Consider the following 72,089-nt stretch of genomic DNA (forward strand, 5'->3'; position numbering starts at 1 on the left):
AGAGCAGGATGGAAAGAAAAAAATAGGAAGAAAGAGACGCCTATTTATCAGTGTAATTATGAGAGACAGATCAGAGGGCCAAGCGCATAGCAGGATGGTCTGAGTCAGGAAAAAGACTCCAGCCAGTCACACTGAATATTAATAGAAAGATGAGAGAAGGGGGAAGCATTTTATTAGAAAGACTAATGGTGGGTGTGAGTAAACCTCTTTTCTAATATCTGAGTTGCTCTGACCTTCCTCATCTCTTGCCCTCTTTTGAATAGAGCAGCTCTCTGATAAGATGGACCACTGCAGGGCAACCTTCTCAGATTTGAATATGAGACACGGGATCTTAACCCTGCCTACACCCGAGAGAAGAATATAAGGCCAAACTATGAGCTGGACAGAATTTGAATAAAGATCTGAAGAGTCCTTTGAAATTTAAAATAATGACAGCTGAATTTAGAACTGTTTGTTCGCTCTGGATGAAGCTTGCCTTTATTCTTTCCCTTTTCACTTTCATACAGCGTTGTACCTTTTCTGTAAAGATACCATTTAAAATGTTATGAAGTATATTCAACTCTTAAAGAAAGTCTTCAGATGGCAAAGAATCTGCTTTTCTCCACCTTGTATTCAGATATATTCATATTACGTATCGGTGTACAAAGACAGGAAGGAGCTTTCAGTCTGTTATCAACAAATACAAAAAAACAGAGGGTTTGTTTTTTGGGGCGGGATGGACTCTTGATGAAATGGGTTTACACTACTGTCAATGCAGAAAACCAAGAGGATTTTTTTCACTGCTTTCCCAGTGCATTTTTACCAAGACAATTAGAAAACACATTAAGTACAGATTCTATTATCATGTTTAAGGAAGAACACAGGTCTAATCTGTAATGTACTTTATGTAAAAAATAAAAACGGAAATCCCTTTATTGTCCCACATTGGGGAAATTCGTTCTCTGCATTTTGATCTTTCCTCTTGGTGAGCAGTTTGCTGCCATTGTGTGGCACCCGGGGAGCAATCAGGGATTAAGGGTCTTGCTCAGGAACCGAGAGTGGAGGCTGTGGGGATTGAACTGGGTTCTTGCAACCCTCTTAGAGCACAAGCGCACTGCTCTACCCACTAGGCCAACAACCCCAACTTACATCTGCTTTCAGTAGAGAATATTGATAAGTTTAGAAACCAAATTACTATTTCTTAGGATAATCAACTTCCTGTCCTTCGTAAAGTCCTCTAATCTATGAACAAAGATATATTCCAGTGTTAGCTTTTTTTACCTTGATGTCTGACTATGTATTCAGATGAAAATGATGCAATCTAGATGGGTAATTTAGTCAGGTCACATCCATTCAGTATCTTCATGAGCAAACTATTGGTTCCAACTTTTATAGTCCTCGTTTCCTAATGTTTCTGCTGTGTCTTTCCCATTTGACCGAGTGATCCTGCCACACAGCTCCAACCCTCAGGCCTCCTATCCGTAATTGCTGCAGTTCCACCACAAATTTATCCAAGATTATAACAGGGAAAAGAAGATATTGAAATGCAATATCTTAATTGAGGACATTTACTGGGAGCATCTGCATTTTCATCAATACAACTCCCTCCACCGGTGGCGTGCACCTTGTCACCGTTCTCCCTGTCTGACTGACCTCAATTTGTGGACTTCATCCAGAGTTGGACAGATATCTGCCCCTGTAGTGTGGGAAGTAATTACCAGTGTTACCGCCTCTTCCTTGGGGAGGGAAGATGTGACGTCTCGGCCAACGCTCTTATTTGGAGTCAGGCCAGTTATTTCCTGTGGAATCACACAGCATTAACCTCTTGGATGCAGATCCGTTCAGCTTTAAATTAGCAACTAATTAAAAGGTGTTTGTCTTCCTACACAAAAGCTGCTGATATAAAATACAGTAAAATACAATCACAATAGATATAATACACTAGAGCTATAATGGATTTGTCCTACTCAACTTTTTTGTCTAAACAAAACTTCCTCGTATGGGAAATGGTAAGTAGAGCAAAGAAATTATGTATGTTTTTCATTCCACTTCAGAATTACACAATGGTTTTAATTGGTCTGTTTCCAAAATACAAAATGTTTTGTTGTAATTTTACAAAATGTTAAAAGATTCATTGGTACAAAGCTTACGTAGCACTCTATAAATAAAAATAACTGTGCACAAATTTCTGTGCAGTGTCTGCATGGACTAGTGGTAGAAAGCAACATTTTACCACCCCTTATGCCTAACCAGTGCATCACTACACTGGTCCGTGTGAAAGTACTTTGTACCAGAATCCAGTCTTCCTACCAACCTGTTCTAAATGTTACTCTGAGCTGAGAAGGATCCCCATGCAATAGTTGTCAGCAAGACACTACATAGAGTAGCCACATTGTAGTCACAATGACCCCCAGCAGCTCAGCCGAGGTCCAGGCAATGCTGTGAGATAGCCTTAGGGGCACGAATCTAACTATGAACTTATCATTAAACTTAAAATGTCTGTAATGCTCATATTAGGTATGTGGTAAAAAATGCCAGACACAAACTATAAAATTAAATATTTTTCACTGGCAAATTTTGAGATTATAAGTTAATGGAGTTATCAATTATAAACTATGTTTCAAGATTTTTGTAAGAACATGGTTTTAAGCTAACAACTCTGCAGAAGGAGAGGCCGCGGCTTAGATGCAGTGACTGTCTCTAAGCCAACACTCAGATCAGCTTCTCTGATAGATGCATGGCATCAACCTTCAAATATCAGATTACCCAACTCCCATGTCTGCCTATTGGAAGTGTAATCCAAATCTAATCAAGACCTCTCGACACCCAACATTCGTTTGCATAGAAACCAGACAACATTTATGCTCAAATAGGACTTGGTCTGAAAGCATGATTGGCTTTATTTCAATGTCAACTGAAATACAGTTTAATTGCAAAAACAAACTTAATTGAAGTTAATTGCAGATTTCAGGGGAACAACTTTGTGCTTAAAAAGGTTTTAACCTGCATGTCCTATTTATTTACTGGTCTTTACATTACAGTGAGTACAGAAAATGTGTAGTTTGTTAAACAAGAAGCTTGTGTTTTTTTGGAAATCTATATCCTCGAACGGCTCATCACATTTGTGAAATAAACATCCTCATTATGCCTGATCATCCGGACACCCTGCAGGCCAATCAGTGACAGGGTACATCTCAAAAGGTTTGTGTCTTCATATTGGACTGATGGCTTAACATTTGTGGCCACGGGTTTAAAATTTTTGACCTTTAGCTCAGACACCTCCTGCCAAGCCAATCAGTGAAAATCTGCAACAAGTCAGAATGCACCCGTGTAATATACCATTAGCACTTGTATTTTTTTTTTTGTTTTTTTTTTTGTAGTTTTCTTCTTTTTTTTTCAATAGCTGCCTGGTACCATTTCCCTTAAAAACACTGACATTTAATCAGAGCGCCCTCATTGGGTCAATCAATTTGAAAGTAGTTCCAAGTCACCAGAATCACAGCTTTTTCCTGAATGTCTTTTATCATTTCTAATATTACTATAACATTAGAAAATTAGTAACTTATAGTGTTCTGAAACAATATTCCTAAAACTACAGGAAATTCTGAAGCTCAGTCGATTCTCAGACCAGCAATGCTTATTTTGCTTAACATTATGTTGTCCTGCAAAACATCTAAATCACTAAATTTTTCTTTAGGCTCAATGTTCAGACAAAAGACTGAACACCACAAACAAATACAACACAGACCTATGGATACCACTCATATCAATGTTCATTGTTTCAGAGTCTGTATTTTCTTTACTGGATACACAATAAAATGGGTCAAAGCTCAGGCAAATGGACCCAGAATTCAGGCAGAGAGAACAGCTTCATTTAAAGATAAACTGTTTATTGTCAGCTCTGGATAACCACGACTCATCAGCTGGGATCAGTTAGTGATCACTAGGCTCAGACAGGGAACAATAACGAGCATGTGAATCACTGACCTGGTTCTGAGTTCAGTCAGTGTCTAGAGAAAATGGAAACCAGTTGGGTGACCTCTCAACAACGTGCGGCGGGAGCCGCCCAGAGAGTTCCAGGAGCGAGGCAGAGCAGCATGTAGAGCGGAAGCCAGCAGACGCTGAAGAGCAGAGGCCGGAGGCTGAATCCGAAGCAGGTGTTGAAGAATGGGTCCAAAACAGATGATCAGAGAGTAGCAGAGGTACCAATTGGATAATCCAAGCCTGGGTCAGAGGAGAGATCAAGGGTTGCTAACAGACTTAGTTCTAACAGCAGTCTGACCATAGGGAACAGGCAGAAACACACTGGAAAAGGGGCAGACCAAAACTAAAAAACAAAACAAGATGTTTTGTTCGCTAGATACTTCCGACACTTGTCTCAAATAATCTGGTACTGATGGCTGGAAAACAGGCAGCATAAATAGCAACTGGAACAGGTGGATCAAATGAGCGGTAATGAGCAATCACGCAGAGATAGACAGGAGAATGGAATGAATTGAGCCAGCCATCAGCACCAAGATCATGACAAATTTTACTTTTTGTGTGTTGTGTTTTTAAGTTTGTGACCCATACACTTAGATCCAGCTATAGTTGACAGACAGATTGTGTTGTCAATTTTTAAGTTAGCCATTCAGCAGTTCTGTCATAGTGAGAAGCTTACTATGACTAAATGTACTATAAAGTATTTAACTGATGTTCTACACTTACCTGTTCACTTAAAAACTTACATTAGTGAAATAAGTGTAACTATGTTTATTGAGTTGGATAGTTTGCTGTGCAATTTTTTACAGAATTTTAAAACTGATATTTGATCATGGCTCATATTTATGACAAAACTAGTGTTAAAGTTCAATAGGCTGTCATCCGCATAGCATCAAGATTTACTTACCAATGCTAACTTGGATTGGTATTTCAGATTTGTTGCTGTGGTTTTGCCGATTTAGTTTTCTGTTACTGGGATTTTTTTTTCATAGAATAGATTTAGAAACCCTGATATTTTATATCATTGTTGTATCGTTTTGAATACGCTTTTGTTTTTAGGTTAGTGTTTTTCCTGTATTATGAACACATAACACAAAACACATCTTTCTCCTTAAAAAATGTCAGGGAAGTTTATCGATGCTTTCAAGACGGTTTTGCAATGAAATGTAAACCGTCTTTTATGAAATGTTTCTCTAAAATTGTTGGTCTCATGTCATCTAGAAGGGTAACATGGGTAAATCTTTTCCATTAGAAGCTGCGACAAAAGAAGAAATTTTGATGTTATAGTTGCAAACTTAGAGAATTGAAGGAAAATAGAATAAATTGAAAGAATCAGCCCAACTGCAACAACAAAAAAAGAATTGAAAGCATCACCTCTCTGTTACAGAGCTTCCTCTTTTGCTTTTGGTTATCTGATGAGTCTTGCTCAGCCCGTCATGGCTGACTGATTGAAGCAGCCAGTCACCACTCCCCCCCCCGTCCTCTTTTCCTCCACTACCTGATGTAAATAACCTCCCTGCTGGTTCAAGGTGGGACGTCACTTCGACTCCATTAGTTTATTTTATTATCAGAGAAAGACTGGAGCTGAAGCGATTCTATAAGAAAAGAGGGAGGTGGTGGGTGCCTTACACAGAGACTGAGGCAGTAAGGATGGAGATGGGCGAAAGAGATTAGGAGAGACAGAGGAACAGCGAGTAAGAAATAATGCAGGATGATAGAAAGAAGCAATCTACTGGAGACAGATGAGGTTGAAAAACGGAAAATGGAGGTAGCTACTGATGTGAGGTTGTGTGGCTGTTATACACCTGAGCTTCATATAAAGACACAGATACTCTGTTCTTTGAAACTATAAACAAGATATGAATGATAATTTATTTCTGAAATCCAAAGAAAAACATTCTTCATGATACTTTTTTGCTAATTTTACATGATCTAGTGCTTATTCATGATCTTTAAGTTTTTATTTTATTTTACTGCTATTAAAAGAGGGAAATCTTAAGTATAACCATCACACATTTCACCGTTAGTCTTCCTAATCATTATTAAGCTTACTAGATTTTATTTTCATATAAGCTCTTTGGCTTTTATGTTCAAACCAAATATATTTAATAGAAAATTGTTTTACACTGAATATCTACTGGTGATTTGGGGCAAATTTGCTGCAATAGAGTATCTAAAAAGCAGGCCAGTATTCTCCTAAGTACTGAAAAAAGCAAGTTATGTTAATATAGTCTCCATCCACCTACAATGGAAAAAGTCAGCAGCAACCAACTGCTGATGATTGAGGTTTCTGCTTGTGTAAAAGCAAATATAAACCTGCTAGCGTATGCAAAGCTGATATACAAACCTGAGGCAAATCAATGTGAGTGTAAAATTCTATTCTGGTATGGTCTATCATATTAAAGGATAAAACTTTTTTTTTTTTTTTTTTTAGTTTGTTATTTTATTGTTCACGATGTGAGAAACTTCCAGAGGGAAATCAGCGTATTGTCTGTATTCCTTATTTGTCATCCATTGTATTGGTCATGGAGTGTGCTCTGTTGAATTCTATTAAGAACCCTCCAACTCATCACAAACAGACAGGGATGTATGACATCTGATTTGGAGATAATTCAAGACCTAAACATGAGAAAAGAGGGTTTTTTTCACCCTGATAAATCTTTGACATACTCCCACCCTTGTTAGAGCCAACTCCAATCTGAGCGTTAAGTTTGCTGTTAGTAACATGAGTTTGGTGTTGGGTAAAATGCTCTGTGCAGCTTTAGCTTTATTATGCACATGCATTCTGATACATCTCTTTATTGCTTCACTTAATATACACTAAAACTCATAGAGGTACCATCCAACCTGCTGACTGTTGCCTAGATTGTTTTTTTATCCCCTTAAAAGCTTCCTCTTTGTAATCATGGCCAGTGTGTGAAATAAAGGCTATGAAACAAGGCTGGAGCCAAGTGATAATGATGCTGATAGTGTCAATCATGCTTCACCTCTCTGGAACTGTCTCTGCTGGCCTATCATCTATGGGTTTTTTTCACCTCTCCGTTTCAAAGCAAAAAAAAAAAACCCTCAGTGGTCAGATCTGTCGGATCTTATCTCCTTTCCATGGCTTTAATGTAAGCAGATTCTCAATCAGCCAGGATGAATCCAATCAGGGTGAAGGGGGAGGCGCGACAAACTAGGGCACTTTTTGCAGAGACTGCTGGAGGCCTGGAGATTAGAGGACAGAAAGAGTGTGATGGAGGTTAGAAAGCCACATTTTCTGTGGTAGAGAAAAGGCTTTTCATTCAGTGATGCATTCATCACCTTTTTTTTTTTCCATTTGTCTAACCTTCCAGGCTGCTCACAAATACAGAAATGCTAATTTCTCTCAAGCATGACTACCGGTTGATTTATCCGAAAACTTTCCTCCTCTCGTTCCCTTCCCTTCATCCCTCCACCACCAACGCCCGGTGACGGCTCTCCCTTTTCTCCTCCTCTCATTTCCAAAGCTTAACTTCATTGTCTCAAGCCCCTCTCTGCTTTCATCTTAAGACAAAGATTTCTGTAAATCTTTGGGCCGGCGTTAATGTGGAGCGCCTTGTGAGAAATAGCATCCCTAAATCGTGGCATTGTTGTTGGAAATGACAAGGCAGGCCCGTTAATCCTACAATGCGATCATCCAAATGTGTCATAATGCCGTGTGTAGGCAGCCGAATCTGAATATCAAAAAAGATGCAGCACACCTCTTATGCAGCGCCTTCAGGACTTCCAGAGCTAACACACTTCTGTCTCCTCCTTCCTTTGCCTCTTTTAAAGGACTCGCCCTGCTTTATCACCTCGCCTGCATTCAGAACAGGGAATAAAAAACATACGAGACGCCTCAGACTCTAGAAATCCTTCTCACAATAAGTTTGGCAAGCAAGGCTTTGATTTACTTCGACTGTGAATTGTGATTCAGAATCAGTCGATAGCCTCAGTTCGTCACTGAGATGAATTAATCAGAAAATGAGCAATGTAAGATTTTGTGTTGAAGCGATAAACAGACTGAATGCAAAACAAAGAAATGAGTCGATTCATTTCATATCTAGACTTCATGTCTATTTCACTGACAGTAATAACTCTTCCAATTCTGTTATAGAAAGAGAATTTCTACAATAGAAAAAGGTCCAGACTATTGAATAATAACAGAAATAATTAGAAGCATTGCCAGTGGACCTTTTCTTGATTGGCTATGAGTTAAACAGCCGGTATCCCCCAGTCTAACCCCTCTCCTTCCAAATCCTTCTACTTGATTCTGGTAGTCAAGAAGCCCCAGGGGTGGATTTTGTCAGGGAGAATAGTGGAGTTGATCTGGAAGGCTTAAGACCTTACTGTACCTGTCAACAGTGTGGCTTTCCATGACGACCAGCAGCTTAAGTCATTTGAAGTTTTTTTTTTCTTCCCTTTTTCGAACGAGTAAGGGAGGAGGCACAGCCACCACTGACAGCCAGTCGGGGTCTTGAAATAATTCCATCCCTCTGAATAACCAGAGGTGTCTGTCTGAGTTAATCCCCCCAACACACAAACACACACACACACTCCAGATATAAAAGCATGTTTGGGGGCTGATAGAAGCAGAGAAGCAAGCCTGAAGTCCAACACAGTTCTGTTCACTGATTAAAGTCAATAAAAAACATGAAAAGAAATTTTGGGTTTTTCAAAAAACCTGTTGTGTTTAAAGGTAAAATAAAACTGTTTTTTTCAACCTGATGTTATCTGACAGTCAAACATCAAATGTGCGTGTTGTAAAATTAAAAATTTTATAAATCAAAAGTACCAACATGATTTTATATATTAAGTGGGGAATAAAGCTTCTGCATTGGTTTTTAGCATTTTCTATGATCACTCTATATTTTACTTGACAGCAGCTGACAAGCCAATTACCTAACAATACAACATTGATTCGACGGCATGTATGATTAAATGGGCATCATGGTTCTATGGACTGTTATTAATTGCACATACAGTTTTATAGGTGAGTGAATACAACTTTTTTTAATGATAAAAGTAAAATACAGCTTTGAATGGGGCAGGTATCTGTTTGATTCAATGGCAAAGGTGAAGTTGTCTTCCCACTGTAGCTTCCATTTCAAAAAACAGCAAAATGATAAATACTACTTATTTTTCACAACCTTTAGCACCTCAGACTGGATTCCATTGATTGTGAACAATCTAGTCAAGGTCTGAACAATAAGGAGTAGGTTTTATACTAGAATAAATTACTGTGTAATTTGTTCTAGTATAAATTAAGAAAGCTAATAATTTCTAATAGAATTTAAGAAGATACATTGGTAAGCTAACTTCAAAAGTTATTCAATATTATATGCATATAGCATGTAACATATAACCAAAGAGACAAAGAATCAATGCCTCTCAATTCAAACATTTTAATAACCACAGCTGTTAGCCCACACCATGATAGCTGGGACAAACTAGCTCATTAATTTTCAGCATGACAATCATCGTATGCAGATTTTATTTTCGCTTTTGTATTCCAACTGTCTGTCAGGTTCATACTTGTATAGGAATAACCCTTAATGCCTCAAAGTCTTCTGGCTTTTCCTCAAAAGTGTTCTTCTGTCTCTCCTAACTAGCAGGTGGAAAATGCGGTCATAAGGAGTTTAGTTTTGGGTCCTGAAAAATTGGTTCCTTTCATGTTTTGGGTAAGTCTTTCACCAAATTACATTCTTGCAATCTTAGTTATTTATTTGATTTCAGAGTCCATCACCTCAGCTCCATATGGCCACTCATATATATTTGAGCACACTTTAAAGATAATCCACCTCATTTGAGGTGATATATGATAACCCATTTTATCTTTGGAAATTATTAAAGCAACCCTAAACAATACAGAGCAGTGGTATTTTTACACACAGCGGAGTCCGACTGCTTTGTTTCCTGTCTTAGATTAGATTAGATTAGATTAGATTAGATTAGATTAGATTAGATTAGATTAGATTAGATTAGATTAGATTAGATTAGATTAGATTAGATTAGATGAGCTTTATTGATCTCACAGCGGAGAAATTCACTGGTCACATATTGGCATAGTAATTAAAGAATTACTATGCCAATATGTGACCAGTGAATTTCTCCGGACCAGTTAATTTCTTCCAGACTCTATGTGAAGTCACATGTCAGCAGCCTGTTTGCAAAGTGAATGGTACTGTATCTCTTTTGATAAAAATCACAACCATACTAAAAACAAAGCATTTGTTTCAGTTAATTCATCCATGTAGAGTTTTGGGTCAATTATGAAATTAGTCCCAATCATCCACCTGCTACCGTTGTGCTTCATAGTTAATAAGGCGCCTTTATTACAATGAGTTGTTTTGGATTTCTTCAAACATGCGGTGCACACTGCTGGCAACTAAATTACATTGTTTCTATATTTAAGAAGTTTTCTGGACCCTCCAACCACAAAGCAAAACTAATAATTGAAAAGTTAGCTAACTAGTCGTAAAGCGCTAGTCTTTCTGCCCTACGCAGTGTGCAGCTTTTCCTGCCAACCCACCAGTAGTCAGAGGAGAGAGGAGAACTATGTAAACAATGCAAATTAACTACATGTGTGCAAAGCTGCCGCTGATGAACTGATTTTGTTTCGGGGTTTTTTGTATTTTCTTTGACACTGTCACACTAAAGGTAATCCCTAAATTTGGATTTTATGAAATAATTTCATTGCTTTAATGTTTTCCCAAAACCACACAAGATAAATAAATATGAAATTTAACCAAAGGATGAATTTAATAAAAATTGTATTTTTAACTTCCATTTGTAACTCTTTACTTAGATTTTTGTCTTCCCAAAGTAGATATTCTTCTGCCCATATGTCTATACCACATGACCAAATATGCAAATTGGAGATTTAAGTCATTCTGTGACTCAGTGGGCACATGCAGACTTTTTTAAGGGCAGGAAGAAAAAACACATATAACACATCGTCACCACAGTAGGGAGCACTTTAGCACCGGTTTTTGAGTCATCAGAGGGCACTTTAACATGTGTTTTGGCTCCAGTTTACCCCTATTTCTTACCATTGTGTCATAAAATTTAATTAAATACTGAATGGATTAACCAAGTTCATTTTGTCCTTTATTTGGACTGCACCCTCTGACTTTGGGGCGGACTTGCTGGGATCTCCACTACTGGGGAGATTTGCAGGTGCCTCAACAAATTTTTCCTGCCTGGCCAACGATGGACTCAAAATAGTCTAGAAATGTCTTTATATGGTCTTTAAGATTGATAGTCTGTATATGGGAATGCTTTTCTGGGTGTTTTATGGTTTTTTTTCACATTACAGTTTGCACACAACCGCAGGTGCTAGAGCAGGAAACTGCCCAAATAGCTGTATAAATTAAAAGTAATAACATTGATGATTATCTAATCACCAGTGCATTTGCACCTACATGCAACATCCATTTCATAGTTTATAGCCTTTAAAGTTTTTATATGATATTGATGGTCTTTCTCTAAAAGGTTATAGATTTTTCATTTCAATTACATTCAAGCACTTTTGCTTAATGCACAGACAGTAAAACCTCCTCCCCAAAAAACAATGACTTTTTAAAATATTTAGTGCTTATTGGTTTATGATTAAATAATGTTTTTCCCAGACATACTGCTCTCAAGAAATTAATAAACAATTTAGTGAGAAAACATGAGTTAATGTTGTTACATTTGATTTATTACAACGTTAAAAAACAGGAATTGGCAACATATTGTAGAGGTTAAATCAAATATTTGGATCGAAAAAAACAGTTTTACTATCTTCACAATTATGCCTGCAGTGTTTTCTATCTACTTCTGTAATTTCATAATTTTTTTTTAGATTTTTTAAATTTTTTTCTATCTGCATCTTTATCAAGGCTTCACTGCCTACTTCACTCAGTTCCTCCCCCTCTTCCTGGGTCTCATTACTTCACTTTCACTGTCTTTCTCTTGGCTGAGATAATCCCCCCTGTAGGGGACTTCAAAGTGCGGGCCGGCCAGGGAAAAGCCTTAATTACCCATTTGCCTTGAAACTCAAGCCAAATCACAACTCGCCCGGGTCTGTCCGATTCTGCACTCATGCCTCCCTCGACTAATTGTGCTTCGGAAACCCCCTTTTCCCTCTCTCTCTGTGTCTCTGTCTCTCTCTCTCTCTCTTCTGTTCATCATGGAGCCATGAAATTAAATCAGAAAATGAAAAACGGAAGAAATGTGAAAATGTCTAAGCAGGTGCTGAAAGTAATAATGGCCTTGTTTCAGGAGGAATCATTATCCTGTCTACTGCACTGATGCTATGTAGATGTTCATGTTTTTTGCTGCGGTCATTCAAATTGTCATAGCAGCAGAGCTTCATTCTATACATTGTCTTTTTTTAATTCCCTTACTTTAAAAGAACAATCTTGTCTAGTGCTTATCTGGCTTTGATCTAACTATCAGAACCTTTTCCCAATTTTGTTATATCTTCTGGGGAATCTCACTGAGCGACAGCTAAGTGTAACAACTTAACAAGCATCAATGCCTCCACTTCAGTTGACAAATGAAGTCAAATGGACAAAAAATACTTTTGAGGATGCTGAATGTGTTAAGAGAGGGAATATATCATGTTAAACAATGTTCCTATCAGAATGTAGCAAGTCTTTGATAAAGTGAAAGTAGTTTGCAATACAGATACTGCTGAGAGTGGGATTAGGTCAGATGTGCCACAGCCTGATCTGGCTGTGGCAGGCCCTGGTTTGGGCTGAAGTTCTGGTTGGGTCAGAAGTTATACCTGGGCCGGACGTCACAGATCACAGGGGAGAGATGGCCTAGGGGGTAAGGCATAAGGCTTGGAATCCTGAGGTTCTGAGTTCAAGCCCAACTACCACAGACTGCCACTCTGGGTGGCTCCCTGTGCTCCCTGAGCAAAGACCCTTAACCCCACACTGCTCCCCGGGCACCACACAACGGCAGCCAACTATTGCCAAGACCTACATATGTAGGGCATTAGAGTAAGAATATTAAAGTACTGGAGGTGGATAAGGCTTGCTGGCTTTGCTTTGGATGCTCATGCCCACCTGTGGTTGTTAGAATGCATTTAGAGCTCTGAAAACAAGCTGGCCGTCACATCTGCAGCATTTATACTAGGGTTGGGAATTGATAAGATTTTCAGATTCCCTTATCGATTATGTGAAACAATTTGATTCCTTATCGATTCTCTTATCGATTCTGTTAACAATGAACTTGTTAAGATGCCAGCCTCTAAACCAGCCAGGCTATCCGTCTAGTCACAGTCATTTAAATCTAATGGAGAAGGAATCTGTTTAATGATAAAGCATTATTGTACAATTTCAGGAAATAAACTCCTCTCCCCCTGATTTAGTAAATAAACGAGCATGACAATTCTCTCGCTCCCTGAACTGCAGAGCAACTTTGTAGCATGTTTCGTTACATCCATTGCAATAGCTAGAATCATGTAAGAATTCCAGCTACCAGTAGGGCTGGATTAACGAGAAAGGTACACTCTCTTAATAACCCTAAAGAGAGGTAGAAATTTGGTTTATTTCCAGAAATGGCATATGATTTACTAGGAACCACATTAAGCACAGCCAGTGATATAAAACTAGCTACTTACCACCAGATTTGCCTTCCATGCTGGTCAAAATTTTAGCTTCTGTCCGGAAGGCATCAAACAAAGCATTCGTTAAAATGTATGCCACGTTGTGTTCGCAGTTTTTTCTGCATGTTGGATGTTTTTCTTCCCACGGATATAATTGCCACTTTGCAATGATTGCAAAGCGCATTATTGCTTTCTTTCTCTTCCTTAAAATAAAGCCAAACTTTTGATAGCTTTACCCGATGGGACGCCATATTTTTTGCTTTGCTTTTCTAGACTTACGCCTGGTCATGTGATACTTGCTTAATGAATGTGTAACTTGCATAAAAAACGTGACTTAAGTCGTGCTCCCCAGAGCCTATAGGATCTATTGTTGGGAATCGATAACAGAATTGTTAAGTGGGGCCTGTTGGTGTAAAGGTGGGATTTTGTGAATGTGACTGCATGAATGTGAAGTTGCCTCTCAGCACAGCCTATCATCATTTAAGTCTTCATTTAGAGTCTCGATTGACAGACGCCCATGTCTCCAGCTTAACATGAGCCCTTCGACCCTTCTCAGCCTTCACTTTATGGACTCCCTATTTTTATAGTATATTTTTATAGTAAACAGATTTGTTGTCAATATAACAACCTCCCAGACCACTCAGGCATTCTAGTTTAAGCCTACTTTGTACACCCAGAACTAGAACCAAACATGCAGAAGCAGCATTTAGTTCCTATCCTCCTCTTGTCTGGAACAAACTCAAGAAGTTGAAGTTAAACTGTTAACTGAGGTATTATCAGTTTAGGTTTATTAAGGTGGACAGGGTGTTGGTCCAACTGTGTTTTATTTGTTTCACTACCTGCTTTTATCGTTTTTTTTTTTATCTTTATTTGCTTTTATTTTTCTTCTATTGTATTGTGTAATTAATGTAAAGCACTTTGAATTGTCCTTGTACTGAATTGTGCTGTAAATAAACTTGCTTTGCCTTACCTTGCATTGCTTATGGCTCCCTTAATTCTATATCCTGTTTTAATTCACTGTTTTGAAACCATTCGTGATGACTCAAAATAAGAAAATTTGTTTTGTTTTTCTCATTCAATATTTGAAGTATTAAAGAAAATGCTAAAAAGTTGCATTTATTCACATGCACTTTCAGGCGGGACTGTTACACATGTTTAAGTAACCTCCTTCTCTATTGAAATCCCTTTGCGAAAATTTTTAATATAAACGTAGAAAGTCCCATACCTATAAGTCAATGAATTTAAATGTATGGTTAAACAATATGCTGTGCTGCAGTCATATTACGTAAGAATTAGTAAAAATTTGTTTGTTACTGCATAAGATTCTGACATGATTAAATCATATTATGTCTTCTTTGACTTGTTCAGTATTTGTGTTTGCATATGCCATTAGCATAAACAAGAAATAGGAAATAAGACGCTGACAAGTGCATTTTGAGAAACTTTTCAATGAGCTGGTAGTACAGAGAGCCTTTAACTGATACATGTGAATGATTGAAAAAATATTTTCTTAACTTCTGTACCCTTATGGAAATTACTCTTATGCTTGTAAGTCAATAACAATACACAACTTTCTAAATAAGATGGTGCCATAATACCACCAAATCTTTACACCTATGCTTAGTTCTCAGTTTTTGGAGTTAGGGTGCCACACACAGGCCTGGTATAGTTACAGAGTTTATATGCAGCTTGGAGAAGTATGACTGACTTTAATGTCTCACAAGTCTGGAGATAAGTGTTAAAAACATTTTTTTTTAACTTCTTTTTTCTATAGTGGTCTTAATGTTGAAACCTCTCTTTTCTATACCTACCAGTTTCTTCTCCTGTGTCCATCCATTCTTCATTCTTTTCCCTCTCCTTTTCTCCATTATATTTTTGTCCTTCTATCATTCTTCGTCATTGCAATCTCATGCCTCCTTTTTCTTCTCATAGTTGCTGCTCTATTTGTAATTACTTCCTTACTTTCTTCCATCCATCTCCAAAATTATTTTTCTTCCCCTCTCTTCCTCTTATAAGTCCTTCTATCTTGGATTCCTTATATTTTTATATCTTTGTTATTTGCTTATTCCCTTCTTTCTTTCTTATGTAATTTCTTCCTTGTATCCTTTCTTCATTAAAATGTGTTATTGTCACAAGGGCCATCTGAAACCTTGCTGACTGGATGTATTCATATTTCAAAATGAATGTAAATTACCAAGAAGCCTGGAACTTTTACATAAATAGTGTGGAAATACTGTAATTACTACAGCACTTTTATGTACGTATTTATGTTGTGTATTCACTGTGATAAAGACATTTCGAGAATTTATGTGTTTACAGGGAGGTGTTTTAAAAACATGTAGAAACATTTCCTTTGAAAATATTTGATTTTTCTTAACTCTTTTTAGAACTTTTTTTATAGTATGTAAAATGAAGATGACAGAATGGCTGGACCTGAGAAAAAATGTTTAAAGTAAATATGAGGATTTTAAACTTAACAGCAAAAAGATCTTTTCTACAGAGATGCTTTCACTCTAACCCGCTTTCACTGAAAGCTGTTCATACTGTTGTTGCTTCTGTGCCCTAGTTTGGACAGCAGTAAATACTGCAGCGAAAAATTAAATTTCTTATTATATTTTAGAATCAGGGGTTGTTTTCTGTGAAATGATTTTGAATAATCAAAAAAAGAGGCAGACAAGCAAGATAGACGTTTGTAACATCTTGTATTTGTGCTCTGTTCTCATGCTGAGGCCTGGAAACTGACATGGAGAACCCCCAGCGTTCCACATCCAGGCCACTGCCAGTGCCGGTCAGAAATCACAAACAGAAAGGACAAATTAAAGTAAAACAGAGTAGTCATAGAAAAAACTATGTACAACCAAAACATCAAGATGTGTTTTTTTCACTAAAAGGCTGTTTAACAACCTTTATTTGATCCCATTCTGTACAACATGATTCAGTACAACAGTACAAATTGATCAGGTTCTGTTTGTACAAACAGATCATGGCAGCCCGTGAGTTGGATTGGTCAGAAAGTCAGTCCTATTCATTCACAAAAGATGCACACAGCCTACAGGATTTAAAAAAAAAAAGACAAGCTCATTAGGAACGACAGCAAGCGCCTACACATGTAATTCAAACCAGCCATGGAGAATAATCCATTCCAGGAGAAGAAAAATAGATACAGGTCAGGATTCTCCATGATTCTTCCAGAAAACCGGAAACAACATTCCCTAAACTTTCCATCTGCAAATCGTTCCAGCTCAGACTTTTTTTCCCACTTTTTTAGTTTTTTTTATTTCTTTACACTCAAGCCAGAAGAAAGGTTACTAAAACTCATGACTTTTACAGTTACATGGACAAAAAACAAAAAGAAATAAAAAATAAACAAAAGAAAACAGTTTTAGAGACCCACAATTTAAATTGGACTGTAAAATAAAAGATATTTAAAAAAATAAGGAAAACAGCGTTTTTTTTTTTTTTACATTTCTGTAAAATGCCCAGGCATTCTCCAATATTACAAATACTGTTATACTTTTACAGTAAACCAGAAAAATGTCATATATATTCATATATATTTATATATATATATATCAAAACCCGTCACAAAAAATGAGAAGCAATGAAAAAAGAACTTAAAAAGTTTTAAAACAATCTTTAAAAAAAATGTTTTACACACACAAAGAGATTTTTAATCCTTGTGTCAATACTGTAAACTTCTTCAAGACAGAGTGCACTAAATTCTGCTCTAGTTTCAGTTTTTCCTGATTTTTCTCCAGTTTTTGTGAGGTTTTTATCTGCTGCCTGACGATCCGGATGTGGAACAAACTCATGGCCTTGTCAGTGTCGAATTTGATATAGATCTATATATATTCATATAGGTTGTGCATTTATATGTACAAATGCATACATATATACACACAGACACATTGTTATTGTGCAGGGTAATCTGCTAATGCTAAACCTAAGCACATTGTTTTTTTTTCTAATTTTTTATTTTAAGTGTTAAATTCCACTTTAAATTACACATTTTCTTTGTTCAATTTCGTGATTCAGGGAAAGCATAACATTTGTCTCAGACAATTAAAAGGAAGATCATATTCAAGGCACACTCAAGTCAAATTGAATGGCAGTACACAAAATGTCCAGAATAAATTAATATTCTTATTACTCCCATCATTTATTTATTACATTTTTTGTGCCAGCTTTTGGATAGGCTAGGCCTATTGTGGCACTCAAGCATCAGTAGATCCCAAGCTCCACACCCTTTGTCCCGCTTAGCTGTATTGTCTGTGTGCAATGGATGATACATCGTAAAGTGCCGGTTTCTGATAACGGTCTGCATTTGAAATAAATGTGATTTATTTATTTTTCTAGGAGAAGTGCAACTATAAAGTTGGAATGGCTTAAAGCAAACAGAGGCTGAGATATTTAAATATCCTCTTGTGATAGAGAATATTTAAGTAATTTTAATGTAAGTAAGAATGCTGCTCTTGAAACTCCTAAGAATATGTGAAATTCTTAAAGATTTCAGCTCCAGAAATGTTATCTTTTTTAAACTGATATCCAATCAACTTTCTTAACTTTCCTCCTTGGAATAAATGAAATATATATTTTGTAGCTAAATATGTCTATTTGTAGATGTTGAAATCTGTCATTGAAAGGCAGCATAGGAAAGAGCGGGTAAAAACAAAAATTGAGCAGTTATATTTTACCCTGAGACATCTATGTGGTCTTTCTGTTTCTCTGTCCTATCTCTCTGTGTGTACTTGACATGGCTTCACGTTCCCCTACTGGTTAATTTTAACACCGAAATGTAATGGGACTTGGTGAAAAATGTAATGCACAGGTGTATAATGTAGTAAGGTTAGAGTGAAACCTAATAAGTTTTCATAGAGTTGTTGCAGTCAGCAGCTGTCTTGTTTCCTCAGGCTGGTTACGATATTCAGGGTTAATGAATCTTGGGATCCTCTTTTGTTTGACATTTACTGTTTGCTATGACACTCGTTTCTACATATCCAATTAAATCATGTTCTTAGAGTCATTTCATACTACAATGCCAAAAAAGATTGTTGTCCGCATATTGTTATGCAAAATAAATTCACTCTAGCACTCACAATTAACTTTCAAAACAAAAATTGAACTTGGCATCTGTTCTAGACCCTAAACAATTTTCTTAATATACATTTCCCTTAAGCCATGTCCAAAACAAATAACCTACGTAAACTGTATTTCTCTTAAAATTGCTGAAGAACTCTCAGGATGTCATGTGTGTTTAATGAAATGCGAAACTCAAACTAAACAGTAAAAAAAAGGATGTACCTGCACATGCCAAAATACAAAATCCAATAAATACAGAAATTATTGCACAGTTAAAGGCTCCACACATTTAAAACTCGTCAGACTGATTGTTTAAAAATGAATGCCAAATGAGGCAGTTTAGACAGCTTCAGTTAAGATCTCATTTTTTTTTCTCAGTTGGCAGTTTTTTTTAATAAAAACACAAACTTAAACTAAAATCAATATAAAAGTATCCAGCTACCCCCTTAATTTGTTGTCTTTTTTAGAGTCTAAGAAGAATGACAGAGCATTAAAAATGTACCTTAGGCTCTCTCTGCTTGTTCAATTTTGACCTCACTGGTCATCAAATGTTCTCCATGCCACTTTTTCATGTGTTTCTCCAGAGTGCTATACACACTGAAGGGCATTTGGCAAATGTCACACCGGTAGACCTCCTTTCCAAGCTGGCCATGCGTCTTCATGTGGCGGGTGAGCTTTGAGCTCTGGGCGCATGCATAGTTGCACAGCTCACACTTGTAGGGCCTCTCTCCTGTGTGACTGCGCCGGTGCACCGTCAGGTTACTGCAGTTCTTAAACACCTTCCCACAATATTCACAGGTGTCGCACCTCCTCCCGTCCTTGGAACTCGGTCGACCTGGGCCAGCTCCTCCACCTAAATGAGGCGTGCTTCCCCCACTTGCGGTTCCGCTGCGGCCAGATAGACCACCATCAAGCAGGTCTCCTGGAGGTGTCGAAAAGCGCAGGCTGCCATTTTCCGATGAGTGCTCAGACGAAGTGGCGAAGGGCGATTGTCTGGAATCAGTGAAGCCTAAGAAAGGGTCTTTTATAAAGTGGCGAGAGGCAGCATAGCCCACCAACCACTGGGAGTACACGTTCTCAGAAGGGATATGTGGTGCCTGGTGGATGTCCAAGTCCTTTTCAATCTTGATCCTCTTGTTTGAGGAATTGGAGAGAGCGGGGCTGGTGATGGGGGTGGGCTTTCGAGGAAACAAGCCTGAGAAAGAGTCACCGGAGCCACAGTTCCGGCCGTTAATGGTTGTCCGCTCTTCCTGCTGGTGGTGATCCATCTCTCCAACAACAGAGTCCTCATCTCCAGTGTCCCTCTGGCCATCAGAGGCCCTTTTGGAGAAGGACATCCTTTTACGATTGTCAACTATCAAATTATTATATTGTTGAATTGAGTTAATAGCCCCACCATCTACCATCTTCTCAAGGGAGAGAGATGTCTTTTCTTCCGAAGGAGGTTTAGAACCATTTTCCCTGTTCCTGTAGAACTCTGACTCCATACTGAAGTTCGATTCTGGTCGACTCTCATTCTCAAGTTCCTCTTCTTCCTCTTCCTCTTCCTCCTCCTCATTTCCCTCCCCTTGAAAATCACCATCACGATTTTTAATGCCCTCACCAGTGACATCACTGGTGCCTGGTTCTGGAGAGCTAGTGGTGGAGAGGCCATCATCTGAGCGCCCTGTCATGGATCCAGCCTTGTGCATGTGTGTCTTCATGTGGCGTTTCAGCTTGCTTGCCTGAGAGCAGGCATGGTCACACAGCTGGCACTTGTATGGTTTTTCTCCAGTATGGCTGCGCCGGTGCACCACCAAGTTGCTCTGGAACTTGAACGTCTTACCACAAAACTCACAGGACTTGATCTTGTTTTGTGTCTGGGGAGGAGTGGTGCTGTTTGGGGGCAATGGTGGCAATGGTGGAGTGCTTAGAAAGGGAGATTTAGGGCCTTGTTGAAAGGGATTGGGGTTTAGCAGTCGATGCATAGGGTTTGGCCTGTTGGGAGACAGTGGTGGCGTAGTGCTGTTAGTGTTCCCTGCCAGTTCACGTAATCGCCGGGAGAAATCCATTGACTGGGACTCCATGGCCATCGGCGTAAGCCGCATCACCCTCTCAAAGGCACTGGGATGCTGTGAGATGAGGCCCATTTCCTCAGCGCTAAGGCGTTCTAGCCGATGGGGGTCCAGGTGATGGCGGGGAGGTGGGCTGACAAACGGTGGTGTGTTGGGGAGACGGTTCTCAACAAAGCCTGGGGGTGGTTCTCTGAGTAAAGGCCCCGTCATTCTTAGCAGGTGGAAGGGATTATTTTCCCCTAGAAAGCTGGTGAGTGGGGATTGTGGGATTGAGTCGTTGCCCATGGGTGGCGGCATGGTGAGTCGAGGTGTGAGGGCTGTGCTGGAGGGATTTGATTCCAGATAGATGCGAATGCCATGAGTGTTCTGGGCATGCTGCAGCAGGAACCAGGCGCTGGGGAACGGCTGCTTACAGGTGGTACATATGTAGTTTGAGGGTTCATCTCTGCCAACTGCAAACACACAAAAGCACAACAAACCTTTTAGAGTTGATAATATGATACCAAAACTAAATCTAACCTTATCTTTGCACGAACACTAACAAATTATTATTACTACCTTATTTGTAGTGGGGAATGTTTTCAGCTCAAGTAATGAGATGTGCAATACATTTTACTTAATTCTGTGTAAAACTCGCAGTAGCTGAGAACGTGTACTTCCCATGTGCATTTCACAGTAAAATGGGGTCAGCCCACAGTAATAAGTGTTTTAAGAGGTTCAAGAGATGATTAATTTATCACTAAGGTAAACATCTTTATACACTGCAGTTTTTTATTTATTCAAACAATTTAAAAGCTCATTGATTAAAGGTATATTGTATACTCAAAAATTAAAATCTTTAACCTTTTAGGAAACACAACACATTTTATTAAATAATTTGTTACCAAAAACAGAGGTGAAAAATTAGCAGCAATTAACCAATGTTCATTGCTGGCTCTAGTCTTTGTTTTTGCTCACATGTATTAATCATGCTGTACATTTTTTTATTATTGTGTATTTATTCAGTGAAGGCTTGTTTTCTTGACCTATTGCACTAATTTGGAAAGCATGCTGCCTTAGCTGTTACCCTTATTTGTATATCTGTGTATTTGTCAGTTTGTGTTCGCTGGCACTAATACTGAAAATGAGTCTACTATAAAGGAGCATGTATATCTCGTAAATAAAGATGACAAAAATATAATTACATGAATATGTTTGATATGCAATCATTGTAATTTATGTTCTTATTCATAATAAAGAATACCAACAAAGAATATTTGAAATAAAATAATATTAATTACAATAAGAGTATTATTAATGATAATAAACCCTTAATTATTCATGAGTTTGTCTCGCTCTGTAAGTGTGTTTGCATTAAGGAGGAGCAGCGTGGAGGTGGAACAGCTGTTCTCCTCTATCGTCCTGTAAGGCCTTTTGACTTAATTATAGCAGGCAGGACGTTCACACACACTCACACACTCTCACTTGTACAGTGAAAATAACAGCTCCCCATGTCTCAGCTTTTGTGTGCATGTTTCTCACAAGCTGTTTTAGTGTCAAATCTTAACACTCCACAGAAAGAAACATTCACTCTCTCCATTCCTGCCTCCATCTTTCTGGAAACTTCTCCCTGGGTCATTGAAGTCATTTAGCAGTGTGTTTGTGTGTTTTAGAAAGTGAAATAATGCACCGAGACACTATTTGTCTCTGGTCACAGTGGAAGAAGAGGGTCAGGGTTTTTGTCTGGGGGAAGTGTGTTGGTTTGTGTGTGTGTGACAAAGGGAGAGAGAGCGAGAGAGAGAGAAGACAGAGAGCGCCCTCCCCGGGGAGGGGAGTCTAACGCAGATGGCAAATAAAGTATGCAGCCTGAGGCGAGAGCACATTATGCTAATTCTAATGTCAGCTGTACTTTAATATACGACTCTATTTAATCACCCCATTATTTTCTATTTCCATATGAAAAAGCAGAGAAGGCGAAGGAGCTTCTCATCACTTTATTTGGTCGAACACTGAGCGCTGTGCTTCATAGAGGGAAGGAGAAAACACTACATGGATACTTCCCTCCTCTCTGAGTGTTACCATGCACACACTCACACACACACACCTCTTTGAATTATGATCTCCTGTATGAGTATTTACACTGCGTATGTCTGTAAAGGTTACACAAGTTCACTTATATCTTTTTATAGAAGCATTTAAGGCTCGAAGGCTGAACTTTCGCTGGGCGATAAACCATCTTATGTTTGCAGCATCCTGGCATTCCAAATATTTTGGTTTTAAAATGCATCTGATTTCAGTCACAGACTGCAGATCAGACTGTAATGTTCTGCAAAACAGTCAGGGAAGTGATTGTAATTCTGCTGAGGCAGATTTGTTTTGATATATTAACATGAAAATAAATGCAAATTATCTGTTAATGTTTGGGAATTGTTTTACACCTTCTAACATTTAATCTGTTTTTTAAAAATGCAAATGTAACCACATTTCTGAAATTTATTAGTATTAATATGAATATTTGTTCATGCCAAAAAATAGTACGGTAGCTTAATATTACATTTGTTATTGTTGTAAGCATTGATGCATAGAACAAAACTACATAAAGAAAAAAAAGAAAAGACTGAAAAATTATTTAAAAAGCTTTATTTTCATCTAATTTTAAGACGAAACTATTAAATTGTCGTAAAGATTTTGATTCTATAGAAAACTCACATGTAGCTGAATAAATAGGTAAGGCAGCAGAATATTTGAGCAGTTTATCTGGTTTTTATGGCAGCAATAAAAATGTGGAAAAAAATAGATATCTATATATTTAAATTTTTTTCACCTTTGATTTTATCATTTCAGCCCCTAGTACTGCAATAACTCCAGCAGAGAATAATCCAATTTCTTTTGCCATTTACAGAAAAATATATCAAAAACATTTTTAGCGAGTATAAAATCTGAAGTCTCCCGCTTTATCCGGTAGTACGAGTACGAGTACGAGTAAAATCTGAAGTGTTTTCCTTCCTTTTATTCCATCACTGAAATATTAGGTTTGCAGAGGGGCTTTGGCCCATATCTAGTGTAACAGATAAGAGGCAGAGACTGCCAGTCATACAGCCAAACCTTAGTGTCTCCAATGAATCAAACATGTGCTAAACCCATGATAATTATCAAATAATAATTATAAGTTATACAAAATCTTTTGGTAACAAAAATAAATAAAATTTCCCAAATATGAAAAACATATTTAGCCTTGTTTAGATTTGATAAAAACTAAATAAAAATAAGAAATCAAGATGTATTTATGTACATTTCCCTGCTGATAGGAGATCTTAAAGGTAACTGTTTAAATAGAGTTTTGACCAATCTTTCTTGATCTTACTCAAATTGTAGGTTCTTATTATTTCTCTCCCTCATTGATTATTGACTCTGAGCTCAACCTATTCCTTCAATAGATTAAATCATAAATCAAATGGCTTTATAAGATCTTGAAATATAAAACACAAATAAATGAGTTTATTTCTAAAAGAAATTCAACCCATTTAAAAAGCAAAATAAGAAGGTAAATAAGATTCGGCCACATATTTTAAGGTTCCAGATCACACCAGGCTTTTGGTTTATAATCTTATGATTTTCCTACAGAAATATTTGCTCTGAGCCTTTACAGTTCATCTCCTTTGTTTTTGTTCAATTTTAGAACCAAATAATAAATCTGATTTCTCTTTCTCTGCCTCACTAATGAGAGTCTCAGTTTCACATTTATCCTATAAGGTGAGGTCTGTCCATATCATCTATTGCAGTGTTTACAAACTCTCTCTGATATTTTCCGTCTTTTTGACCCCTCCATATTTAACATATTTTTTCCAGTTTATCCCCCATCCCTCTTTAGTCGATATTCAAACCATCTCAGCCATGCTTCTCTTACTATGTCTCCAAAATGCTCCACGCAAAGAGGAGTGTTTAGATATACGTAGACAAGGCTAACACTGTAGCTAATCACGTTTGTCCTTCCAATGGAAACAATGAAGGAAAAAGCTTCAGTGCTTACTTAGTACTCAACCGTGTGTGGATGGATCATTACTTGTTACTCCTGCAATTAAATAAATAAGCTGTTCCAAAAAGGGCTTATTAAATACAAAACACAAAGTGCTCATATTTTTCTTAATGTTGAAGCATACTGTAATTATGTTTAGGTTTCTTAGTAAAAGGAACAATCACATGGAAAAGGTTGATACAAAAAAATCATAGTAGAAACATACTGCAGCCTGTGTCTGTGTCAGTGATACTGAACTACTAATAAAAAGCAGATTTTACACTGCACTGAAAAAGACAGGGGCCAGAATGTTAATGGAATGACCAAAGAAAATGTTTTTTATAGCACTTAAATGCCTTTAATGAGCAGCAAGGCTTTCATAGTCAAAGGCAAAATGCCAGTTTTCTCATGAGAAGAACCCTGGTGTGCCCTAATACAATGTCAAGGTTGGAGGACAATGGTATTGACCTTAGAGAAGTAGCTGTTGTGCCACATTAATATGGGAGAGGGTATAAGGCTATTCTAAGACAATTTGAAGAAAACATGCACGATAGGAAAGCAGCAAAGGCAGCAGTAGATCTTTTCAGAGTGAACATCACAGCAAATTCAGCTGAGATTTAGACTGAACAAACTTTATACAGAAAAGACTATACCAAACTCAGCTAGAATGTTTAATAATAAACTCCAGAAAAGCCCAATTTGAAGAAGACTGAACAAAGATTAACTTTTTAAAGGGGTTGATGAAGAATCCTACCTCCAAGGTCTCTAAACCTTTTAATTGGGAAAAAATGACATCTGGAAGTTGGTTCTTTGGATGAATGTTTGGAGCTATTAAATATTGCACGAGAAACCAAACACATAGTAACAACAAGAACAACTCATACCAGCTATCAGATAACTTGATCGGGGGTTGATGGTTTGGGCTTGCTTTGCAGCAACAGGACATGGTGACCTTGCAGCAGTTTAAACAGCTATGGAGTCCTTTTTTAAATCAAGGATTAAATATGAGTCCAGCTATTCAATAGATGCAGCTTGGCCCAAACTGGGTCATGAACAAAGTTTAAATTAAAGTCAAACTTAAGAGATTCTAAAAATCCCATAAGCGGCTGTTTTATTTTTATTCTACTACCATTCTGGATTCATCATTATTCAGCTTATAATATCAATTTGAGTTTTTTTGGTACATTTTAATATAATTCATAACCTGTTAAAGACCAGATCTCTTCATTACGTGATAAAACATTAAACCCTTGTCTAGAAGAAGGCTCGATTTATTTTCAACTTTCCTTTTAAAAGTGTGTAGCCATAATATTTGCTGATATTAATTTCAGCATCCTCCCCTTCATTCCTTCAGGTAAAACTCCACCCCCATTTTTTTTCCACACAGGATAAATCTCTCATTACAGACTGATTCCAGTTTTCACTATGATTCAATTTGCTGTAATTACTACTGCTGCTGCTAATAAAAAAGGAAGAAGAGAGAGTAGAAAAGCAAAGGTGCAGAGGTCAACTGGCAGTTAGCGGCGTTCATTTTCATCACAGGGTATTCATCTGGGGCGGCTAATGGTCCAATTTTCTTCCCCTCGGCCCTCAATAAATATTGCTGGAATTACAGGTTAAATAGCTAAATTAAATCACAGCTATTACAGATGACGGAGAGAGGAAGAGTGGGAGTGAGGGAGTTAAATATCTACAATTACAGAGGGGGTGTGCATTGCTGCAAAGTGTGCGATTAAAGTAGTAAGTATCAGGTGGATTATTGCATCCACTTATTAGCCAGATCCTTGCAGCACGTTGATGTATAACTTTTATCAAACTTGATTTATTATCTTGCACTTGACTCATTATGGCTTGGACAATAACCCCAACTAAAAAGGAAAAATAAATTTGACTAGTCATATTCTCTGTCCTAAACTTCACTCACCCATCATGGCTCTCTATTAGTATTAGCCATGTCAAGTAGCACACATCTTAGCAGCACCAGAGCTAGTTGTTGCTTGTGAGGCATTAGGAGGTGTTTATTTCATGTGTCTGTGACATCATTTTAAAAGCGGAGCTCACTCGGCGCCGCGTTGCCAGTATTCTTTAAATAGTCTGTTAGCTCTGAATGAAGTGGTTCAAGTGCAGCCCGACACACACTTTAAATTGGCTTCAATAGCTCACTACTACAATGGTTACAAGACCACATACGGTAGCAGCAGCAGCTTTAATTAAATCTCATCAAGATCTTTTGCTCTAACAGCTGAATTTATCTTGCTGCACGACACGCCGGCCAGCCAGAAGTCTTGTTGAAGCTCCGGTGGGAAATGTAAGTCATCTCCAAGCTCGGATCACCGCAGATGCTGTTGGCCAAAAACCAAGAGGCAAACCCCAAAGTCCTTTTGGTTTTTAGGCTCTTGCTGTCAGACTACAAGCCACAAGCTGAGCTGCCATCCAGCAGATTTTTCTTTTTTTTTTTTTTTTCTTTTTTTTATTATTGCAGAGTATTCCAAATGAAATTAGTTCACATTGGGAACCAGTAAATAGGTTTGAGCTGCAAAGGTTTTAAAGAAAATATTTTTTTGTCTTGCAAACTCTGTCTAAAGATATTTTTATGAAAGGATGTAAAGGGATTAAAACATTTAATTCCCTTCAAAATAGGGATGCAAATGTCCCATCCAAAGGAAATGCCCCTGTATGAAATAAATGTTTGTGTCAGAATGACTCTTGCCAAAGAGTTACAGCCGTTTGAACCTATTGCAACTATCATCTAATAAGATAAATCTACATAGATCCTTCATAGTTTCTGGTTGATCCAATTTTCTTTTCATATAAAATTTTCTAAAAAACACTTGCTATTATTGGACTGCTAGGACTGCAGACAATGATGTTAAATTAGTTCATTCATTGTTGTTTTTTATTATTTTTTAATAAGGTAAACAGTATATGTTTGTATCCAACAGGATATGAAGATGCAACCATAACCATGATTCAAATGTAAGAAAATTAACTTGAGCCCCTTTTGCTTCTATTTTCCATCTTTTATACTGCAGAAATTTTTAGTCTGTCCTTCTTTCTCCCCTGTTTTTTTAAACCTTAGCTTCAGCCCATCTCCTCATATTATCCAACCAACAAAGGATTATCACTGAAGGTGTGTACATTCTCTTGTCAAGAAAAGAAGGGTCTTATTGGTGTGGTTTTGAAAGAAAAGCTGAACAGATCAGAACAAAATTAGATTGAATTTAGCTCATTAGAGAAATAGGAAGGCAGGAAGGGAGATCCTCAGTCCCTCTCGCCATATGACTAGTTCTGCAGTCAAAACGAGACCAATCCAAGACAAACAGCTGTGTGTGTTTGTGTGTGCCGCTGTCTCTGTGCCCTGTTAACAAATTAGAGGGATTAGGAGAAGAGAGTGCCAGAGCATACCGGCTAATCCCACACACTGGCCTGCACCACTGCACCTGGGGAGCCTGTGAGAAACTAAGGAGTGGCAAGGGTCTCTACAGCCGCCTTTATAATCCTGCACAATGCACACACAAACACACAACACCTGATACATGTCACTCCGAATGCGGATGTCATTGCAAGACGACTATGTGACAGATTTGTTCCACTTCATCACCTCCCAGGTAACTTCCAAAGCAAGATGTTATGTTATGGTTTACAAATCCTTAGAAAAGCTTCAGGACTCTTACTCTTTATTTAGTGTTTACAATTTTTGAATAATAAGTTCAGTGAAGACTTAATCATACTTTACATATATCCAAAAGTCAAAGGATGGATGATCATACTCAACATATTAAGGTGTTGGAAATAGAATAAAAACATTTAAAAGTATGTACTAGGAGCCCACAGCATAACTATTTACATCAAACAGAAAAAAACTATAAATTTCTAATGTTCAATACATCAGGAATCATTGTGTGAAACCTGCTGGTTTAAACCCACGGTGACAGAAAACACTATCTTTAATGCCTGTCTGACTGTTTATATAGCTATGGCAGGTCACTGACTCCTCAGTTCCATTTTCATTGGAAATGTTTTTAATTTATTTATTTATTCATTTATTAGTAGCCCTTAAATGAAAGCAATTAGAAATTTAGTGAGCAAAAATAACAAGTGAGAATACATAAAGTCCCATTGGACAATCAAACATTAGACTGTGTTTGCTGGTCTACTTTTATTTTGTTTGCCCCCTGAAATGTGTAGAAAGAAATATTTGGAACTGAAACAAAAAATGGTGCTCAATAAATATTAGGTGTGTGTTCTCTGTTTTATAGGGATGATTTCAATCAATACTGTAGAAACTATAGCTACTTGGGATGCCTTGGTTAAGAGTAAATAACAGTCCATAATTCTTGATGTCTGAACTATACATGTTTAGAGAAAAGTAAATTAACACATTTATGATTCACTATAGGATCAACAGGTTGTCATTATGACATTAAACTTGATGTTGTGTGGTATAATATACATTTAAAAAACAAAATCTTTGGTGTTTTAAAACTTCAAAATAAATAAGAATGAAATTACAGTCAGATAAAGTGATCTTCCTGTGAACAATTTAAACTGAATGGTGTCTCTTCTGTAAATAATGACTGAGCGTTGGACGTTCTCCATCATATTACCAACATTCTAAAATATTCTCACAGAAATGTTTTCACTCTAACATCAAAGTAATGTATGCATTGTATTATGATACTGAATACTGACATATAAATCTGACCATAAATCTGATTCATGTAATGCAAAAAAAAAAAAAAGAAATTTCCATTATGCAAAAGAAGTTGATCTTTATTTGTGGGCCTATGCTGTTTCTTTTTCCCATGAGTTTGTAATACAGTTTAATTTGAAGTGGGTCCTCAGTTTTCAGAGATATTTCCATGGTGAAAACTGTGTATTTGTCTGTACAGGTTAAGTCATTGACATGTTGTCAGGTGGAGAGCTGGCGTAGCCACAATAGAGAAACTCTGCCATGAGCTTGATGTGACAGGGACAGTGGTCCAGCACATTTTTGGATCCCTTGTTCGTCTTCCCATCTCCTGTCCCGTCCAAATTACAGCCCCCTCCTTTCCAAACGGATGGCTCGTCCAAGCTACGCTCGGCCAAGTGGGAGTCTCCTGGAACACTCACAAGCCAGAGAACCATCCAAGAATGTGATGTAGCAGTGCCTCTCCTGTCTGAATAAGACATATTACAGCTTTGTCTGAGAGCGGCATCAAAAGGAAAATTTCTCTCTGTCTGCGCTGGTCCTTCACTGCTCGCCTGCTCTTTCTTACTGGAGCAGACAGGTTTATGAATTCAACAATACTCCCTCTGATCAGCTTCACCTTTTCAACTCACCGAGCTAGCAGAGATCTTTCAGGCGACTGCAGCCTTTGAAATATATTTTTTACACTAATCATGGATGTGGGTTGGGAAATTTGTGTGATGTAGATTTGGCTTTAGGTGAAAGGAGAGAGAGACAATAAGGTACTGAACTCTAGTGCCTGAGTTGACTTGTTTATCCAGAAATAACGGCGAGATGAGGGAGCAATGAGGGGAATGGGGGGTAGGTGGAGGAAATCCAGACCAAAAATCATGAGGGGAGGGTATGAATGGTGGGATGCAAGAGAGATGAGGGGACAGGTCTGTGCTGCAACACCTTATAAGGTCTGGATGAGTGCAGTGATATTAACAGAGTCGCAGTAACAGTATATATAGTGAACCAACCAACAGCAGCCATGCTGACTGACTCACGCAGTTTCAAAGTGGATTACATAAATGCAAGAGTTAAATTAAAGCTAATTTAAAGAATCACTTGTGCTGATTATACCTTTGTTCTCATCTATATGCTATTTCTTCTACTCTAAAAGCCCTTTACCCACATCATGTAATTCAACTGCACTTAAATGAAAAAGAAATGGAACACAGTTAAATTTACCACTTCACTTATATATCAGTGTTCAATTTAAATTGTCTAGTAAGAAACTTCAGGGTTTGACCAGAGTGTATGAACAAAAAAGCAAAGTTTGGGAACCACTCCAGCATTGGAACCACATAACTACAAGATTTGGAATATGAGAAGGGGAGCGTTTGGAAATGCAGCCCATAGAGTCCAGAGGTTATCAATTCAAAATTAGCATTACTAAACTGCACCCCCTAAGGACCAGTTCCATGCAACTTCTAGATGCATCCCTTGTCTACCTGAAATAAATGACTAAATTACCTCTTCAACATTCAATCAAGATTTGGAGAGTCCCACTTTTGACCAATATATTGCAATTGTGTGAAATCAATGAAAACACTTAAAAAGTTGCAAGGCACCTACCATTAGCTACAAGGTTGAGACCCTGTTTTACTCCTTTTTTTCTTGTAAGTTCAGTTGATCTTGACTCCTAACCTTTCATTTCAGCAAAAGGATGCAACCATCAACGTCATCCTCTCTGACAGTTTCCCAATCTGCAATGAACCTTGACTCTTGAATCTCTTCCTGGAGCTGGTGGGCTGAAAAGAGGGTAATCCAATCAAACCTACTTGGGCTGCACCTAGGCAGACCCTAGTGGGTATAACCAATAATCCCATGCATGGCTACTTTAATCTTAAATTCATCTTTATAGATACTAATTTGTTTCAGGATTAATCTTTCTATTGAAGATCCTAATATATGGAGATCAAACCCAGCCACCATAATGAGGGACTGGAATGTGATGTGGCAACCTAAGGCGCAAAAATGAAAACGTAAAGGAGTACTGCTATATTTTGGAAATTATAAACATGAAGTTGTTGGTTTTTGAAGGGAATATGGGAATGCCTGCACAACTGCAGATGTATTAATAGTTGGAAACTCAAGTCTACACCTTATAGACTTTAGTGTTTCTACTGATAAAATATCAATCCTGGTTTTCAGGATAAAAACATTCTTTGTGCATCTTAGTTTATGCTAAAACATACATAATTAAACTAAAGGAGTAGTTTTATGTCAAAAGGCTACAGATGCTTTAGGCAAAAGCCAAAATTATTGTAATTATGTAATTATTTCATGTTGTAAAAATGTCCTTTTAAGAAACTACGGGATTATGTTTATGTTTTATTTCAAGGAAACTTCATCCATTTTTTTATTCTGGATTACATAACATTTAGGGGGAGTGTTTCTTCACTCATGATAGTGCTAGACACAGAACATGGGTCAGCTGGATGCTGATCTCATTCAACAACTGACCATTTAGGTCAGAGCATTTACTACAGGAGCTGATTTCTCCGCATGTGACTTGTTCATTTGGTCATCTCGATGGATGCACTGATCTGATTTCCCCCCAGAAAGCGGATGGTGCTATACAGCTAAAACAAACCATGGGAAGAAGCCCTCAGAGGGCTGAGACCTGTCGGCAGTTGGTCGCACTTTATCCACTGACCAATCACAGTTCCATAAAACAGTTAGGATCCTGCAGTCACTGTAAACGGCTACACGGGTGGCTGTAATCTACTGCAATGTACCGCTGAATTGAAGATACAGCTACTCAGTGCATGGCAGAGAGGGGAAACAGAGCATAACCCCATGCTGATCAAGCAGCAACAGTGAGTGAGAAAATTCTCCACACAGTAACCTGCAATTTTCTCCATGCAGGTCTGTCTTTTATTTGTAGGCCTAGAAATGGTGCCGCAGGCCAGTTAGGGGGTCCAGGATAGGCAAAAACATGTGCAGACAGCATCTTTACACATCACATAAAAGCCACAAATCCGTAAACCTTGTCTGAAATTATCAATAACCCTGTTTTCAAGTGTCTCCACAGAAGTTATTTTATTAACAGTACGTCCAGATTTCTGGGTGAATAAAGGAAAGAAGGAGAAGAAAGAACCAGGAGGGGTCTGCATGTCTTTAATCAGATGGCTGCTGCCAGCTTTTGGCCTTCAGCCAGCATTGTTTACTTGGCCAGCCCCAAGCCTCGCTCTGCATTGTAAATTATCCTACATCGGGGGCAATTTTAGCCCCTCCAACAGGTAGAAAATAAACCGTTGCCACATGGGACGACCCACATACACAAACAGCTTTCACAGGGTAAAAAACATCAAATAAAACTATCATATAAATTCATTACTTGTTGTGTTGGGAAACAGGACAGAGGCTGCTTTCTTAGGAGAAAAACTACACATGTTATCGATTCATTTAAAGATAAAAAAAAAAAAAAGAAAACCAGAGACGGGAACATCCCAGCTCCTCTCCTCCAGCCCTCTTTTTGTTATCTGTGATGTTGCCCAGAGAAATCAATAGAACAACTGTAGCTGGTGAGCTTTGTTTATCTTTTCCTCTAAGTGAATAATTCAAGGGTGTCAGCAGGGGTGAGGCGAAGCTTTGATACAAACCAAAGAGTTTTGTGTTCAGGGGGTATCTATCGCCCTCTTTATCCCACTCTTCTTCCCCAGAAGGTATCAAGGAGATGCTGCAAAAACTCTTGCCTTTGGTTCTGCAGCATCAACAAACTCGTTTGTATAAAAATGAAGAACAGAAGAAGAAAAGATAAGAAAAAGTGTGACAAACAGAAATGGTAGGGCGAAGCATAAATGGCTTAAATTTGAAGCCCTAAAAGTTTTGCCTGAGCTGAATGAGATGGAAAGAAATATACCCAAGATAATGCTGAATACTCTGAAAAAAAAAACCTAAAAAACCTGGCATCTAACATCAGATAAGTTTCGGAAAAGGTATTTTCTTTGCTTCAAATGCAAAAGAAAGTTTGGAGTTTGCAAAGTCTTCTTAGATAAAACAACTTTTTACAAATTATTACTCATTACAATATATTTGTACTTTATAACATCAGTTCTTACATAATGGTTAATTACCCCTATTTGCACAGGGGGACTTTTTTCGGCACCAATGAAAAAAACCTTGTTGTAAATTATTTGCAAAGCTGTATTGATGCAGATGTAATCTGCATCAACCAACAAAAAGATGAGTTGTCTAAGCACCTTGATCTTTCATTCATTAGAAACTTATCACATAACATTACCAGAATCACATATAAGAAGACCACAGAGAGCCAGGAATAAGTGCAACAAGAAAACAATTTTGCTTCTTTTTAAAAGCACAAGTGAACTAATGCTTTTGGCTGGAATGACAGCAATATCTGAAGGATTCAGAACAGCAACATTTTTAATGTATACAACACAAAACTTTTATTGCACAATTTCTTCATCTACTCTGTTAAGTCCGACTAAAAATCTGGAGAGCTGACTTATGTTAAAAGACCTAACTTAGATATTTTCTATTCACAGACCAAGCACCAGATATTAGATAAACCAAAATAGTTCAACAGAGTCAACAGAACATTGTTTTTAATGACAATGTTTTCTCTTTTTATGTTGATCTATTGAAAACAGTAGAGCTTCTCCAGCCTTTATGACCTCCCAATTTATGGTATAAATGATAATGTGATTGGCAATGAAACAGTGGGAGCCTGGTTGGAGATCTGAAAGAAAATAATACACTCTGTCACTCCAACAATCTTTTTTATGGTTATAATTTGTTTAGGTTATTTAGGTACCGAGAGAAGATAATGGGAAACATTTTTTGCACAGCCGGAATTCTTCCCTCAGGTTTTTGGAGCTTGCACAAACCTGTAGCAAGGCAGTGGTGGCTTCCTATCCAAAAGGTGTAGCTTGGTCATCAAGGATTTAAAGCGCTGAGAGATCGTTGCCTAAGGCACAAACCCATCATGACAACAATATTGTGCTAACATGGATTCCTGTGAGAGTTTAGCAATACAACAGCTGTAGAAAGACACATTACATATTAGATGTATATTCAATAAAATATTCATTGTGATAGAGATTTACTTGAACTAGTTTCTAAATCCAATAGACACTATTATGAAAACTAACAGCAAACCACTTCCTGTCAGGAAAAAAAAAAACCTAACAGGATTGGTTTAAATTACGGTTTTGTCATAAGCTCTGGTTCTGTGTTGTATAGCTGAACGGTAACTGGAGAGATTTAAACCTTCCCAAACAAGGGGATCAACATGTATTTGTCAGGCTATGTCACCCTTAGCTGCATGAACATACATGCACACACTCCTCCAAACACACAAGCACACGACGAGGTGGCAAACATTTCCAGAGAAGTCACTAAACCTCTGCATCCCACCTTCACCACGGACACACAAAAGCCCTCAGTCCCTTGTAATTGAGGTTTAAATCCTTTCCTAACATCCCTCCATCCCTCACTCTTCACCAAACATGGATTGCGCCAACACAGAGCCCCTAATCCCTCCCAGTTTAACCAAGTGAGAAATTAGCTTTTGTTAAGTGGTGATTTGGCCGGTGCTAAATGCCAACAGACTATTTTAGAGCAGAGGGCAGCCATGAGTTTCAAAAACTCAGAAAAAAGTATCCGTGCAGCCCCAACTAAACTGCCGAAACAAAGCTGTCAAATTGTTTTGGTTACATTTTCTATCCGCCTCCATTTGGTTGAAGAAAACCTTGAAGAAAAGGCCTGTTTGTACAACATTTCTCTGAGGTATCGTCTCTGTTCTCTAGCCTCCCTAAATTCCTCCCAGTTTTTTTGCATTTACAAAACCAAAACATGTATGCGGAGCTGCTAGTGTCAGGTTGATAGACGACACAAGGATTCAGATCCTCAAAGCTGCCGAGAAAGAGCCGGCTGTTACAGCAGGAGGAGATGAGACAAAGCCCGCCGTCTATCTGAGACTCAGCAGGGAGAAATCTGCCACAGAGCGGCTCAGGGACTTGAGGAGTTCATCAGAGCTGCTATGATACATCTACAAGGGAGGAGAGAAAACTGAAAGACTTTCCAATTTCAATGGCCGATATAAGACAAGATTAGTATCTTTACCCCAGTTTTCAGCTTTAGATACATGTTGTACATCTGACAAAATATCCTTATTTTATTTCTTTCTTGCTTCTCTTTTTTTTTTCTGGCTTCCTGTTCATACCTGAGCCTCATTTACTCCCTTAGATTATATAGATCCTGATTTTTTTGTGGTGTTTTTCTGGTCATGATTAGTCTTTGCCCTTTTTATTTCCTGTCTTTCCTTTCCTCTTAACTTTTTAGACTTCCTCCTTTATTTGCATATTTTATTTTATCTTTAAGAATCAAGTGCATTCAAGAGTATAGACATCACAAATTAATGTTATTTTTGTTACTTTGAGGCCAATTCGTCTTTGCACTGATTAACAAAAGATCTTCTGTTTTACTTTTCCATTTTAAAGCACTAAGTTCCTTTTTATGCAGTCAAAAAAAAGAAAATTAAAAGATCTAAGTAATTTAAAGAAACATACATACTTTAATGTGTTAATGTTGGCTATTCCAACCAGAGACACATCTGTGTTCATTATTTAACCTCCTACAGTCAAAATCAGTGTTCGTTCCATTCAAAGTTTTTTTTTTTTTTTTTTTAGACATCACCCATTAAGTTTCTGAGGGGGGTAAAAACATGACTAAATAAGTTTGGGAAGCACACAATATGTTTTCCTCTTCTGTTATTCATTTGCCAGCTGCCCAAAATTGATCTTGCTGCACCCGGTGGGGGTCCTGACCATCAGGCTGGGAACCATAGCCCTATTTCACTCACATTTAATGAGGACCAGCTCTGAGACTCAGAAACAGCTTTAAAGTTTATGTTCAGACTCTTCTGATGCACATTTGCCATGAAATTATTACCACATTTCCCCTCACTGTTGAACCAACCCATAATTATTTAATAGATTATATAATTGATTTTTAGATCAGTTTTTTACTTTTGTTTTTCTGTGATATATCAGTAAACACCTCTTCACTAAACTACAGACTTCCAAAAATGAATATTCTATGAAGGAATGTTGGGATAAAACACCCACCTTCATTCTGTCACCTAGCAGACGACTGATGGAAAACTTTCAGAGCCAGACAATACTGAATTATATAGAGATCAGGGGAGTTGAGATTTTTTCATACATGAATCCAAATTTCAACAAATGACCACCTGCCATATATTTAACCAAAACATCTAAACGCGCTAAAAACAATACATCATAAAAGCAATACATCCAAGGGTTTCATACAGAAAAATTGCAGCGTAAATATGTGCACATCCCAACCTAAATATTTAACACCCACTAACTAGAATCTGTTGGCATGTTTTTTTTTCTGCAGACACACACACACCTTCTCAGTGCCAGTAAAGTGGCATTCAGAAGGAAAGCTGGTACAGTCTTTCCTCCAGGGTCTGTATCCTTAAATATCATCAGCAGTGACTGAAAATGAATTCAGACTGAGGAATAGCTTTGCAGCACAGCTGTTGTCGCCTCTAAGCTTTCTAGTCAGCTTTCTTTTATATCTGTTCACAATTATGTTATGGTAGCAGCTTGACAAAGGCTCCATGTTAACAAAAAAATTTGAATAAAATCTACAAAAAAAGGAAATACGTGGCAGTACAACACTATATGTCTGAAATGAAATCTTGCAGCTATTAAGATTTTTTGAGGGAAATGCAGTTTAAGCCAATAATTTACTTTCCTAACAGGAAGATTGTCAGACATGGCATTCTTGAAAGACACTCTATTCAATAATTAAGTAATTTCTGCAAAAATTTTGCTGAAATTTCACTAATTTAATAAAAGCTGTTGACTTAGTTAAGGTCAGCAGAGTTTTTAGTACCAAACAGCCGAAAAAACAATGTGAAACAGTCAACCTGAGGTGAGATTCTTGTTTGCTGGACTGTTTTGTTTTGCTTTTAATAAAAAAAAAACATTTTAAAGACGCATCTGTCCAAAGTCAAGTTGGCGTTTTCCTAAATCTGAGAAAGTAATTTAAGATGACCTATAGCATAGACACTTAAACTCTAGATAAGTGACCATGGAACATAGAACTATAAAGAAAAGTAAAAAGCTGCTTTTAAAAGTTAATCAAATAAATTTTTCAGGGCATGGTGGTTAACTGGAATGGAGGTTAAGCCCTCAAAACTACTAAGTGAACTTTCTGAACCAGATATTCCAAGTGTTTAGAATGAGCTTCTTTTAAAAACATATCTTAAATTAAAGTAACATACTGTAAGAATACAGTTTAGTCAGTACTGTGAATCAAAGTTGTTTCTCATTTTGTAGCAAACCAAGTCACTTTTTCTACATGTACACAATGGATCTAGCTCTGGAACTAGGTTAAGCCTAGAAACACTTTTGTAATAAACCCTGTCTGTGTCACCCCTTCGTAACTATATTGCATTACTTCTCTCTGCAATATGACAACAAAACAAATAAAAAATTACGTCCAGCTTACAGTTTGGGGAAGTTGGATCTGTTTGAATTATAAGAATGAAGCAATAACTTACATCAACTTTCATTCATAATTTCTGCTAATGTTAGAGCAAAAAGGGCCAAGTTTTTACATATTTAAATATATTAAAATATAAAAGACTTAAACTGAATTTCTGCTTTTGTCAACATTGAATTATAATTCACATAGATCACAAAAATGTTTTATATTCCTTAGTAGATATTTATTGTTTACCTAAAAAGAAGATTCAGATTCTCTAAATATAATTCTTAGACAAAAGAGGTTCTTCATCAGCAACTATCTGCCAAATTTAAGCAGAGTGCCACCTACAATCGTTATAACAAACCATCTGTTTAGGTACAAAAACACTCAAACAGGAACTCTGTGTGCAGGAGAAGAATGAAACTAGGAATCCTTAATATCATCTGTGGCTGCCCTGTGATTTATCCCCATCCTGTTGATGGTTTTATTGGCCTCAGCCAGAGACTCTGTATGATCCTAACAACCTCTGGCTGTGTTTTAATAAATCAAACCACAAAATAACATAGTTTGCCCTTTTTCTTTTCATTCCCTTTGGATGTGAATAAACCTGCTAACAATTCAAAATGGTACAAAATATGATGTAGACTTACAGCTAAATAACTAGACTGGAAATATGGAAAAAAAAAACTGAAAAAAATAAAATACACTTGCTATCACAGGAGAAAAAACTGGACTAAATATATATAAAAAAAAATATTGTAAAATCAGCCCATATTTTATAGTAGTTCGTCCCTTAAAGTTAGTATTAGGTGTGTAGACAGTTTGCAGGCTGCTGTATCGCTAAAATAACATCTAAGACTAAAATAAATCTGTAATCGTTTCTTCTTCATCAAACCCGCCACAGTCTGAGAAGTCTGCGCTGTTTTGAAAGAAAGAACTGTGAGTAAACAAAAGATTCACAAATGGCTAACAGCCAGCTTTTGGCTGTGTGTCTGTGATTAAATTTAGGATGGGAATTTACTGAAAAGCTACCTGCTTCTCTCTCGACAATTAAAGGGGATTTTAGGAAAGTCATGGGCAAGGGAGAGTTGATTTGCCATTGTTGATAAAGCCCCAACATTTCTTTCCCCTCTTCTTCCTCCTCCAAGCCTCACCTTCATCCTCCTTCTCATACACACACACTTGCACACTGCTTCCTCCACCACCACCAATCTCATCACTGACGCCAGGACATCAATTTTGCAAGTCGCCGAAAATTACCATGCATGAATGCAAAAAAGGCTGATCAGGAGTAATTAACACGGCTTCATATGCAAATTTTATTAATGCAGAACTACAAAGTCATTATGCAAATGAGGGCTTCGCCGAGCCTCTTGACAAATACTCGCAGCTCCAGCCATCGAGATGGATGAAAAGTCTGCTCACTCACTTCGGACTGGAGGGATGCCTGTGTGTTTTAGTCTAGTTAGTGGATTAGCACCGGCTATTGCTCCTGGCTAGCCGAGTGTGCATGTGTGTGCTTGTTAGTGTATATGTGGCCAGTCTGTGCGTGTAAACTGTGTGATTAGGAACGTGGCTAATGGCTGTGTGGCAAAGTAATGAACCTGAGATGCAGGGGATGGAGGCATTTGGGGGGTGAGATGATATGAATATGCATGATGCTCGCTGGCTTTGATGATTAAAGGAAATTTTAATATTTAAATGAGTGCATGCAAAGTGATTACTGCTGCAGAGACAGAGAGGGAGAGGACAGGGCAAAAATGGCAAAAAGATTTAGAAAATGCAGAGAAGCACATGTATCAATGGTGTAGTGCCACCCCCACCCCCAACACCAACCACTAACCCACCTCCAGTCTCTGTGTTTCCTCTCTGTCTCATTCAGTCACCGTCTTTCTCTGTCGTCATGTGTCTTATTTCGCTCTGGGTGCCTGGTTTGTGTCCAGGATGTTGGATTTTACAGAAGAAAGATGGAAGAGGAGGATGAAGGGGGAGACAGGAGGGGGAGAAGTATGCTCACATGGACAAGCAGCATCTCATCCTGCAATTTTTTTCAAACAGAGCTCTGGAGGCTTGATGAGAATTGCATGGAAAGAGAAAGCTTTCCAAAAGATTTCCAATAAATGACTTTAAGCAATCATCGTAAGGACGAACAAACACGATAAGGGAACCAATATGTTTTATTAAGCACTTGAAACATGGAAGCAAAAGAAAACTCCATCAAATGTTGAAGTTTGTAATGTCATAGCTCTTTTAGCTGTGAATGATGGAAACAGAAATGTGACAAACACTGATAAATACAAGTTAAGCCAATGATCCCAGTGTTTTCCACCAGTTTTAGACCGACCAGCTTTCAGCATCAATATGCAAATACAAAAAAAGAGACATTTAAGTTAAACAAAAGTGTAGGGATTATTTTTCATATCCGATTTTTTAGCCTTACCTAATTTAAAGACAGGTGTATCATTATATGACAGCCTGATATTGTGGCTGACAGGTTTTCAACATTTACCCGCAAAGTTGACAACTTTACAGCATACTGCAGTGTGATGCTGCAGATTTTCAACCAGCTGCAAGTTTTGCTCAAAATCTTCAGCAGACATGTTCTACCTTCCATTTTATGAGTCTTAGATTGAGTTCATTTTTTTGGATAGATTAGCACAAGTAGTTTTAGACAAGATTAAATGGGAGTTCCTCTTTCTGCTTCCAGTTCTTTCCTTTACTTCACCCTCACTCTTTTACGTGTTTGGCTTACTCAGGCACTTTGCTTGAGTTTGAGCTCTTATGATAGATATTTATGTCTGAAACTGATGGAAAACATTTTCCCGTTTATATAATCCTGGATCTTGATAAAAGGGAAACTATATCACATGTATTAGCCGTCAGTGATCAGAAACAGATAGAAGTGCTTTTTCTGTGCAGGTAATATGACTTTTTCCGTGATTCAGGAAGGGTTCAAATGGAAGAAATTTGATTTTTTTTTTATACTGTCTATTTGGAAGTTTGGCCAAAGGGAAATAGGAGTCCCCATTGGTTGGTGACTGTGTAGCACTGACTGGAAAGATAGCAATAGAACACAGCTTGCTATGCTAATAACAAGGATGGTTTCTGATCGACTAGTCCTAGCATTGTTACAGTAATGGACTGCTTTTAAGGGCTCTACAACATCTTATCTGTTATAGTTCAAAATTTAAACAACTTAGATGTTTAAACCTTAACTTATGTTTTCACACTGGAAAGAGTTTCATACACTGCAGAAACAATCTAGAGATAAGTAAAACATCTTAAATTAAGTGAGTTTACCATTGATTTCAGTAGGTGAATACGATGATCTGCCAATGGAATTGGTATTTTTACTCTTAAATAAAATAATTAGATAATATGGACTTGAAATAAGACATTGTAATTGTTGTTGTTTTTTTATTTTAAATGCAAATCGTCTCATTCAATGGGCAAAGTGTCAATTCAAGAAAAAAATGTATATATTTGAAGAAAAAACGACTTATTGCGATTTAATTTTTTTTTTTATGGTCCAAAAACTGGGATTCTGAAACTTTTAGAAAAATCTATGTATTTGCATTAGTACCTCTTCTTATTGAGCGTATCTAGATTATTCAACATTTGACCAAATTTTACAATTTTAATTACAGTTTTATTAAAAGAATATATCAATGTGAGATTTCTTTACTTTGTGTAACAAACAAGGGGGTAGGGGATCGACTGACTCAGAGCATAATTAATGTGAGAACTGCCACTGGTTACTGAGACCAAAGAAAAGCTGGATGCAACATCGAACAATGCAAAACACTGGAAGGTGGGCCCTATACTGATAGGGAGGCTGTTTGAATTGAAAAAGCTGCAATCCGAACCAGTTCATTCTATACATTTATTTTTAATTCTTTATTTAAAACAGATTTATTATAATCCGTAATTTAAAGTCTAAAACTGACTGATTACTAAAAAATACTGCCAAAAAAATATTTTTTACTGAGTTTTAAGAAAATATATATATATTTATAAAAAAGTACAACAAAATTAAACACTGTAGATTTCTTGTCTATAGTGATTTTCATTTTGCATTCACAGATTTTGGATTTTTTTTTTTATTTAAAAAAACAAAAATAAGCATTTTATTTTTGACATATTTTCTTTATAAATGATAGCAAAATATGATTATATTTAAGTGAGGGAAATGGCCTTTAAAGCCTTTAAACAACTCCTCCTGCACACAGAGCTGAAAGGCTCTTTCTCCTACGTAGTCATGCTACAGTCCTGACAACCCCATCAATATGGCGGCAGCGGTGACGACGGAAGCTGCATGTGAAACACCATGCGTCTATGATAGGTTTTCTTCCAGTTAACAAGCCTCAGCACTTACTGTCTGAAACAATTTCATATGAAAATAGTAGGAAATGTTTTGTGGGTTTTAATTTTTTTTCTCACAACAATCTGACATGTTTGTGAGTTCCTATCGTAGAAAACAGGAATTATTTTTCAAATAAACTGCATGGTAACTCATTTTACTAAAATGTGTATATTCGTATGCACTTTTCAGACTCTTAAATGCATAACTGCTGTACAATACAAAGACACACACACCCAGGATAGGGCAAGAGGGGCGCACCAGCACTAGCAAAGAGAGAGTGCGATACAAACCAGAGTAATTACCACTTCAAACAGCCATCGCTCCATCCGAGAGGCCTCCCAGCTTTATTGAAACAACACACTCGCACAAAAAAAACAAGAGCAGCGGGACTCCATAATGCCTCTAAAGTACAGACTGTTATATCACATACACTCTAGGTTGAGGTTCTTTGTGCAGTTTCATTTTGAAGATAAATAAGCATATGGCAAATAATTTCACAACCCGCCACCGAGTTCTGTCATTACTTATGAAAAACGTGTGAGAACACCAGAGTCATACTGGTCGTCAGCACCTTTTAATATTAGAATTACAGATGGTGGTCTAAGAATAAATGAAGCGCCGTAAACTGAAGTAAAAACAGCTGTAAACACCAAACAGACACAACCGATCAGATTATAGAAAGCTGTCATTGAATTGGAGTTTTTCAGAAAACTTCCTCTACTCTGTTTGTGTGACGGGGTGTGTGCATATATTTCTTACATTGTGGGGACCATTTTCCATAAATCATTGCACATTGTGAGGACTGTGTGCTCTAGTGGGGACCGATGTCTGGACCCCATGGGTACAAATGCTGTTTTAGGTTTAGGACTAAGGTGTGAATTAAGTTAGGATTAGGTATCAACCATAATGGTTAGGTTTCGGGTAAGGGTCACAGTTACAGTAGGCTGTGGAACTCACCTACAAAATAATGGAAGTCAATGAAAAGTCACCACCAGAATAGTGAAACCAGACGCGTGTGTGTGTGTAAGCGGACTTAGTTGAGTGTCTGAATTAAAGCCTGGCTGATGGCGTTTTAAGGGCTGTGCAGCATCATGTCAGGTGCTGTTAAACACTCCTTGGAGAGAAACACTCACACTGTGTGCAAACCTTAAAAGAAAACTGACATGTTTCTTTATTTTATTCTGCTGCCACTATGTTCCACCTCCTAACCGGGCTAATGCTCACTTGAGACTATGGAGGCGTTTGACCTTATTGTTGCTAGTCAAAATACAGCAGATGTGCTGCTTACATTTCTTCAAACTACATCCAGTATGTGTGAAATATGATATCTGGTTTAGTGGTTATGAAAAAAGTCATCACCAGTTTTTTAGTTTATTTTGACTGAACCAGAGGCTTTGTGACCAATAAAACCTTGACGATAAAATTGAAGTGTCCTATTTAAATTCTTATCCAAATACATTTACTTAGGCTATATGTTAAAATATTTTGTTTAATGACACTGATTCCCATTTATTCTGCCTATTAAAAAAACATATTGTTGGTCTTACATCTGGGGATACCAAGAGAGTTGCTTACTTGTAATCGTGTCCACTGTAGGTAATTACGAGTTGTACCGATGTGATACATACTGGAAAACTTACAGTGAACTTAAAGGTTAATAAAGTCTCTTTACTGGCTTTCTGCCTGTTATCAAATTATTGTTTTATTATATTGCTCACATTAACAGTTTTAAACAGTACAGCTCCATCCTATCTACATGATCCCCTCAACTCCAAACATCTTCATAAACAATTTTATTAACTAGACCCTTGATGTGTTTAGATCAAAGTTGAAATAAATAACCTTGGGATAATTGACTTTGGCCAAGGAATCATTGAAATGTCTATTGAAACAATGCTGTTTTGTTGGGTCTCTCACTATTGAAGGGCCAAGGAAATACTGTATTTCTTAGAAGTTTGAACATTTCTGGCCTTTATTTATTGATGATACTGAATTTTAATCTATGGTTGCATGTGTAACTGGGAAACACCATAATTTTTGGGGCATAAAAGGGCTACCAAGGAGATATTGACATAGTAATTCTGTCGGGTATTTTCCCCCTGGCCTTAAAAACAACAATTATAAAACCATTGTTGAAAAAGAGTAAGTTGGACAAATTGGTGCTTCAGAACTATAGACCCATCTCAAACCTCCCCTTTATCAGTAAAATTACTTTTAACAATGTCCATCTGCTTTGATGTCTTCCGCTCAGGTGTCCGTGCCAACCACAGTACAGACACTGCCCTGATTAAAATGTTCAGTGACATCCCTATAAATTCAGTGTCTAGAAGGAACCAAGGTGCTGGTATTAATAGATCTTGCTGCAAAGTTTACTACTGCTGATCATTTCATTTTACTAGAGCTTCTGGAAAACTGGGTTTGCCTTTTCTGGTACAGCACTGGACTGGTTTACATCCTACCTGAAGGACAGGGACTTCAATGTGTCAGCAGGGAACTTTAAATTAGATACCAGAAAAATCACATGCAGGGTTCCTCTAGGCTCCATTCTGGGGCTCCTCCTGTTCAACATCTAAATGCTGCCCTTGGCTCAGATAATAGCAAACAACAACATCTTTTACAGACGACACACAGCTTTACATTACAATGTCAGGTGACTATGAACCCATCGGAGCATTGGCTAGATTATTAGAACAGATCAATATATGGATGCATCATGATTTTTGTCCAACTGCATGAAAATAAAAGTGAGTTAATAATTTTGGACCAAAGGAGGAGAGATCCCGAGGTATCTCACAGCTTCAGCTACTAAAGCCAGAAACTACTGATTATGGTTGTAATCTTGGTGCCATGATGGAGTCAGACCTGAACCTTCAGAGGCACATAAAGGCACTTACCAGGTCAGCCTTTTATCAACTGAGGAACATTTCCAGGATTAAAGGACTGATGTCCAAGCAGGATTTAGAAAAACTAATTTATCTGTAGTAGAATTGATTACTAATACAGTGTCTTCATAGGTTGCCTATAAAGATCTAATAGCTGCTGTCTGTGTTCTCACTAGAACTAAGAAAGTAGAGCACATCAGGCTGGGTTTGCAGTCCTTACAATGGCTTCCTGTAGCTCAGAGAATAGCCTTTAAAATCCCTCTGTTAGTTTATAAATCGCTGAATGGATCAACACCTCAATACAAAATAGATTTGTTGTCAGTGTATCAATGTCCCAGCCTACTGCGGTCTTCTAATTCAAGTTTATTCTGTGCACCAAGAAGTAGAACCAAACATGGAGAAGCAGCATTTTATTCTTATACACTAATAATCTGAAACAAACTTCCAGAAGGCTGTAAGTACTGGAAGCCTGAGTTCTTTTACTGTAAGTCAAAGTTAAAATCCATTTGTATAGAGCTGCCTTTGACTGTCGAAGTAAAACTGTTAACGGAGGTAGTATTAGTTCAAGGTTGTAGTACAACTCTTTAATTTTTTTTTCTACTATCTGCTTTTTTTTATATTTCTATCTTTATTTGCTTTTAGTCTGCTTTTATTTTTCTTCTATATTTTCATCTAATTCATTTAAAGCCCTTTGAATTGTCCTTGTACTGAATTGTGCTATACAAACTTGACTTGTGGGACTTTAAAAGAGAATAAACTTGTCCTACTCATCATTTCAGGAAAATATTTGCAGCTAAAAATAAAGAATATGTAAACACTACATGGTAATTTTATTTATGTCTCCAAACTTCTGCTTAAATTTTTAATTTGGTTTACCGATTTGCTGATTTAAACAATGTAATATCCACACATAGCGGCAGAGAAGGTATATTTCATTCTATTTGCTCCACTTAATTTAGCAAACTTCCTATTTTAAATATATTTCAAATGTTTTAATGGAGTGTGCCTCAATAAATTGATGTTTTACTTTTTGTCTAAATATTAAAATTATACCTATTTGAGGAATTTCTACCTATTTTTGTTTTTTTAACAAACCCTTTAAGAACTTTCCTTGGATAAATGTATATCTTTTTAAAACAGTAAGTCACTCAATTATTTGTATTATCTTTCCTAAATCATTCTGACATTTAACTTTCTTAGAGGCGTAACCATTTGTGCCTCTAGAACTGGCAACGGAAAGCCACAAACTGCTAGAGAAACCTTTTCTCTGCAAAGGAGCCCAGAACGCTTCATATTTCTCTCTTAAGTCTGATTTTTACAAACACAGTTGAAGTCAAGGGATCAGCTTGAAAAGCTTGAAATAAAACAAGAGCATTTCTTCTCCTATATAAACCGGCAGGGTGCCAATCACACCGCCCCGATCAGTTTTCCCTCACCTCCATCTCTGTCCCCACCTCTAACACCAGGTAATAAAATGTGTAAAGGGAAAAGCTTCATCTGATTCTCAAAGAAAACTTGTGCAGCTTCATCACCCGCCCCGCCTCTCTGTGGTTACGAGTCCTGTGTTTTCTGCAAATTAAGCCTGTGCTGATTAACAAAGCGCTGTGTCCTTTGCTCATGTTAATAAGGTGCAGCTTAGACATATGCATCATGTGGAAACTGTAAAATACCATGGGTAATTTTAAAACATCAAATCTTATTGGAGCAATATAGTTTACAGCTGCCGCCGCAGTGCACATCCAATTGAGCCACTAATGTTTTTGCTTTTAATATGAAAATTGTTATTGCGCTTTCTGTTATAAAGAAATATTGTGCAATTACGGTATCTAGCATGTGGGGCTGATTCCACTGGAGGATTGCAGTCTGATATATTGCAAGCATTTGAAGCAAAGGGAAAATATATTTCTGTGCATAAATATGAAAAACTAATGACATGAAGTCAATTAGCGCTGAGCTAGAGAGATTCTTTTTTTCTCTGTTTTGTCCACAGTGAAACTCTGCTTTACAGAAATGTTTTAGCCTACTGATCTATTGGTGAAGTGTTTCCAGCTGAGGTCAGACCTCAGGCTTACGTGCTCTCAGGAGATCATTACAGCAAAATTGGAGGTGTTACCTGCAGGTGGCTTTGAACCACAGTTTGCAACTGAATTTAGTTTTATTTCTAATCATGCACACATTACATAAGTGGAGCAAACTCTACTTGAATAGAGGAAATATGTCATCTCTGGTGAACAGGTAGAAATGTAGTAAAATGATTTGACTGATACAGAATTCTTCATTATAAAATGACATCTCTCAGCTGGTTTAATAGCTGATCTTTTGCCTTTTGACTTCAGTTAAATTCTCATTGAATCAAGATTTCATTTGAGAAAGAGGTGGAGGCAAAATAAGATGAAAAAATGTTTATATGAGGCAGCAACTGCAAACCAAGCCACGGCTCAAATCAGAACAGGAACTTGTTCTGCTCATCAGAAAGTGTAACATCTGTAGAAGGTCATGTTTCATGTCGACCACATACACATTACCTCAAACGGCACAGGGTATATAGTTTCATCAGAGATCCCTTGATCAAGTTGGCCAGAGTTCAGAATCTGACAAATTGTTCTTGATCCACTCAAATAGTGAAGCAGTGAGATTTTAGACCTTTAGTTTAATAAAATCCATCAAAACAAAGAGATCAACTTATGAACACATAAAGCAACTGCATCAATTTTGGTACACTTGTTTGGAGTTTAATAGAAAAAAAAACTGATAAAAGTTAGGGACACATGCTTTAAAGTTAAACAGGCTAGTATTTCAATTCCTTCAATTTGGGGGGATAAAACTTTATATAACCTGCAGAAGATTTCATTGAAAAGAAATACAAACCTGATTAGAACAAAATTCATATTTGACACATTTGGAAAACTTGCTGATTTCACAGTTTTAAAAAAAAAACAGCTGACCTGTTGGAGATTTTCTGCCAAAGCAGTTTTTTGTTGATTTCCTGCCGATTTCTGACCTCCAAACATCTCTGGGAATTTTCAGCCTCTCTCCTCTGGAGTAATTATATTGACTGGTTTGAAAGATAACTGAAAACGGAGGAAACTTGCCTCTTTCTAATCCCTCTCTCTGTCCTCTCCTTCCACTGTGCTTTTTTCTCTTTCTTTTTCTACCCAGCTTTGCTTATTTGAATTTTAATGAGCTTTTCACCTTTTTAAGCAGATGGCTTAGGCTGGATTTCTCAACGCGAGCTGGGGTGAGCCTCTCTGTCATGTTTTTGCACAGTTTGTTTCAACGAGTCGAGTCCTTGAGGGGGTTTAGAGCTCTGAGCATGGAAGGCGTCTGTCCTCTCTCTGTTGTCCTCCCTCTCTAATAAAATGAACTTCTTTCTGTTTCTTTCTCCAGAAACAACACAACGGGACTTATTCACATAAACTGAAAACATGTGTGCTCAAAGATATGCAAACCCAAACACGGTCTCTGAGGCAGACAGACCCACGAGTTGGAGGTCAGAATCTGGATATGCCGTGTTCCAGATCTTATTTAAAAAAACACATTAAAACCTACAATGTTTTCTTGATTACTGTGAAGGTTTTCATGACTTCCACTTTTTTTGCACCCTATTCTGGTCCAAGAAAATCATTAGCGGTTTGTGTTAATATAACTTTGTAATTTGAATCCAAATTGAATCTTTTTCTGGTTATTAGATTACTTTGCAGTAATGGATATTTTTAGTTACAACGGAATTAGATGCACTTTTTATGCCAGTGTAAAGCAAACTAGAAAAATTGAAATTTAAAAATATCATTTGGATGCATTTAATGTAGAAATCATAAAAAAAAAAAATTAATCAAAACGAAGGCCTGAGCTGTTTTTCCACTACCAAATGTGAAGTAAAACTAAAATTAGACTTTTTTTTCCATATAAATAAAAATCAGAAAATAGTGCTGCACAAAATTTTGCATGAGAGACCTACATTTTCCAGCTGTACAAAGCACCTGCTTCCACATGTTTACTATGTTTCCTACATTGGCCCTGATCTGATGTTCTTTGGTCTGTCATGCTGTTTGTTGTCTAACTAACCTGTCAGTGTTTCAAAGAAAGGTTGGATGTATAACAAGATTAAACTACTTTATTGGCCAAGTCATTTTTGAAGGGAATTAGAATTTTTTTATAGGCAGCAATAAGGTAAAGCAGTAGAACATATATGGATGTTTAACTTTAAGATTCTTTTTTTTAAAGAAAAGAAAAAAATGAATTTATAATGATTCTGGTCTTTATTTAGAGTCAATTTCATAAAACACACATAAAAATGTTCAGGCATTAGGAATATTCAAATTGAAATGTGTTTTAAAAAAAAGTTTGAATTAAACAAACTAGCCCAACAGACACCAAACAAATTACATCTTTTAGAACCCAGAGTATGAAAAAAATCAACCTGGTAAAGGATGGGAACAAAATGAAGTAATGCTGAAAAATTTAAGTTTTATCTAAAATGATTTAAAGGAATCAGATGTAAAGATTCTTTTGTCAATGTTTTTCAAATTAACTTTGCCTGCGAGCTGACTTGTGATATTTGTTTATTTACATACAAACCAGAATCCATCTTATACCACTCCTGCTGAAATCCTTTGAAACCAACCCAAAACAGGTCGGCCTATCACTATGCAGAATTCTGATTTAAGGTGGGACGTTATAGCTGTGACGAAAGCAGCAGAACCCACTGATGAACCAAAATAAACATGGCAGCACAGGAGGGTGCATGCGTAGCTGCTTCTATCAAATCTGCTTTGTCAGAATCCACGATTTTATCTTTGAAGGAGGAACAGAAAGAGCCAACCAGTGTAAGTTGTTAGGGTTTCTTATGGCATATCCTTTTATTAGATTTTTTTTACTGTGATTGGCTAAAACCAAACCTTGGAAGGCAGGCACTAGGTGTCGCTCCACCCAATCAGCTGAAAAGGTTCTGCTGAAAGTTCGTCCTTTTTTCCTGAACCAATTGAAAAGACCTAGATTAATAATGTGCAGAACTAAACCTGAGTGCTTCGCATTATCAGTCTCACTTGCTAGTTTTTTTTTATTATTTTATTTAAATGTGTTTTGTATGCATGCATATTTTCCAAAAACTGTGAGATATTTCATGAAGGTGCGAATGTACATCTGTTCTGCCTACCTGCTGGTGCGCTCTCCTGTTTCGGGCAAATTCCTTTGGTGGGCGTCTTTTCCCCCCTCTCCACTCCATCTCCTCGTCCTCTCCCTCCCGCCGCCTCCTCCTCCTCTGGTGTCACCTGGATGCCGATCTCCACCGGCTCTACCACCTTTCTCAGCTCCCCCCGCTGGGCGTAGTGATAAAGGCTTTGCAGACCTCCTCCTCCGCCTCCTCGGTCATTCATCTTGTCGAAGCAACCGTTGGGCAGCAGCGGTGTTTGGCACTGCTTCTTCTTGTGCTCGATGAAGAGAAGGATGTCGCCCAGCGGGAAGGTGAGCTGGCACTGGCCGCAGGTCAGCAGGTCGTGATCGACGTGAAGGCCGGGTGGCAGCGTGTGGGCCAAGCTGGGCTCCAGTGTGTGGCCAGGAAGGCCGAGTGGGTGGGGGGGTGACGAGTCAGAGAGCAGAGCGCCATCTTGATGCTCAACCTCCGCTAGAGTTAGGGGGAGAAAACAGATGAGACAAGAAAGCATCAGAACAGATTCTGTCACTTCAGAACCATGTAAGATGACATCACCAGGAGGAGGTAAAAAAAGTTATAGAGAATAATCAGATTCTTATGTTTTCTTGAGCAGTGCTGTGCATTCAGACTTCTTCTCAATGTGTTTAATACTGAAGTCCATCAATCATTCCTTCACTCTGCAGAGGCAATGACTGACCCAGAATCATCAACGTTTATCTGCTCTGCAAACTCATTTTTTATGAGATGCATTTTAGAGCATTTTATTATAAACTGAGAAAAGCTTGGGATTCAGAAGCAAGCTAAGAAATCTGACGATAAGAGGATAAGAATCTTAGGATCTGAGTATTGTGATGAACGGTTTGTACTGAAATCTCAATTGCAATGTAAATTGTACTTGACAATAAAGTTGATTGATTGACTGATTGATCGATTAGTGTTGGTGCTTAAAGCCGACCAGTCGATGACTTCAAAGTCCAAATAGTCTATTAACTATCTTGATCTCCCTCATTATCACCTCAGTCTCAAACAGATGAATCTTCAGCTACGGATTCAGGATCTCCAACTCCTGAAATCTGCTGCTTTTAAACACTCAGGTAATCAACTTTCATTTAGAAATATATTCTGGACTTGATCCTCAGAATGTCAGCAGACAGACTGCAGACGAATGCAGGCATGCTTATCTGCTTTCCCCGGCTGCAGGAAGTATCAATGTGTGTGTGAGTGTGTGTGAGCAGGTGCACAGCATCAGAGCTCCGTCAGCCCACAACGCCACTCTTTCTGCATAATAACATGTTTGTCTGCTGCACACATACACCCACACACACACATGCATTATTATGTTTGTGGCCTGCAGGCTGCAGCCATCTGTCCTCTGAAATGATCAGCCATGTACAGTACAGAGTGTGTTTCCTAATAAACATCGAAGAGAATAAAGCCAGTTAGCTGACCTGGAACAAACCCAGTGCAGACACACACACACACACACACACACTGCAGACTCAATTTCATCTGACATGTCAGTTATTGTAGTAATGTGATAAACACCGACAGATGTGAAATAGGCAGCTGCCTTCCTGTGGCTGATCAACTAGATCGGAATATAATTCTTGTAAAACCACAAAAAAAAGATAAAATTTATTCAGATGTTTGGTAGGTCGATAAATCGCTGTGTAACGATACTTTCCGCCACTTTCTGTCGGATGAGACTCGGCATTAAAACAAAACCATAAGTTTTGTTTTGAGTGGGGTTTTTTTTTTTTTTGCACGCCAGCATGGCCACCAAATGATGGCGCGAAGGAGGAAGCGACGCTGTGGCATGATTTACCTAATAAGGTTTATGTAAGGCAGCGGAGAGAGCTAATAGGATGCAGGGAAAATACAAATGGGCCGATTTTTTTTAATAAAAAGCAGAAGCACTGCAGAGCTCAAATGCTCTTTTATTTGTGTGTGTCTTTTTTGTCCCGTGCCAGCCACCATACCTTTGGTTTAGTTTAATATATTGACTATCTATGTTTAAGAGGATGAGGCTTAGCGGAGACGCTGTAAAGGTACAAGCAAGCTCCATCAATATTTCCTTTTCCGGAGCAATTATAAGCTCTGTAACAAATCCGCCAGTGTGTTTTATGAAAGCAACAAACTCTAAAACCAAGATTAAATGTTAGTAAAGCCACATATTTTGACACACAAACACAAACTTTCATGTAGAATAATATGAGTTATAAACACTGATTTAGGTTTATTTCTTCCAAGCTTGTTTCATGCCACATGCAGCTGCAGCGGGATGTAGAAACTCTGCAGAGATGAAGATGTTCTCACAGTGCAACATCTATTTTTACTTTGCAACTTGTTAGTTTTACAAAGCAACTGAAGATGAACCTGACCGTGTTTGTGCAGTGTGCAAAATGTGTTATTTGGTTTGCAGGTGTTTTAATATCAAACCATCATCTCCTCGCTCATCTGTCGCTTCCTGTCTACTGTCAACCATCAAAACCATAGCATGAAAAACAACAAAAAAAAAGTAGTTAAATTTACAGTTAAATCAACAAGAAATTTTAGGACAAGAACAGGAAACAGATGATTTTATGTCTCTTCACCTGTGGAAGAATCTTCTCTCTATAAATTAAACTAACTTTGATCCACCACTATTTTTACTGCTATCTCTTTTTCTTGTTTTATTTCTAAGTGTGATAAATTGTATTAATGTGTTATTTCAGTCACATAAAAATGTGACATCTATTGGTATGTTGATTTTGATATAGACTTAGCCAAAAAAAAAGACATAAAGAAAGTCAGTTCAAACCCTATTATCTTAGAGTAGTGGGTGTCTCTGCTTTCCGCTCCATTAATATTTTCTTTTTTGCTACAGGAACTATTTTCAAGAGCAAAATGGGTTGTCTTTGTAAGCATGAATAAGTCTAGAAGCCTCTTTCAGACAGCTGGCTTGCAGCTCGCTGTGGCAAGCTGGGGAGCTCTATCCAATGCTGTACGTGGTCAGAAAAAAATCAAACTTAGTGGAAAACTATTATTAACTTTTTTTTTGTCTGTTTTTTGTTGAAACTTTTTATCACTTAGAAGAAAATATGTGCAAAAAAATTCCCTCAAATGTGTAAACAGAATAAGACTACTTTTGGGATTTAGCGGATGAAATATTAATTCTACAAAAGTGTAAATAGAATTATTCAGTTAAAAACGAAAGAAAATGGGTCTAAATCCTCTAACTAAATGTGCAAAAAATGTGTAATGTTTTTTTTAACTGTAAATAAGACCCACAAGTACAAGGTGTGCAGTTTCTGAAAGTTAAAGAGGCGAATGTGGTCTTATTGCACCGATGTCATCTGATTAAAAACGCACCACACACACCACACACACACTGCTGCAAAGCTGCCAGCCTGATAGCGCCCCCTAGCTCAAACAGAGTGAACATCAACAGAAGGAGCTGCTGAAGCACAACCCATCGACAGAAAACCTCAGCTGAGCACACCAGTACCTTGGTATGCAGGAGTGCGTCTGCGTAAGCGTGTGTTGTAGACATGAGCTCAGACATATATTTATGGACTTTCATGCAGGATTTAAATGTTGCCAAAGCAATAGGAAACTGCACCAGTTTACAAAAATCATTTGTAAAAAAAACAAAGCAAAACAAATATCACTTCATGTTGTGGTTTAAATTAATAGGGACACACATCTCACACGTTCAGCTGCTGTTTGAGTGACCCTGAACTGAACTGGTGCGTTTATCAGAATCCGTTTTGCAGGAGTGCATTTTCATTTGTGGCATTTTAAAGGCTCCTCTCCGCATCTAACAAAGACTTCAGCCCCAGCGGGGTGCACGGCTATTTGACAAGCCGAAGGGAAACATGCATCTCAAGTGGGCGACTGCAATTTACACGGAGCACGTGCATGCGCGCGTGCGTAATGGAGGCTCTCGTCCTGTTTGCGCCTCTTCACACTCTATCAGCTTCCTTGGAGGACAGTCTGGTTTTCTTTCTTGCTTTTTTTTTTTCTTTTTTTTTTTTTTTCTTTTTTAGTTCCCCGTATATCAAATAAAGCAAACCAAATATTTTCTCAATTTCAGTATTTTAATTAATTTTATTTTATTTTATTTTATTGTTTCCTAGAAACAAACTCTGTGTATTACCTTTTTTTACTCCGGTTTTATTTTTGCGTGATGTGAAATTGTGCAGAGCATTTGTTGGAGACGATAAACATGCAAATTATTCCTCAGATTTATTCATCAGTTAGTTCCAGGACCAATTCTTTAGTTGGTTTAAAAATAAAAGGCTGTCACGCGTCAAGGTGGAAAAAAACTCGTTTAGTAAAGCATCCTCTATCTAAGCGCTTTATAGACAAACTTTATTTTAAAAGTTCAGCTTCAATTCTCCACACAATCTTTCCTAATGCAGTATTCAGATGGAAGATTAGCATTCTTTGTGATTTATAAGATTTTGAGTAAAAAGCTGTGACTTCAAACCCACATCTGATGGATTTTGACGCATGGGAGCTCAAGAGGAATAATGTGTTTTGTTTTTTTCAGGGGGGGTGTATATAGACATCCTCCATCTCACTTAATATGCCTCATGCACATGCAGGAATGGCGAGTATGGAAGTCCAGGGACTTCTCTGACACATAAATTACAAAGCGTTGCACCTTTCAGTGGCCTGAAGGTGGATAAATCACAGGCGTCCGACTGACCTGCACCCTGAGGAACTGTGCAAACAGGAAGCTCACTTATAAACTTGTAATCCTTCGTTCCACCTGGCTTGATACATCACATCCCTCTTTTCAGTTCTCCGAGAACCAATAGAGCGCACCAAGTGATGCTCCGCAGGCCTCTGAGAGAGCTGCAGCGAAAAGTTGCGTCTCTTTCAGAAAACAGTTTAAAATCAAACATCCTGTTAAAATCAGGTTATTTTTTTCTGTGCATGCTGTTTTTTAGAACAGCCAGTTTGCGGAGTTCACCTGGCTTCCTTATTAAGTGCTAAAAGTTTGTTAAATCACTTCAGCTCCATCAGTGCTTTTTACCTGTCAGGACGCATCAGCCGGAAAACTGATCCAAGGCCAGGCTGAGATATTTAAGACCCAACAGCCCAAACCATCAAAAGACCCACGGATGAAACTGTATAGGTCTACGGTTTAATTTGAGGAATTAAAATGTCACTTTAGATCAAATAACAAAGATGTGTAAAATTTCTTGGAGGAGGAATATTAATTCTGTGGATGCAATTCAATTAATATGTTTCCATTAAAAGATAACTGTTGAATTCCTGATTTTGCTTTTAACTTATTAAAGGCCCGCGTTTTTATTTTGTACTAAATAATTGAAGTCGGGTAAAACTTGCAGGTAAGTGGAACATTTGCTTTAAAACCACCTTGATTAGACATAGGGAAAATCTAATTTAAACAGCGAGGAATCAGTGTAACTTTAATTAACTCTTTTTCAGACAGTTTTTTTTTCTTGTTGTTTATTTTTTGTTTGTTTGTAAAGCTATGTTAGTTAATTCTGTTTTAACCTAAAACTCGTCAAGCATGGTGCTCCAGTTAAACAATAAAACAAGAAACTGTACCAAAGTACCTGTAGCCTGCGCATAAAAAGAAAAAATAAAATAAAAGTACCTGGTAGACTAAACAGCCTGTTTATCTAAAGTTTATCTATGTTTCTCAGTTTAATCGAGCGAAAGTTCAAACCCAGTGAGGAGCGCAGCAACAATCTCTACTCGGGACGGACCTCAGTCTCCTCCGTGCGAGGCTCCTCCAGCTGCGCGTATTTTTCTCTTTGGGCTCCATAGACAGTGTGTTATTCACACACAAAGCAGATAAAATAAGCATGTTTGATAAAATAAACAATTAGGCCTACTTATAAATTAATGGAATAAAGTAAACTATCTTTCTAGAGACTCTTCGGAAAACTTTCTGCACCAAATCTGAAAATCTGTATTTTTAATGCGCACAGAAAAGAAAGAAAAACACTGAAATGTGATAATATAAGATGTAACACTGAGCGACTTACGCGTTATTTCTCTCTGGGAAAGGTGCTGCGGGTTCCCCTGCTTGCGTCGGGACATCGCCCTGGCATTTACATTGGCATCGCCCGGAGAGCTACTCAGAAAAGGTCGGCTCTCCTCCTCCTTCTCCTCCTTCTTCTTGTCTTCCTGCGTCTGCCGCTGCTCTGAACGGCCAAACTGGCCCCAAAAATCACTGGTCACCCCCAGCTGACCGCTTCGCTCCGGCCCCAGGTGCGGCCCGCGGACTGACCCCTGCGCGGTGTATCTGTCCTGGGTGGGCAGCGGCTGTTGCGCTCTGCGGTCACCGGCCGTGGCGCAGCGCTGGGCGCCGGGGCGCTCGCTCAGAGCTCGGTGCCAAAGTGGTTGCGCGCCTCCCTTCTTGGAGCGCAAAGGGAGGGGGGGGAACAATCGGACTCTTTCCTCTGTCGCTTTCACACCATCCCCTCAAAGGAGCGCGGAAAAGAGAAAAAAAAAGAGCGGAGCGCAAAAGCTTTGGAGTCACCTCCTGATGGACTGTCCCTGTTTGTGTCCACTCTCCGGACACTGGACACTATTCAGTCTTGAGGAGTGACGCGTGTGGCTGGACTTCGGCTGACGCGTGCAAAACAGGAATCCAGTTCTGTTCTCGCCAAGTGGTGGGCACCTTCAGCGCTGCACTCAGCACCGGCCTCTCAAGACTTTAACTCTTGCAGTCAGAGCCCGGCACTGGTCCGAGGACGGTCTGTCACCTTCTTTTTCTCTTTGTGCTCGCGGAGGAGTCTCGCGTCCCCCCGGCGCGCGCGCGTGGCTCTGCGTGGCTCTGTGCGGCTCTCTGGCTTCTACGGTGGGAGAAAACTCAAGTTCAAGTGCGGACGTGACGTTCAGTCTGCGGTGAGAAGGGAGAGTGGAGACTGAAGAGCACTGGGGGCGACTAGTGGTAGCTTTCACACACATTCACACACACTTACACACACTTACACACACACACTCGGGCATGTGTCGTGCACGGCAGCAGTGGCCACAGTCGCTCAAGTCATCTCCGCGCCGCAGAAGCGTCGCTGCGTAAACCGGATTCCTCTTTCTTTTTCTTTTCTTTTTTTTTTTCTATTGTTGGAGAAGTGACCCGAAGTGCTTCCACATCTGCTCGGACACTGTGCACGAACACTGTGATTGGAGCGCTTTTCTTAATTAATCCCCATTTAAATCACCTGCAAAGGTTAAAATACATACAACTGTTCTTTCCATAATAAAAATCAGCTAAAAAAAAAAAGATTATTTATACTGCAGGTGTGCAGCTATAAAAGTAACTAAATACAACCGAACACTGCTCCGCTTTTATTTAGTTATCAATGTGTAACTAATATTAATTATCCAACTGCAATAGCTATTTATTTATATATCTATACTTTCCAACTTCAGAATGAACATGACATGTCTTTTGTTCCTCATCTGTTTTCTTTGGTCACAAGAAAAAAATATATAATTTACACTCATATTGAAATAATATAAGAAGACCATGCGTTTTTCAAATTTAATAAAGGTTGATTGTGATGATGTACCGTCGTCGGAGAGTTAGAAATAAATTAATTTAGGTGGAGATGTGCGTTAACGTGGCAGCTTTGGGACTTCGCGGTGTCAAATCAGCTTCAGAGGGAAATGAACATCTAGAGGTGTGAATTTAAGAGTGAGACCCTGTTATTCACGCGTTAAACTGTATAAATTTTTATTTTCTCCTTTAATGGCTTTCAGATAGAGAGCTTTAAACGCGGCTGGAAGCTGCAGCGCTCGTCGCTGGCACCAACTCTGGCACCCATCATCACACTTCCCTTCAGGGTGAGACGCCAAAAGCTTGAGGAACATCGTGGATGTTTCTTTTTTTTGTATTAGATTATAACCCTAAGAGCAGATCTATGAGGCTGTGGTCGCGTAGACTGACCAGAAGAAAAATAAAATCCCTTTTCCTCACCTTTTTTTTTTTTTTTTTTTGCTTTCTCTGTACAGAACATTAATACTACAGCAGGCCTGAAGTTTATTCTCATCCATCACAGCTTCCAACCCTGACTAAGCTCCTGAAATCGTTTTTTGTAAAAAGAAGGAAAACTCCAAACAGTCCTGATTTCTGCAGCAAATGAACAGAATACCATAGCTGTATCAATGGAAGTGATCAAACATTTTAAAGTGCCACACTGCATAAGGTCACATAGAGGATTTAAGGCATTTACTGCTTTTATACATAAAGATAAATTAATCTATTTTATTATATTTTATTATTATTATAATCAACTTCTTTAGAGCACAGAATAAGGGTTTCTTCACTTCGGGTCAACATCAGCATCAGCATCATGGGCTTCTTGTCCTTGCAACCTGATTGGCTCATTAGTCAGATGGGCGACAGGTGCATCATTCCGCTTCCTTACTGGACGTTTTTCCAGAGGTGATTTCTCACTTAAAGGCCATCAGTGTGAGTTATGGCGTCCTGCTTCCACCACTCAGCTCATTTGCATATATATGTCTGCTCGTGTTTGTTTTTATGTTAATGCTAAATAATTCCTTTCTCGGTTTTTTTCTTTTCTTCGCATCGTCTCATGTGGTTAAATTTTAATTAGAGGGACGTGGAGGTGTCCTTTGGAGTTTTAAGATCACTTTGTTGGCAACTGTTCACCGCTAAACTGTTAATATTGATGTTTACGAGTGGAGATGCAGGCTGGCAGATTAAACTTGATGCGCTGAGAAACAAATGTGCAGTTTAAGAGGATTTGAGCTGTGAGAGGAATGTTTGATGTGTGTTTTTTACTCTTTCTTCTGCCACTTTTCAGCCAATCAGCAGCCCTTTGTTATGACAGAGACATCCTCCTGAACAATAGCCTTTTAAACATCCTTTATGTGTTTAGTTTCTTTTTTTTAAATAAAAGCCATCCACTAAAAGGGCATAACAAGATATTTTAATGCTGAAATATTAGACACAAAATCATTGTGAAATACGTGCCTATTAATTAAATATGCATTTAACTTAAATGTGTTATTTGTTTTTAATTAAATATCATTTTTTTATATTCACACAGTTTCTCCATATGAAGCTAAAGGCGTGCTTTTTAACAGCAGTAATCACATCTTAATGTCAGCTTTATCCATTAAGGAGACTATGTGCTTCTCTGATCCTGTCTATAGTGATGAAAAGCAGAAAAGAAAAGCTTGAGGTGAAGTGATGAGCTCCGAAAGATGACCCTCGGAGCGGAGACCAGCGATGCAACAGCACCCTCTGTTGGTCATTTATTGCCATGAGCAATAAATAAACCTTCAGCAGAAGTGTCTTCTATCTGCTCTTTTGGAAACTTTAGAAATAGATGGAGAATGGCGTGAAAAAAAAAAAGTTCATTAAAGAATAATATTTATTGCAAATAATTATGGGCTGTGAAACCCTATTTCAGTTTACTGACCTCTGCTCACATTTGCTTCTGCACGATCATTCCTATACAAGTGAATTTTTATTACGGTAATTCTGGACTTCACTTGGCCATTGAAATATCTTTATATTTATTTTTCCATTTGCCATTCTGTGCAGATTTGCTGCTGTGCAAGAGATCATAGTCATGCTGATGACTGAATTGGTGACAAATTTTATTTGTAGGGCTGCAATGCCAGACTATAGGATATGTTTTTACATAAGGAAGTTCACAAGTGATTCAATTACAATACTGGAAGGTGCTCGGGTACTTTGCAGGAAGACAAAAAGATTTAAATAGATCCAACACTTACCTCAGTACTTGCAAAGAAGTTTCTGTGTTAATCTGTTGAATTTCTCATCACAGCGTACCATGGATTGTGGCTAAAGACCTATGGTCTTATAAGTCTAGAGGACGCATGCTTCATTTCCTTGAAACTTTGCAAACCTTAATTCTGTTACCATTTATTGCTTTCAAATAAAGCATACATGTTCAATCTTGTTCTTGTTCTAATATAATTTTTAGCACTATGCTAACTAACTGGACCATTTAGTCTAGATTGAGCAAGATGTTTTCTCTAATTTCTCTGAGCATTGTCCAGTTTACCCTTTATGCCTTAGAGGATTATCAGCTGTCTCATTTTTTTTTACTTGTCTTTTATATTTCTCACTAAAACTTCCTTACAACAGATTGATGGGCAGCTCGGATGATAGTGTGTGCAGATACACCTGCACACGCCAATGATCAGCTAAACAGTTGTCAACAACTGGTTTCAGCATTGAACCCTGTGGAACACCATATGCTATTATCTTAAATTGTGACTCTCTATGTTGGTTTATATGCACTGAAGCCCATTTTTCAATTACATTTTTAACCAGTCGATTTTACATTTTTACACCACCTGGCTACAGCTTCACCTCTTCAATCCTGTGGAAGCAGCAAAGAGGTCATGAATTAGTGTGAAGTGAATAAAAGCCAGCTGTGAATGTCTCTGTTCTAAGAAGAGAGTGTTGGAGGGCCAGCAGAGGAGCGCAGAAGCCCTTAAGCACAATTACAGATATCAAAGTTGGAATTATTCCGTTTAAAGGGAAAAATGCTAATCACTGATTTATTTAGAGCAAGTTAGCAGAAGTCTCATGACACAAACAAGTGTGCGCTCCCACTTCAGGACCTTTTATCCTCCCCTCCTCTGTTTTCAAAGAGAATTATTTTCACCTTCATTAATTCCAGCAGAATTAAAGCAGCGGGTAATGTATGTGTTGGTCGGTATTAATTTTCATATAATGATGCTGTGAGAGGAAATTAGAAAAAGGGATATGTAGCGTCCTAATTAGGTTTGCCTTCAATTAGAGGCTATAAATGAGCAAGGCAGATCTCAAGGGCTTCAAACATTCACAATACTAAAATAATATTTGTTTCTCAAACTTGAGTTCTGAGGGCGATGGGTGGTGTTGCGGCTACTTTGGAAAAGATCTGGAGATGAAAATGAAGAAACTAAGAAAGTTTTGGGAAAAGCTGCTGGAACATTTTGTGACAATGAGCTTTTATTACAAACAGGAACCAGTTTTTTGTCACATTTAGATTGCAGAAAAAATAATTATTTTATTTCAGGTGGCAACAAAAAAAATTATATAGCAGATCATGACTTTTGAGGCTGGACATCTGTCACAATACAATCTAAGTTGAAGATTAAACTGTTTAATCAAGTTGAGAAGATACTGTGTTAAGTTTATAAATTGCCTTTTCAAAAGATAGATATATCACTCCTAAACCTTTCTAGTTTATTTTAATTTTTGTGATCCGTCGACACAACATAGAGCCTAATCCTGAAGCTGATGGAAGCAGTTTTTAAAGCTTTTCAGTCTCATTGGGATTTAAATATGGTCTAAAATCATTCAGAGTAGCTCCCATAACCCCAATAATTTCAGGTTGGGTGGAGGTTTTAATGTCCAAAAAGTGGCAACTGAAGCAAAAATCCAAAAATAACAAATACAGAAAAGCAAAATCTAGGAGACATCAGGGAAAACACACATGAGGAGCCAGGAAACGACAAGGGACCAGCAAACAGTGACTGAACAGGACGCGTATAAATGGGAGACTGAACAAAAACCAGGCTAATCAGCAGATTGGGAGCAGGTGTGGGCAGAGGAAGCTAGAAGGAAGCTAGGAGAATGAAACTGATACAAGAAACAATAAATACATAAGAATTAAAAAAGAAAAAAAAACTAGAATAACACAACATTGAAATGAAAGCAACAAAGTAGAAAACACAGAAAGACATCAATCAAAGTAGAACGTTAAACAGAACCAACAATGCAGAATCATGACAAATAAAGAGAACCACCACCAAAGCATGTTGCTGCCATCACCAGGGAATTTAGTGTTCAGGGCAGATTTCTTCCACATGACTGAGAAACTAAAGTGTTATTTGGGTCTCATCTAACCAGACTATTGTCTTTCACATGCTTCATTTATCCTTTGTGTGGATGACAGCAAACTGCAAACTATGCTTCTTTAAGCTTTATTTTGTAAATTCAGTTTTCACTTTATTTACATATTTTGAGTTTACTGTTTCCTCATGTTTGCATCTTTAGATGTTGAACTAAAGGTTCTGTGAGATGTCTACTACTTTAAAATCAATTTTTTTTTTACAAATCCCTCGCTTATCTGTATATTGTAATACATGGTCTCTAACAAACAGAGGAGGCAATGATAAAACCACTGCGTAATGGTGAATTTTTCAGATCTTTGTTAAATTAAATAAAAACTTTGAATTATTGAGTGCTCAACTAAAACACTTAACTTTTTATAAGTTAGGGGTCCTGAGTTTTGATCGGAAGCCCCCAAACCCAACTGCTAAAACAACTAAATCAGGTCCTTTTTGGCAGTCGGACAGCAGACCGTTTTCCATCAAAGCCTCTGGAGGAAGCAGAGAAATACACAAACAAAAGAGTGAGGGAATGCTTGATTCTACACACACACACACACACACGTAGCAAAGTGTTGGCATCTGATAGAGCAGGGCACTGCCAAAGCTTTGCATTCACCACAATTAGCTCCATGCTCTGACACTCGTCCCAAATGCTGCAGAGCCAAAATCCTCGCTTTTGTTTTAAAGGACCTCTTGTGTCTTTTTTATCCTCCAGTGCTGACATGACTTTTGGCTACATAACCCGTCGCTTTGTCTTGTTGTGGGCAAAGAAAAATCAAGAAAACCCACAAAGACAGTGGCCAAGTCACCAAGGATCTGAAGCAGCCTCGTTTAATCTGGGGCTGCACTGAGGTTAATTAGGAAAACACAATTGGTATGGTGTTCCATAAAGGAGAATCATGATCGGATAAGAATCATGGAGATTTTAATCTGTTGTTGAGTTGTGTTTGTGATAACCAGCATTATTTACCAGAGACCATTTTATTCTAAAAGGGTAAATCTGAGCTGGAAGGAAACCAGTGATTCATACCGAATAAAGCAGACCTGTGGCTTGTTGTAAATAAAACCCCCAAAGAAGACAGAAGCACATCTAAGGTTCCAAGCTTAAGGGGAAATGGATCAACTTCATGAATCTGTGTTGGAGACTTGATCTGCAGCTTTTAGGATAGGATCACAGCATGACAAACATATCTATACCCATACATTTCTTCCACTATCTCTTTGAGATTTTAGGTTATCCAGAAATTTGTTGAACTTTTGGAGAGGAGGCAATCACTGCTGGAAGGGAGCTTTAGATTTTGGAAGCACTGTGTCAGCAGGGGGGTGGAGGTTGGTTGAGGACTCAAATGCAGAGATGATTTTTTTTTGCAGGTTTAATAAAATCAAAACGATAACAGAAACAAAATCCAAGAATCAAACCAAAAAGCCACGAGACATTAAGCGAAAACACACATGGGGAGCCAAGTAACAAACCAGCACTGAAGAATTGCACAGATGGAATATATATATGGGAGACAGAACAAAGACTGTGGTAATTAACTGATAGGGAGCAGGTGTGGATAGAAGTGAGCTGGGGAAAGGAGACAGGCGCAAGGGGGCAGAGAGTAACTCAACACTGCTTAAATATAACACAAAGTTGAAAATAAAACAAAGATCAACAAAAGAGAATGACTTAGATAACTGGAAAATCAAAACCTAAAGTCCAAAAGGGGAGAACCATAATACACTGTGGTTCAAAAAAGGTTAACAAGATAATGCAGAGCAGATGCACTTTGGACTAAGGGGTCCAAAGTGCATCCCACACTCCATGCCACCAAGCATGAGCCAATGCATTATAGAGGAAACCCACATATTGCTGTCTTAACAGCTCTAGTTATCAAAAGAAAGAGATTAACTGATTATTTAATTTAAACTGGATGTGTGTAATGGTTGCCAAACAGGATTAAAATGTACAATTTTTTTATATCTACATCATAATTTTGATTTTTTTTTCTTATGTTTTTGTCCGCAAAGCTTCAAACATCATATAAGCTAAAAGACCAATTCAGCTCTGGACCCTCACATGTACTTTTTTTACAACTTTATCTTGTCTAGAGTGTGAATTAATGTATATGTTCTTCTGTGACCTTTTCTTTTCAAATGTTCATTGTTTATAATATTTAACAGTTTGAGAATACATACACAAAAATCTGATGTACTATATGTACTTTATGATTATTCAATATTTTCCCTATCAACTACCTGTCTTCAGAATACAGTTAGGTGCACCCTTAACCCATCAGGTCACTGAGTGTATTTAATCGACCCCTGTAGAGATTAAAAAGGTAAAGGTATTCAGGCAGTGGATCAGCCAAAGTCTTTCTTTATCAGCAGAGAATTAAAACCTGCAGAATTTTTGCAACATTGCATATTGATATAAAATCTATGTTTTCATCATGGTAACTGGTTAGAGTATTTCTTCTTTTTTTCAAATCCTCTAGATCAGTAGATCTAAGGTCAGATCAGGGGCCTTCAATCTTTAAATTTCAAGCAGCCATTTTGCCTTAAGGTTGCTTAGAGCTCGAAATATTATGTGATCTTTTGATAAAACACAACTCAATCACTTATTTTTGTTAAATATTTATTATAAGAATTCTGCTGCCAAGTTTAACAGCCAACTGTTTGTAGTTTTATATTTTGAAATAAGGAAAAACTTAAAAATGTCTATAAAGATGAAGCATTCATTTTCTACTTTAAAATGTTGACATTTGTGAAAAATGTTTTTTCTAAACTAAAAACGTGGTTCTTTCAATCAGTTTTGAATATTCTGTTATAACTATTCTTTGAAAAACAGGTTAAAGCTTGTAAGCCTGGTATTGATCAAAATCATTATTGGATTATTTACCATTTTTGGCCCCTATTAAGAGCCACTGCAGAGGGTGCAAAAAGCCACTTATGGCTCGGGGCCACAGGTTGCAGACCCCTGATATAAATGCATCTTCATCCTCGTATTATGCAAGCAGTTGTAATTCTGATGGTAATGAGTAGTTTAATGTCCGCCGCTGCCCTCTCCTGGTGAAGATCCTCAGGTTTGACATGTGAACTCAACCTCACTCTTCTGCAGCTGCAGTTCTTTTTATTCTTAGTTTATCAAAATTAAACAGCTTCCAAATTGGCACAAAGATAAAAACTTTTTTTTTTATTCAATGCATTATTTCAGGACTTTTTTCCCCCTATTCTTTATCTATTGCCTCTTTTTCTCTGTTCATGTATTTGGCCTGACAGTCAGGCTACTGGGCACAGGAGCCCACTGTGCCAAAGCCATCATGTCACAGAGTGTGTCCACCTGAGCGACCAGTCCGTGGTCAGAGAGAGCGGTGGATGGCAGGTCGTGGGGGAGAAGGGAGATTCTGGGTCAGAGTTGCTGAGGTCTGATGAAGATTAGGTGGGACACCAACTCTGGGCCTCTTCACCGCTGGCTGGTCAGCTCACCGTCATGCACAGCCCTTGTGTGTGTGAGGAGATCAGGTCTGATCCGAGCTGATTTAGTCGTCTCACTGTCCTCTCAGTTGTGTCTCCTGACAGGCCGTCACACCGTAACCAGGACAAACCCCAGAGAGGGGGAGATCAAAGACACTGTGCACCTCTGAGCTCCGCTCCAAACTCTGAGGAGGTTTCAATCAAACCTAAACAGTAACTGACATGACTGCTTCTTATTTCACACAGCAAACTCCTCTCTTTCAACCCTGACATGATTAGTGTTTGTTGTGTTAGTTGCCAATGTTTCAATTTCTAAAATATGACTAAAACTGTAGATGAGGATATGGCAGTAATGATTTACAGAGAGTTAGGGTCAAAACTCAGGCAGATAATATCAGTGAACAAAGAAGCAGGACAAGCAAAACTATAGTGGAAAGACAGCAAGCAAGAGAGGAAGAAAGTAATTTATGAAATAAAGACTAACAAAGTGTATTTTTTTTCGTTAGTAACTTTAGAGATTTTATCATTTCCTCGAAGCATAGGAGATGAGGAGCCCACAGCATCACTGCTTTGATCAGTAGGCAGACTAAAACACAGACAAGAATCAAATCCTCAAACAAAAAAACCACTGTGACAAAATTGTTTCTACTGTAGTGTCTGTTTTTCACTTGTGTGAATCTTTTTAGTCTGTACATAGTGTTTAACAAAGTGTTTTATCATATTTGCATTTAAATGTATTAATTGTTCAGTTAGGCTGAGCTTTGAAGCTAAAAAGAAGATAGTTTAAATCAATATTTTCTGTAAAAATATTTTTTTATTTGCTAATTTTTAAACCATCTCACCTCTTTTTTCTAAACACTTTTAGAAACAATTTACCAGAGTTGACTAAAGTACTGAAATACAAAACTTAATAATATATAAAAAACAGAGTGATTAAAAAAAAAAAAAAACATAATACAATAAATTAAAAAATGTTTGAGATTTAATCCACGTAAATTAAGGGCCAAGGAAAATAAAATGTCTATTGTGAAAACCTTCAAAGCGATCAGCGTTTGATCACATAGCTTCTATCTAAGAGCAAATTGCTCAACCTCCTGGATTTAGGGGCTTTTAGCTGAAACTGGTATGCAGATCTTAGCATTTTGACAATAATTATAGAACTTAGAAATGTAGAAAAGTCCACTTAAGTATTTAAAAAGAAAGACACTTTTCCAATCAACCCTATAATCACGGTGAAAGTTAGGAAAGAGAAGCTACTATGTGTTATGTGATTATACTTATACCTACCAGTATGGACATGGTTTTTGCATTCTGTACTAGTTGCAAACAATGAATGAAACTCTGATCACAGTATAATGAAATTTTGTGATCAGGCCTTAATTATATAGAAGCAAGGAGTAACTTCTCTAGATCCCTGTGAAGGAGATAACTTTTATTTTTGCTGGTAACCTTAGTTGCTTGACTTGATGACAAATCCAATGTTCTTAGCATATTTAAAATATTCATCAAAAGTCAAACCAAGGTTAATTGGTTCAATAGGTAAATGAGAGATAGGGTCACAGAAGACCTAAGAGTGAGCTATCTATGCCTGAAAAAAGTATTAAAGCTTAATCTGAATGGTCATCAACAAGGTCAATTCTACAAAAAGAATGATTCACAATTTGAAAATATTTAAGACTCCACAGCAGTGTTTCTCAATTCCAGCCCTGAGGTCCTGTGTAACCTTTTACAAGTGCCTCTGCTTCAACAAACCCAAGTCAAGTATTAAGATGATGAGCAAGACTTTGGAGAACTTAGCCCAATCCCAATAACTCAAATTGTAGCTCCTACTTCCTGTTCCTAGCTCCTATACCTCGACCTTTTAAAGGGTCTAAGAAATGAGGTCTGGACTGCTGTGCTGCTGAATCCGGTCAACTCTCACCCTTACGAACGTCATTTCACGACAAACATGCACATGACCTACACTGATCAAACTTGGAATACAACCGTTCAAAAAAGTAAAAAAAATAAACAAAGTTACAGCAATGTAGAGAATGGCTAAAGCTATCATTATAAAAGCCAAAGCTGGTTCAAATAGAATACATGTGAAGAAATAATGCTTTTTGTTATTTAGTAAGTCCTAGGCGATTAGGAATGTCAGAAAGACCCTTTGCTAGATGAATTGACGAACAGAAGCATTCTTCTTCCTCATCCTAACGCCTTCCTCACTGTCAGCACCATTCAGAATGCATTTATTATGGCGACTGTAGACACACATCCACCATCACTTAAGCGTCCTTACGGATAGGTTTTCGGATTGAGTCCTTGACTGCATAATCAGTAAGCAATTCAGAAACTTGATTCAGGTGCACGGAAGCAGAGACATGTCTAAAAGGTGCAGCACACCAGACCTCAAGGGCTGGAATTATAGGATGATAAAAGTTAAAGCGTAGGATAGCTCAGTAAGGGAAAACTGAATTCTGTAGGTGGGATTAACTGGAAGGTAAAGTGAAGCCTAATATAAAATGAAATATACATTTTAATGAAACAACACTCGTGGAGAGATCAGATCAAAGATAGTTGGTCGTAAGGTGCAAAACCATGTTTGGAGGGAACCAGATTACCAAAATAGACAGCAAATACTGGCAGTCAAGAAAAATAGAGGATATGTCATGATTTGAGGTCGTTCTGTGGCTTCATAACACGGTTAGCTCGCAGCTATCTGTACACTAAGGAGCTCATGTGCAGCCTAAAGTATTTTAGAGCCTAATATAAGAACATCTGTATCAAAGGTGATGCTTGGTCCAAACTGGGTCATGCAAGCAGGAGCAATAATGTGGAGAATAACTGAAAATTCCATGTTCTAGATAGGATCTGAACTGTTTATTTTTTAACAAATACCTGCTAATCTTCAAAAGAATGCTTGATGTTGTGAGTCATAAATCCTTTCCACTGTAGCTGCCTGACTTTTTACTAGAAGAGGCGATAAATGAATGTGTCAAGGACATAGCATTTATGTGAGTGACTCAAATGTCCTCTGCTGCAGACTGATCTTGTTAAGGGTATTTGGGATCAAGTAAGTGATTGATCTACATGTCAGGTGACTAAATAAGGCTTTTGTCCACATCTCGGTTCAATTATGAAACCTTTGCATGTGTGAGACTAAGGGACACTCAGAGGTGTAAATTGGAGAACATGTTTGTTTATTTCCACTGGTGTCAAAAGTGAAGAACTGCAGACATTGGTGCTTGTGTTTTGCTTTCTATGCTGCTCAATAAAAGTAATAAGAAACAAAAATCTTCAGTTCTCTAACAAAGGCAAGCCAGTTTCCATCCAGCTGAGCAGGCTTTGTGGCTGTTGGTCAACATAGTGATGTGCTGATGCTACCTGCAGTGTATTCCCCATGGCAGCCAGTTGTCCTCAGGCCTCCATCAGATCTAACAAATGAGCTTCTCTGCTGGGCAGGTGGCTGCGCCTCCTCCACCACCTTCCGCTGCTGAGAAATGATTCTGGAAGGGTTAACCCCCTCCCTCCTCCAACTACCCACTCCCACCCCCTCTTCTGCCCCTGACTTTCCTCGAAACCATCCACCGCCTCACTCCACCCCACCCATCCTCCATCTCCCCACATCCATTTGCAAATGATCCGGCTTGTCTGCATATTGTCACTTGCAGCCGGCCCGGCCATTCATCACCTGTCAGCGACTCCCGGCGCCCTCCACACTTAATTGTTCCCTCTCTGACCTGCAGAATAGAGAGTGATGTTCCTGCTCCTGGAGAGGAGAAAAAGGGACTGAAAGAAAAATGCAAGAAAGAAAAAAAAAGCATGGTCAGTCTCTATTCTTCAGTTTCTAGGTCATATCAGAAGAGCACACTTATGCATACAATATCTATAGCCTCCATCGTCCAGTTTCCTTTTTCTTCTCTTCATTGTTGCATGTCCTCCTCTTCATCCGGTCCTAAGTTCCCAATCAGAAGACATTATTTACTTATTTATGATTTATGAAAGCTGATTGAAAAGACCAGTAAAAGACTAATTAAGTTCCTCACTTGGATTTTCTTTCATTCAGCCTGAAACATTTGACTTCTTCAGGTATTATCCATGCAGCTCTGGATACAAAATGATGGTGTCTTAAAAGACACCATGTGAAAGTGAGTGCTCTGCTTTTGTGGATTCTTTGTTAAAGGGGAAAACAGGCCAAGATCTGAATAACTTGACTGGTCTCCAAACAAACTTGCCCTCATGGAAGACTGTTGAAATATTCCCAATTATAGACAATCTTAAACATAATTCACAGTCTATATAATGACTCATCCATTGTAGGCGGTGTATCTGAAGGGAAAGAGCTGGAGTATCGATCGGTCATCATTAACTCTGCATACTGGTGTGAGAAGAACCAGCTGTGTCTTACCACAAGTAAGACCAAGGAGATGGTGACCGACTTCGGGAGAAGACCCCCACCTCACTCCCCCATGAACATCAAGGGGCAAGACATAGAAACTGTGGAGAGTTTCAAATACCTGGGTCTTCATGTCAGTAATAAATTGGACAGGACTCACAACACTGATGTCCTGCATAAGAAGGGCCAAAGCCACCTCTTCCTCCTGAGGAGGCTCAGGTCCTTTGGAGTCAGCCGGCCCCTGCTTAAAACTCTGTGGTGGCATCAGCCCTCCTCAGTGCGGACGTCTGCTGGGCTCCTGGCAATGCAGGGTGGGTCCAAAAGAGACTGAACAAACAGGTGAGAAAAGCAGTTTCCATCCTAGGCTGCACTCTGGACATGTTGGAAGAAGTGGTTGAGAGGAGGGTGCTGTCCAAGCTTAGATCCATCATGAACAATCCCTTCCACACTCTGCACGAGACTGTAGAGGAGCTGAGCAGCTTGTTTATTGGAAGACTTTTACACCATTTTTGTAAAAAGGAGCGCTACCGCAGGTCATTCATCCCTGCTGCAACAAGACTCTAAAATGAGACAATACAATGGCAATAACTTGTACAGTGTATAATGGGCTATTACTATTTAATACCCTGTGCAATAATCGTGTTTTTTATTTTATATTTGATACCCAGTGTAATAAATACCATCTATTTTAGTACCCATGCAAATATATCCTGTGCAATAATATATATATATATATATATATATATATATATATATATATATATATATATATATATATAGTATATATACAGTATATATACAGTATATATACAGTATACACAGTCTGTCTGGACACGCACTGTATATATTGTACAGTAGCAGCCAAAAATGGCCCTTTCCAGTCAAATGCCAGCGGAGTGGTGGCCCACTTCCCTCCAACTCCCAGCAACCCAAGGTAATAAATGTGGTATTAAACTTTGATATCTCATCTTTTGAGATGAAGTCTTAACATGACTACCTCACCATGACAGAAAGCTACTGATCCTAAAGGCAGGTGACTTAATTCCTGACTCCGAAACCTTTCAAATACCTTCATCTAATTAAGACTGCAGTGACCCCGTTTTATATATTTTTTTCACTCTAACTCCACCCTTTCACTGAATTACAGGGTCTGACCAGGAGGGGACACTTCCCAATTGATCTTTATGTCCACAAATCATGACAGAACTGATATTTTAGTACAAATGTTGATGTTTAAAAAGGAATTGTAGGGGACCAGCCAAGGGCGCATCAAGGAAAGTGGGGAAATTTTGACACCTTTCTCTTCCTTGTAACTATTTGAGCCGATGTTACGAGTATAGTGCTCCACTGTGAGATCAATAAAGTCAATTAATCAATCAATCAATAAATAAATACTGAATAGTTGAAGTGGTCATAGTTGCATAGCTTGAGCAAATAAAACCTCAAGAATGGGTCATTAAAGTTCAGATTTGTGTAAAAGCAACATCTTGAAACTTGCCAGTTTAGTGCACCTTACCTCTCTAGGTGAGACCTAATAGTAGTCTTTGAATTTATCTAGATTTTAATAAGTTTATAATCAGTTTCAAGCATTTATATATTTTTGGAGCTATTTGCAACAAGCCTATAGCATAAGTTGGGGAGTGGAGGCCTGGTGGTTAGGGCATAGAACTTGGAAACCTGAGGTTCTGATTTCAAGCCCCATTCCACTGACTGCCACTTTTGGTCTCTGAGCAAGACCCTTAACTCCTGATTGCTCCCCGGGCGCCCCACGCTGGCAGCCCACTGCTCCCCAAGGGGATGGCTTAAATGCAGAGGTAAATTTCTCCAGTGTTCTCAATAAAGTTCTGAGGGTTTGGATGTTTCCTGAACAAATTATTCATAAAGGATCCTGTTCAAGTATTGAATATTGGAGCAATACCTTGTTTCTGATAAGCCCCCAACTCTGCAACTTCATGGGACTTCATCCAGCCAATGATAGAACAGTGGTCTCCAGCAGGCTTTGGAGACAAGTAAAGAGCTGATAAATAATGATTATTTAGGACTCTTATACACTCATCTTTATCTCAGAAAGTTCTGATTAACAACCCTAAGGTGGTAATAAAAA

The 72,089-nt window shown here is 38.1% G+C and overlaps 1 protein-coding gene across 1 annotated transcript; it reads right to left on the reverse strand.

The window, feature by feature from the left end:
- Window positions 1-18,463: 18,463 nt before the first annotated feature.
- bcl11ba (BAF chromatin remodeling complex subunit BCL11B a) lies at window positions 18,464-57,209 on the reverse strand. The gene is made up of 3 exons (XM_038290663.1): window positions 56,301-57,209; window positions 50,296-50,763; window positions 18,464-21,146 (listed from the first exon to the last, which is right to left on the reverse strand). The coding sequence occupies exons 1-3, from the start codon at window positions 56,353-56,355 to the stop codon at window positions 19,144-19,146; spliced, it is 2,526 nt and encodes an 841-aa protein (XP_038146591.1). The 5' UTR covers window positions 56,356-57,209; the 3' UTR covers window positions 18,464-19,143.
- Between the last annotated feature and the right edge of the window lie 14,880 nt (window positions 57,210-72,089).

Source organism: Cyprinodon tularosa, unplaced genomic scaffold (assembly GCF_016077235.1).
Source record: "Cyprinodon tularosa strain WSP-4 unplaced genomic scaffold, ASM1607723v1 ctg286, whole genome shotgun sequence".
Classification (NCBI taxonomy): domain Eukaryota; kingdom Metazoa; phylum Chordata; class Actinopteri; order Cyprinodontiformes; family Cyprinodontidae; genus Cyprinodon; species Cyprinodon tularosa.

Coding starts and splice junctions, on each gene's coding strand:
- bcl11ba (XM_038290663.1), bottom strand. CDS start 56,355: ATGTCCCGACGCAAGCAGGGGAACCCGCAGCACCTTTCCCAGAGAGAA. Junction 50,764..56,300: donor TTCCCAGAGAGAAATAACGC/GTAAGTCGCTCA, acceptor CCCTAACTCTAG/CGGAGGTTGAGCATCAAGAT. Junction 21,147..50,295: donor ACAGGAGAGCGCACCAGCAG/GTAGGCAGAACA, acceptor GTGTGTTTGCAG/TTGGCAGAGATGAACCCTCA.